Source organism: Manacus vitellinus, unplaced genomic scaffold (assembly GCF_001715985.3).
Source record: "Manacus vitellinus isolate BGI_N305 unplaced genomic scaffold, ASM171598v3 scaffold_45_pilon, whole genome shotgun sequence".
Lineage (NCBI taxonomy): Eukaryota > Metazoa > Chordata > Aves > Passeriformes > Pipridae > Manacus > Manacus vitellinus.
Genome location: NW_021940571.1, coordinates 2,876,251 through 2,948,123, shown reverse-complemented (window position 1 = coordinate 2,948,123; position 71,873 = coordinate 2,876,251). Strand labels below are relative to the sequence as shown.

General features: G+C 40.1%; 1 protein-coding gene across 1 annotated transcript; it reads left to right on the top strand.

The window, feature by feature from the left end:
• The first annotated feature begins 27,966 nt into the window (after positions 1 to 27,966).
• Positions 27,967 to 69,614, top strand: SI (sucrase-isomaltase). Its single transcript, XM_029962330.1, has 47 exons — positions 27,967 to 28,090; positions 29,374 to 29,447; positions 31,935 to 32,052; positions 32,133 to 32,242; positions 32,879 to 33,030; positions 34,326 to 34,497; positions 35,861 to 35,960; positions 36,241 to 36,353; positions 36,870 to 36,995; positions 37,707 to 37,838; positions 37,995 to 38,114; positions 38,388 to 38,501; positions 40,240 to 40,324; positions 40,903 to 41,020; positions 41,398 to 41,569; positions 42,235 to 42,351; positions 42,838 to 42,992; positions 43,281 to 43,365; positions 44,075 to 44,131; positions 44,499 to 44,623; positions 44,891 to 44,979; positions 46,586 to 46,635; positions 47,909 to 48,079; positions 48,577 to 48,726; positions 49,563 to 49,769; positions 50,583 to 50,737; positions 51,739 to 51,907; positions 52,728 to 52,824; positions 53,233 to 53,345; positions 53,444 to 53,569; positions 54,352 to 54,480; positions 54,592 to 54,699; positions 54,796 to 54,858; positions 55,109 to 55,243; positions 55,827 to 55,911; positions 56,816 to 56,954; positions 60,255 to 60,388; positions 61,491 to 61,525; positions 61,617 to 61,733; positions 62,951 to 63,099; positions 63,620 to 63,704; positions 63,789 to 63,845; positions 64,451 to 64,578; positions 64,783 to 64,871; positions 66,191 to 66,240; positions 67,540 to 67,710; positions 68,927 to 69,614. Exons 1-47 carry the CDS (start codon positions 27,967 to 27,969, stop codon positions 68,987 to 68,989), a joined length of 5,433 nt encoding a protein of 1,810 aa, XP_029818190.1. The 3' UTR covers positions 68,990 to 69,614.
• Positions 69,615 to 71,873: the final 2,259 nt, after the last annotated feature.

Sequence of the window (71,873 nt, the reverse complement as noted above, 5' to 3'; positions counted from 1 at the left end):
CTCAGGAGAAAGAATAGATCCATCAATGCCACCAGTTCAGGGCCAGGTCACTCCGCTCCAGAGCACGAGCTGAGCCTGCTGGTGTGACACCACAGAGTGGGGCTGCTCCCTGGGGGTGGGGAAAACATCTCCTGGGAAGGCTGTCAGCCAGCTGGAGGCTCCCACACGAGCAGTGAGAGCTGAAGGGATGAGAAATGTCTGAATCCTCACCTGGAGCAAAGAGCAAATCTGAAGACAAGGCTGAGCCCTCCTTGTGTGAGGGGCAGGGACGGCGACAGGCAGGAGGTTTGTGACATCTGTCACTTAGTCCAGAGTCACAGCAGGATGTTTCTGACACTGCAGAGAATAAGCTGTAGCAATAAAGCCACAGAAAGCAGTGACAGCAGCTCTGGAAATCAAGCAGCTTCCTGCAGTATCAGGGCACCATGGACAAGTGGCAGCACAGGTGACAGTCACCACTTACCTGGGATATACAAGCACAGGTGACCAGAGTGTCCAAGAAATAATCTCATTTGTGATTAGATTGCTATCCTCTGGGAACTGCAGCTTCTACTTCCTGGCTTGCAATCCTGGGCAAAATTGAATGGAATGTTTTTTTCCTCCCAATAGCCTTTTCTCAGCAAATAGTCAAATGAAATATTAAATATTTCCTTGTCCTTTCTCCTGTTTCTTGTCTAAGCAAAACACTTTAGAGGTGAAAGATATCTAGCATAGCTGTCTTTATATTTCTTTTCCTTTTCTTTTATGGGTTTTTTTTTTTCCACAAGCTGTACAGCACAAGTTGTTTTTTTTTACACTCATTTTTTACTTCTCCTCATTTCATGCCTACCCATATTCCCTGGGGGTTTGGAAAACATCTCTAAATGTTTCTCCCCATGGCCTCTGACAGCAAAAAAATGTGGGTGTGCTCAAACCTCTGTAGGTGCTGGACATGCAGCTGCCTCTTTTTGGGTGAACAAATCAATGTACCTGCTTAGATGAATTCCCTAAACCCACAAGCTTGGCTTGATAACGACCAAACTCCCCAGATCTTGTGTCTTCTGCTTTGTAGCAGCTGCAGGTCATCAGCAAATTGAACCCCCCCCTGGTTCCCAGCCAACATAAACCCCACCCACAGGGCAGGATCCACGTTGTGTCCTGATCCAGAGGTGACCAGCCTGGAGCTCCTGGAATAAGAAGGTATTAAAGGCTCACAAGGGTGTTCCCACCTGTGTTCCTTGTTGCTGTAGGACCTGGGTGTTGATGGACCACTCTGAGTCCTCTGCCTGGGACAAAATGCAGCTTTCAAGGTCCTGAACCAAAAGATTTCTGTTTATAATACAGCTGCAGGAAAGCTTTTGAACCATTCCTCAGATTTTTGGGGACAGCATTCCATGGGCTGGGCTGCTCCTTCCAGCGACCTGTTTCCACTACTGGGGGATGGGAATGTGTGGGCAGGTCCTCCCTTTGCTGAGTCAGCTAAAAATACCCTTCACAAGGAGGAGCTGCAGCAACTGGAGATTGTGGTGGCAGCCAGGGAATTAGGAGCTGTCCCACCACGGGCTTCAGTGAGATGTCAGGGGTATTGGCAGTTCTGGTGATTCTGGTGCTTTCCCTGAGGGAATAAATAGAGATTGCTGCTATATGGGAAGTTATTATGGCATCCCAGGTATTTATTTTGCCAAAACAAACACCACCTAAACTGTTGGACTAGAGGATCTCCAGAAGTCTTTTCCAACCCTGACTATTCCGTGATTCTGTGAAAAGCCAAGATGTTTTCACTCCTAGGGGATCACCAGGAAAGTGCAAAGATGGGGCTTGTTTGGTATAAAAAAGAAAACTGTCTTCAGGCTTTTTAAATCACAGCCCACACCTGTGGCAACCATAGCTAGCTCACTCCCTCTGGGTCTTCACCATCAATGAAAACATTCTCCTACCCCAGGATTTTAACTGATTTAAAAGGTTAAGGGGCACGTGGGTTAACTTTATACCATTTTTTTATATGTTTGTGATCCTAATCAGAACTTGTGTAGTAATTCAATCGTACTTGGCTAAATCATGAGTTTTTCTCATTTAAAGCTGTCCTGTATCTGCAGTAGATGCACCAAATCACCATATATTTAGAATGATGTTCCACTTTGTCTTTTGGCTTATTTCCTCCATGTATTTAGGATTTCCCTTCAACCCCATTTGTTTCACTCTAACGTCCCTCCTCGCATTTCTTTCATGCAATCTGCCTTTTATATGTACTTGAATTTGGCAACCTGGCTCTGGGAATTCTAAGTTTAAAGGCCAGGAATTAACAGATTGCAATCTTTGTCTGACCTACACTAATCACCAGCTACGTGTCCCTCATATTCCCTCCCCGAAGAAAGACAAGGAGCTTTGAAGGTGTTTGTGTTTAACTTCCTGAGACACTACTAAGAGGTGAAGACATAAAACTAATGTATTTCTGTGTTGCTAACGTGAATTGGCAGAACCAGTGGCTGTAGCTTCCCTTAAAAATCACAGGGACTGAATAAACCAGCCTGTGGTTTGCTCTCACAGAAATTCAATTTTAAATACTGCAATTTTTATCTATCTATCCATGGACTTGAAGAGGAGGATGGTGTTGTGTTTGGCTTTTCTTTTTCATGCAAAAAAGAGTGGAATTGCTGTCTTATTCTGAATAGCACATAAAACCCAATGAAGGAATATTTTTTTCAAATGATGGCTAGAATATATTTGTCTTGAACCAAGACAGGGTCTTGTTTTTTCATGATTTTTCCCAGTGAGGCCCAAAGCAGGACATGACCTCACAGAAATCATCACACTCATGAAGCAAATACAATGTCTTTATTCCTATAAATTTGTACTTTATATCTTCTTTATGTTTTTTTTTTTGTTTTTTTTTTCTGGCATTGAAGTTGGGAAGAGGGATTTCTGTTCTGGGTTTGGTTCAAGGATTAGATTTCACTGGCTCTATCAGTTTTAATGTGAATTGAATGAATGAAAATTTGGTCAATGTTTACTTTTGATAAAGTTACAAATAGGCTAATTTAGGCGGTGATTTACTCCTTTTTATTTATGACGATTAAATTCAGTTTTAAGTCACTGTAAACTAAAGGGCTTCTGTGATATTTTGGCAGTTCTGCTGCAACCAGATAGCAATTCATAGGAAAAAAAAATAATGTATAGTCAGTTTTCCTGAAAAATAACCCTTAAGGAATTCAGGCAGCACTGTAGGCCCATTTTACAGCAATGTGTCTCTTCGGTTATTAGCATAATATTTCATTGAGAGCAGTGTCATATCCAGCATAACAACAGCCTTTTTGAGTAATGGCACAGTTGAAATAAGGGATACTGTAATATTCCCCACTTTCTAAAGGGATCTTGGTTCATATGCTCAAGTTTAATTTATCTGATGGCAGCAGGAGTGTCTCCACAACAAGGTTACAGCAGGAGTGAGGTTGCTCCTTCTGTGGAGGAAAGTCTTCTGTGAATTTGAGTGACAAAATTGTTATTAGTTTAAGAAATTGATATTTTATCATTGATCTGTGATTAATAAGTCAATAAGTAATTATAAATAATATTGAACCACGTTTTGGGTTGGTTTTCTTTGATTTTTTTTTTTTTTTTAAATGGGGTTTGTTTGTTTGTTTTTAATTAAAAAAACTCCCAGCTGTTGTGTTTAAAGAGAACACCTTGAAATCAGTCTGGTAAGAGTCTGTAAGGATTTGTGAGAAATGCCTGTATAAAACAGGAGCATTATGTAACATTTCAGGATACTAATCCTTCATCATAGCAATGCAAACAGTACCACTGGGTGCCAGGCACAGTTTAAAGGTCACTAAGTAAGTCAAATGTCATGGAAAGGACTCTGGTAATGGAGATGGCACGTGTAGTTGTTCCATATCTATGATTTGGAAAATAAATATTTAATTTTAAGATTAAATCTGAGAAGACAAACTCAGTTACATATAAAGATTTCATGCTTCAATTCTTACTGAAACTTCTTCCCTGTAAACTCTTTTTGTGGTAATCCTTCTTTTTTTTTTTTTCCTTATGCATTTGACATTTATTTTGAAAATGTCATTTAATGTGTTCATATAAATATTAAAATTGATAACTTATTAGTCATTGCTTTGTCATGGATTTGATTGTTTTACAACTATTTTATAGAATCACAAAGTGGTTTGGATTGGGAGGGACCTTAAAGACCATCCAGTTCCAATCCCTTGAAGTGGGCAGGGGCACCTTCCACTATCCCAGGTTGCTCCAAGCCTTGTCCAACCTGGCCTTGGACACTTCCAGGGATGAGGAATCCACAACCTCTCTGCAAACCTGTGCCAGGGCTTCACCACCATCACAAGGAAGAACTTCTAACTAATGTTCCATCTAACCCTCCTCTCTCTGTTTGAAGCCATTCCCAGTGGAACTGGATGATCTTTAAGGACTTTTCCAACCCAGACCATTCTTTGACTCTGTGACAGTTCTGTGACAATCAAGAGCAGCAGGTGATGGAACCAGAGGGTTTTTAAGGTGTATAATTCCTTCTGTGGCATTCAAGTTAGGTTTTAAGGCTCCTAGGCAACATGTTAGGTGGAACTCAGGACTGCTGAGTATTATCTCCTCATTGTAAGGAACAAGCTTTAAGATGTGTATTCTTCAAAAATATGTGTTTTCAATATACATTGGACTTTCACACTTGAAGTAGAATATTCCCTGCTGGAGAAAAATGGCTACAAATTTTAAAATTATAGGAGAAAATGTGACCAGAAGTATGGTATTTATAAATATTTCTTTGTTAATGACTATACTGAGAAGCACTGAGTTATCTAAGTTATCTAAGCACGGGCTTTACTCCCCTGGAGTGTGAACGGGCCAGCATTGCTCCTGCTCTCCATTCATCCCTGGGGCTGTGGGATTTCCAGGAATCCAGGTGGAGTGACCTTGCTGTCTGCAGGGCTCTTTCTCTCCCAGTTTGCCCTCACACCTCTCTCACAGCCTCTGTGCAGTGGGATTTTCTTTATCCTTTCTTAAACTTTATCACAGGCACCCCCCCATTTCCACAGGTGGGCTCATATTTGGGTCCATTTTTGAGCTGGCCAGAATATTCTCTGCCCAGCATGACACAGTCCCTGGTCTCTTCTCACAGAAGATGCTGCTGCAGCCTCCCACCACAAACACCCTGCTATGAAAACACAATACAAACCCATGAATGTGTTCTGATATGCCAATGCAAAGCATGTGTATTCCCACGTGTTCTTAACTGAAAAGAGCCAATTTATCTGTGTTTTAACTCTGCTTTATAAGGTTAAATGTTCTTAACCAAATGCTAAATGCAGTAGGAGCTGCCAATGGATATTGATCTGGGTGCTGGAGATTAGTTTTAATTAGTTTTATTGCTGGTGCACAGTTCAGTGTTAATGGCACCCCCTTGCTCCACTCTGCCTCACAAAAAAAAAAAAAGTGCAATTCTGGGAAAACCATGAGTTTTACAGCAGTTTAGGGCTTGGAATCCATATAAATATGCTCCCACATTTAAGTTGTGATTTCAGCAGCAACCACTGCAGCTCCTGTGACAGTTTGTTTTGCTTTCACTGAACTGCAGCCCCTGTGAGATCCCAAGGGCTTATCCAGGTGATCTGTTCTTCCACTGTAGCAATAAGTACTTTACCCTGTTACCTCTGTCTTGCCTTTCCCATATGTCCTGAGCATGTTATCAGACCTCATCAAAGGTTTTGTCAGGTGTGTTTTTCACAAATCAACAACCTCCTTCGTGAAACAGGATGTAGTTGTGTTTGTTCTAAAGGAAGAAAGAAAATGTGGGAGGGGGAAAAAAAAAAAGGATTTTGCTTCTTTTCCATTTGAGGTATTTCAGTAACCTGTAAGAAACTCCATAGTTAATCTCAGGAGAAAATTGTTCTCTGTGTGTAAAGTGGTTTTCAGGGAATAAAACACATTTCTCAGTGATTGCCCACTGGTGTAATAATGTTGTAATCTGTGCTGGGTGAATTATCCTGTATGGGAGATTTATTACACACAGTCCTTAAGGAGTGTTTTATTTAAACACTGGGATTAGGAGACATGATTTAAAACCTGAATAATTTATAGATGTTGCTAATTTAGTAAGTTAGTAGTGCAGTTTATAGAGTTTTCAAAGCTATTACTTGTATTTTCCTTTTTCCTGTTTCTCTGGGTCTAGATGGGCAAGAAGCTCAGTGGGCTGGAGCTCCCCCTGATTGTCCTCTTCTGCCTGGGGACAGCTGTAGTCCGTGCCTGTATTGGAATTTTAGCATCAGGATACTCCTGATCAAGGATCAGGAAGACTATGTGGGTGCAGCCAAACTATGTGGGGAAAAAAAAAATCCCTATACCCATAAAAACCTGTATTGGTACATCAGGAACTCCTGGTGTTACAGGGCTGTGATTTAGAGCACCTGCTTTACTCACAGCTCCATTTTGAGTGAGTAATTCCATTTAGACACAGGGACTGAAGCAAAAGGCTTGGAGGTGAAAATGGCAGAAAAATAAAAAATAATTGCTTATACAAAGCAAACACTTTTGTGCTTTAATAAAACTGCCCACACAGGCTAATACTGCATATTTTTTTTAACTTTTTCTGTCATGAGTAGGAGTTTCCCTGAGCAAAAAGTACAAGTGTAGATATTGCAGGTAATGAGAACAGGCAGGTCTGGGGATTTGTGTCCATCTCATCCTGAGGTAACATTTCATTTCTGTGTTTGGAAAGAGGACTGTGAAGTGTAAACAGTGTTCCCAAATACACAAAATAACCTTCAGTGTAAGTTACTCTGTAAGCAAAATATTTCAATTTGAACATTGAATTCTCCCATCCCATTTAGGTTCCAAAAAAATAAATAAATGAACAAACCTACAGACTCAGTGGCCATGAGAGAGGGGAAGTGTCAGGATGAACCTGGTTATTAAACCAGCCCAGCAATGATTACCTGTCACAGGGCCAGGCCAGTTGGATTACCCAGGCTTCAAGTTTAATTAATTAGGGGTTACTTTTTGCTCTTATTAGTATTGTTTGCTTGCTTAGAATTCTTCTGCAATGATTGATTTGCAATTATAGAGGGCACAGAAGATGGACTTGGTACTCAGTAGTGCATGACTGATTAAACAGGTGTATGGAGGGGGAATAACAAACCCAGTCCAATGGAACAGTGCTCTGGAATATTATCTATATTTTCCTTGGGCCTTTGTTTAATTTGCTAAGAGTGGTTGCATTTTGGTCTTTAGAGAAAAACATTGCAGTGATGTCTGTGACCTTCCATCATCATCTGTCACACCTGAGCCCCCAAAAGAGAGTTCTGACTGACCCAAAACCACAACCCTGAAGGCCTGAAAGATTCCAGTGGTCTCATTGGAATTACAGCCTTGTTTCCACCCCAACAGCAGGTTTCAGTAGCTTACCAGGCAGGCAAGAGAGTGTTGGAATCATTAAAACTGGGCAGAAATACATCAATGATTATTTAAGTTAAGAAGCCTCTCTAGTGTTGGGATTTTTAACTTTCAAGAAAAAGGAAAAGGTAAATGAGCAGATTAAAATTGCAGCAAAGCCAAACTCCCCTGGTTTTGTTGTTTGTGCAGTTTCTGTGTGTTTATTTGTTTAAGGAGCCCTTCATGCCTAAAAAAAATTAATGATAATGATATTCAGTGATTAAATTATGTAGAACTTAATATTTATATAATGTACTAATAATCATATATTATATAACTATATATTAATAGCTACATATATCACCTGAAGTCATAAAGACCCTTAAAATTAATGTGTCTGTGCTTATGTAAAGAAAGCTGTGCTACTCTCCTTATATGAAAAATTTTGTTTAAATGTCAAAAATATCACAGAAATATGGTTGTAAAAATGAGTTTCTAATTAAAACTGCATCAAATGAGTAGATAAAAGCCTATTGCTTTGAAATTGTGTATGATGTTCATAAACATCAAGGTATTTTGGTGTCTCAAAGTAAGCAATTTTCTCTGCTTTCAGGGAAAAACTGAGTTCCTGCAGATCCCTGTAAGCTCTTGGTTTAATGAAGCTGAAAATAACCTTCAAATCTGAGGATCAGCTTCATTGCAGTTGCTCTCTGCTTTAAATCTGGTTTAACTCACAATTGCATTCTATTTATGATTGTTTCATTTAAGAAGTGATGGCTGAGGGGAAACTCAAAACTACTTCCAAGTTTGATATGTTTGCCAATGGGAAAGATTCAAAATCTGAGAGGAATGAAATAGGAAAATGAGCATTATTAAGTAAAAAAGTAATGAAATGTAATGTTTTGATTGTTTCCATGAGTTATGGGAGGCCCTTACCCAGGATATTTGATGTTGCTGAGGAAATGCAAAGAGGTTTAACTGTTCTGGTGCACTTGGCTCTCTGGGGAGATATTTTATTGTGTCACTAAGAAAAAAAAATCACCAAAATCCCAGTATTGGTGTCACAAGAGAGAAAATGAGCACATTTTGGTGGTGCTGTGGGCACACACCTGGCTGTGGAAAAGATCCCTATGGCTGGTCCCCAGCATCCATCAGGAGGGAGGTGCCTGAGGTGTCTGAGGAAGCCTTTTTGGCACCATCAGGGACCACAGGTGGAGTCACAACCTGAAACTTTGCTGGTCAAGCAAGTCTGGAGTCCTGTGTTCTCCTTTACAGCAGAGCTAAAGGAAAGAGGGTGAATCCATGAATCCAGTGCCTTGCAGGGATTTGTTCCTTGGTTTAGCCCACAGCAGGAATTGGGATGCTCAGATTTCCCCACCCTTTCCCCAGTCCTTCCCATAGAATCAAGAATTGAAATTAGGTTTAGCTTAAATATGCAAAGCTCTTGTAATCCTTATCTGGAAGAGGAGCTGTTTGTCTGCAATGAATGAGAAAGGTAAAAGGTGCAAAATTAAATTAACAGAAGAAACATTATTAATGAAATTGACTTTTACTGTGTGTTTTGCTAATAGATGTAAAGAGGAATATTGATCTCTGGCTTGTTCTGTTTGTACAGCCATATACAGTCATCTCTGTATCTATTTTCAACACCAACTTCACATTCATTAAAAGCTTGGCAGCTGCTTTGTGCAGAATTTGCCACAGGAGATGTGGTGGCCATCAAATGGGATTTGAAATGCTCTAAGGATCCTGTTATTACTTAAATCTGTGCTCACCTTCCCTTGGTTTACACACAGCCATAATCTGCCTTTCCCTGGGGTGACTGGCCCAGCAGGACTCAAGAGCAGGTCTGGTTCATTTTCCCTGGCCTTGGTTTGCAAACTCTGGGGAGTGGAGTATTTCTGTGTTTGTGTCCACCCACAGAAAGTTTCCACCTGCCCTGTTACTGTGAGTGGATTAAGGAGTCAGCCTGGGATGTGGGGTGGGAAGCTTTGGTGGGAGAGGGGAGTGCAAATGTCCCCCTGTTCTGGAACCCAAGCCTATTATGCAGTAGACACACTAAGAATATCCACTGAGGTTTTATTACTCCAAGCTCCATGGTGCTGAGGAATGCTCCCCAACTTCTGATTTTTGTGTTGGTATGCAGTTGAAAACCAGTTGATAAACATTAATAGGTGAGTCTTCACTTTCTACTGATAAACAAAATAAATAACATATCAGTAAATAATTCGTGTGTTCTAATGCACTGGTGTGTGCAGAGTTCTGATGTTGCTTCAGTGACGTCCCTGTAGCTCATCAAATGATGGGCAAGTTCTCTTTACCAGCTGTCTCTTTCCAAGACAAAATGTGTCTGTTAGCTGTTATTTATTTCCATACTTTTTTTGGCTGTCTCTTTCCAAAACATTTTCCAGGGCACCCAATTTGCCATAGCTGTGAGAGAAGACTCTTTTACCTGCATGGAGGGTTCCTCAGGCTTTGATCCAAGTTCTCTGAACAGTTGTGCACAGAGGTACCTGCTGTTGCTCTGCCTGTTCCTCCTTGTAATGATTTGCTGGCAGAGGCACCCTGAGGGTGGGTGGGTTAAAGTCAGCTGAGGTGCCAATTCAAACAACGATGCTCATTTTCTGCTCGTTGCTTTTTCCAACTTTTTATTCCCAGAGAAAGTACTTTCTGCAGTTTGGGGATGTAAACAGTCAGATCACATTGCTCTGTTCACAAATAGCTCCTGCTTTGAACAGGGGAATATTTACTAAGGCTTGTAAGCACTCACTTGTGCTAATGCTGTACAAAACCCAGTGAAAATCCTACATATGTAGGACATAACCAACACATTCTGGAGAAAGAAATCAATGTAGAACATCAATAAAAGAATACTTGTGAATATGATTTTTTAAATATTTTTGTTGGAGTTCCTAAAGTAGTTTATTTATGATTAATTAATAACCCTCAAATAAGCACCATTTGTCATTGTTACCTCAGCTTCATAAAGTAACAATCCACTTGCTTTACTTTGAGTGAGCTGAAATAGGTGTACAACAGGAACTAGAGGTAGACATAGAATCCCAGAATGGTTTGGGTTGGAAAGGACCTTAAAGATCATCCAATTCCATGCCCTGCCATGGGCAGGGACACCTTCCACTAGCCCAGGTTGCTCCAAGCCCTGTCCAACCTGGCCTTGGACACTTCCAGGGATGGGGCAGCCACAGCTTCTCTGGACAAAACCTGTGCCAGGGCCTCCCCACCCTCACAGGAGAGATTTTTTTCTTAATATTCTGTCTAAACTTACTCTCACTTTGAAGCCATTCCCCCTTGTTCTGTCACTACATCCCTTGTCCAAAGTCTCTCTCAATCTTTGTTGGCTCCCTTCAGGTCCTGGAAGGCCACAATTAGATCTCCCCGAAGTCTTTTCTTCTCCAGGCTGAACAATCCCAATTCTCTCAGCCTACTTAGACCTCTGCATGTAATCAATAATTTGGAATTCATACCCCTTACCTCAAGGCACGTACTCTGGGAGTTTTTCCTCAGAAGAGGTTGAAACACTGGTTTTATGTGGGGTGAGGTAAGCACTGTGTGGTGGAGCTCCCTGGGGAGAACTGTAGCGTTGAACAGCATTATGAGCTAAGTTGTTAATTAATCAGGCATTTAAAGGTATTTCTGCTAGTGATTCATGGGGATTTCTGACTCTTTAAGCTGTCCCTCCTGTGTTTGTGGTACCTCTTTGTCACAGGAGGGGTCACAGAGAGGAAGATCTGGGCTAAGAGAGCAGGAATATTAGAGCACACCTAAGACCAGGATAAAAATTGCTGCTCCTCAGCCTCCTCCTCTGGCAGGATGGATGTTCCTGGCTCTGCTGGGGGGACACCCAGGGGCTCAACAGGACCTCCTGGTTCTTGTCTGCATCCAGCTGGAGCTGAGACAACTGCAGTTCTGTATCAACCCCCTGTGCCACCGAACTGAACACACACATTCCACACACCCCCACTGCTGTTTCTTGTGCCTTCCGAGCCTTCTACCTGCTCTGTGTTTGCAGTGTGTTTTTTCAAATTTTCTTTGCAAATTTGATAGTTGTGGGGGAATTTGACTTGAGGAACTAATTAGGGACTGTCAAGATATAATTACTAGAGAAGGCGACGCAGAGGGTGATTTGGGCTGGTGAAACGTCGTGAAGCTCGTTTTTGATTTCGGGACCAAAATCTGAATTAGCTCACATTTGTCTCACTATAAACAAGCTCTGTTATAGAAATAATCCCATTTATTTTCTATCCCTACTAAATATTCCTCTTATAAACTGCCTCTTCTTAATAATTAGTATGTTGGGGTTTGAAGATAGTTCTCAGCTGATGGCTCTTTGCAGACTCATTAAGTTAAACTAACAGAGAACAGAAGCAAGTTGGGCCGATTTCAAATTACTCAAGTTCTGTTTATTGTTGATTTGAACTGAATTTTCTCCTTTAGGAGAAGAAGCACAACTATTGCAACAATTGTCAACATCTCTAAGGGGTTTTGTTGCTAATAATAACAACAGAAGGGGAAAAAATGAGAAAGGAAATGAAAAAGAAGCAAGACACTCTTATTTCCATAGATTACATATTAAATTATTACCTTGCAGGATTAATGGAAATATAGATTAGATGTAAAATCTGTGTTGAAGGGTGATGAAAGCACCTTTCAAGTTCTCCTGCTCTCTTATGTGCACATCTATTACCCAGAAATAGTGCTGCAATATGTGCTGCCTGCCTGCAGATCCATCACATCTGCTCACTTATATTATCTGTTTATTGGGGGGGAACTTCGTTTTAATGGAAAATGTTCTCATAAAGGAGAATAATGCCAGGAAAGAGAAAACAGGAGAAGGGGGAAGTGTCAGGATTGAAATGTTTGCTGTTTGCTCTCTTTTGAGAAGTTTCAGGTTCTACCTGTGATATATTTTGAACTAGCCCAGAACAGAGATTGTTATTAGATTTTAATCATCCTACTTGTTCTTTTAACTTATATGGAGTTCAAACTTTCTTCTTATCTTTGGAAGAAAACACTGGAGCCTCCTTTGGTGTTTTCTATAGTTTAAGTAATAAGACAGGCTGCAAACAAGAATCCAGTCAGAGTAACACCACCTTTGATGCAAAAATAAATAATACTACAATGTTATGTGCATGTTTAATTTATAATTCTGAAAATTAGGTAGAGATCCTGCAGACAGGATCTGGAGGTATTTTGTCTAATCAAGCAGGTGCAAGTATAGTATCTGAATTTGTGCATTTTTACCTGTTTTCTGGTACAACAAAATATCTTCTAGATCCTTAAGCAGTCCAATTTCTCTAGTTTATCCTCCTGTTTCTGAAAATTATCCATATTCACAATTTTTTTTTTCACTTGTTCAGGGTCCAGGGCTCTGACTACACTTCCTTTAAAGCAAGCCACTCTTGGGATTCCAAACTTCACTCCTCTTTTTCTGATTTCCTAGTTACTTTGTCCTCTGCTGGAGGTCCCAGCCCTTCTAACAGAAGCAGCAGAAAGGAAAAGGGGACTGTGTTTCCCTTTCCACGTTTCACTGACCCTGGGAGAAGGTCAGGACAGGCAGCTGGAAGGGGTAAGACAGGGAAACACTCAACTCCATCCATCCAAAGCCTTCAGCTTCACTCCTTGGTCTCTTTGGAGTCCCAAACTCCCTGTCAGATATTTCCTAGCAGGACATGGACATCAGAAATCTCAGCTCAGACCTCTCCACCCTGCAGGAGATGCTGAGGGAGGTTATTGTGCAGTCTGTTAGTGGGACAACTACAGAAAATGTCAAAAAAGTACCATTCTTGTTCTCCAGAGGTGAAGTGGTGGCAATATTGGAAAATTAATTGGAAAGGAAAGAAACCCGTAGAAAACTTTATGTATTCTACCTGTAAAACTCCTTTTTCTTGTTAACCAAACCAGTCATATCTCTCAGGAAAACTTTTAAGCCTCTGCTTTTTAAATTTGTGGCATTTAGGGATGCTTTTAAGAAATAGAGCTGTGATTCAGCTGATTATTGCTGCCATAAATACAGAAGGCCTTGGGTGGCTGCTGTACATGTGGGTGACAGCTCGATGGACTCCTTTGGCAGGGCCTAAAATAATGCAGCTATTACTGTACTCACTGCTGTTGGCAAACAAAGCACTAAAACATCTTATGATTTTATTTCCTGCCCCAAAACTTACAGGTTATTGTCTTTTCGGGGAAAATGTTTGCAATTTACTTGTGATGACAGTATTTTTTTCTTTTCATACGTGGAAAAAAATTGTCAGATTGCTCGACTTAACTTTTGTATTTCTGGTTCTCACTGCTATTGTTTCCTCTCATGGTTTCATGGCATAGGTGATGATGATGATGATTAAAAGTCCTTATTCAGGATTTCAAGGATTAACTTTGAGTTGTATATCTACTTTTAAGAGAAGCTAAGAAGGAATAACTATAAAATAAAAGATTAGTACATTTTGGAGAAGTTTATATCAATAAATTTTATGGGATAATAAAGGGAAAATTTGGATCTCTGGGGAGACTGGCCTAAGAATAGAGCAGTGTAAGAGAAGGTGGTATGAGCAGAACCAACTCAAGCTACTGTGAGATATACTTAACCTTTATAAATTTAGGTATAATATACATTCTTCATTCCTAGGAAAAAAGGTTTCTGGCCAGAAAATCTGTTCTTAGGGTTATATTGGAAAAGCAATGAGCAATCTTTCCTCCTAACTTTGGTGGGTCTTAGTTAGAGAGATCAATCTGCTGACAGATGTCAGTACTCTGCACAGATTTGGGTAAAGTGGAGACCAGCAGAGAGCAGAAAGAGCAGTTACAGGTCTAGAGAATGTGTTATTTAAACTGCAAGGGAGGACAGGAAAGACTTAAGAGGGTCTGAAAATGCTACAATGTCAAATAACCTCCCACATTCCAAATTAACAGGGAGAAAGAAAAGGCTTCAACTGTTTTCTGTTAGAAAAGGGAAATCTTCTACCACAAGGGTTAGGGTAATGAATGATAAAGTATGTCAGTAATAGAGCTTACAGCCATGTAAACTCTTCCAAATTATATCAGAACTTGAGGAAAAATGTGTATTTCCTGAGAGATGGAAAGAAATAATATTAGAGTTATGATAAGGTAGAATATCAGCTTCAGCTGCCTCTTGTGCTTCCCTGGCACCGTGGCCTGCAAGGCTTGTCCCCTTTGTCTCTCCCTCAGTCATAGAAGGACATTTTAAATCAAATCAGTTCTTCTGGATCTCAGTTTGAGAGGACATCCTTAAATCTCCCAGAAATTTTGATTCTGATGTGACCTTAATTGTTTAAATCTACGTCAAGGAGCTCTTTCCAAATCTCAGTCTCTGACGTGGAGTTGTTTAACACACTGGTTTTTTCATAAATATCTCACAGTTCTAAACATGTGGGAGCAAAGTGCCCTGGAAGAGTTGAACTTTAGAGGGTCCCTCCAACTAAATTACTCTGTGTTCCTCTAAATCTAAAATTTCCAGCTTGGGCCTTTCCTTTTGGCATGAAGACAAAATTCCCCACTGGCTGCTCTTGAACCAGCTGAAGCCATGAATGAGTGATGAACTGTCCTGGGAGTTTTTGCATTATTAAGAATACTTTTTTTCCTTTTTTTTTTTTTTTTTGTTTTGGTTTTTTTTGGGTTTTTTTTTTTGTTTGTTTGTTTGGTTGGTTTTTTGTTGTTTTTGTTTGGTTTGGGTTTTTTTTTGTTGTTTGTTTTTGGTTTTTTTTTTTTTTTGCATTTTGGACATTTGGAAATTACTTTTCTTGTGAGTTTAGGCTGTGGACCTGTTACGGTCTGGGTATGTTTTAAACACTTGCTGCAGCTGAGAGGTTGCTTTGATTTTGTTGAGGACAGCAATTAAGCTGTGTGGAGCAGGTATGGATTCATCTGGAGAACGAGGCAGGATTGATGGGAATTATCCAGAGGTGGAAGGCTGATGCATTAACCTACATCAGCTCCTCTAACCCCAGGATACCCTGTGTGAGTGTTTCTGCTCAGCTGTAGCAGGAAACCGAAAGTCATTTTGATCTTGCTGTCAGGAGATCTTAGATAAATAGGATGTAATTCTCAGTGGATATTTTAAGGGTAATTTGTATGAAGAAAGCCAATGGAGAGGTCTCATCTGATGTTGCTTGGATATCTAATGGGTTTTGGGTACATCCCTTTATTATCCTCTCATTAGCATTTATCCATGGAGTAAAATACTTGAAATATTTCTTAGCTTGGCTTTATTTAAGTACTGATGTAAAGTACTAATTAGCAATTATTTATTCATGCTTTATTAAAGTACTCCAATTCCCCTCTGTTGTATTCAGTTAATATGAACAGTTTCTCAGGAATTGTTGGGAAGTTAATATTCAGACACGGATCTTCCCCTGCCCCACCTGGATTTGTTTGTGTGGATGATGTGACAGTGTTCCAAAAGATTTGCAGTATCTTCTAAATGAAATTCTCTCTATATATCACCTTGGTATAATAATATGTAGCAAATGAATACTCAGTGTCTACACTCCTATGGCTGAAACTTTCAGCAGATTATTTAAGATACCTGAGCATCTTTCTCTTCATTCTGATATCTTTGATTTTCCAGTCCAGTGGAGTTGGGTGTTCCAAGGGCTGAGCACAGCTCTGGCAGGTGGGGATATTTCAGTCACAGGGATCTGTGGTGGGAGCCTGAGCTGCAGAAGGGGAGGTGGGTCTGGCAGGTCTGAGCTGCAGCTTTGCTTCCACCATTTCTCTGCAATAAATCCCTTCTGCACTTGGAGCCAGGGAGAGGAAAAAACCCTCACTCACAGAGATGCCACTGCATCCCCAGCTGTCTCAGGACAACCTGACAGTCTTGATTTTGAGTTTAGCAGCTTTAAAATCGCTGACCCTGAGCAGGCACGATTTACAAGGTACATTTTAAAGACAGTTCACCCAAGACTGGCACTAAAGAAACTTATTTTTCACCTGGCTGGGGAGGAATTTTTGGTATATCCTTTCTGAGGACTTCATCAATGTTCTGCTGGGCAAGCTGCACTGCTGACCTGCATTATGAAATAAGGTGACCACAGGGCTATTGCTGAGATACTTTAATTTGGATGGAATTACTCTCCATCAAGTGTTTCCTTGTCCCAACACATCCCAAGATACGTGAAGACACCACCAAGGGCCCCCCCAGGGTGATACTCTGCATTGCAAACAGCAGGAGACCCACAAACTCTGGTGTTCATTCCCAGGGCAGAGCACAGAACAGGGTTTGGATCAACTGTTGGGAGCAGTAATTGCTCAATGAGAGTCTCATACAATTACTGTAATTAAAATATGAAATATTTGTTATTTCTAGGTTTTGCTGTGATTCCCTGGTTTATTCCTAGGGCTGATGCTGGTTTTCCCTTACACTTTACATCCACTAAGTAAAAATGAAGACATTTTTTCAGTCCTGTTAATTTAAGAAGGGCTCGTTTATGTTTTCTATTTAAAACAAATCAAGAATGAGTGAAAAGGTGGAACAGTGACTTTTAAAATGCAGAGTGTGTGCATAAAGCTTTACTTTCAAGCATTTATTTTCCCAGTTCTAAGGCAATATCTGTTCCTCTGAACAATCCCCCAGCCTGCTTTAGATAGGTCTGATCTAATGATAATGTCTCTGTGCTCTTTCATTTACAATTCCAGGAGTAAGCAAGGAACAGTGTTTCTCTATAAGTCTAAATGACTTTACAGCCCTTGGTAACTTTGATATTACCATAAAGAAAATATCAAGGCTGCTTAAATTTTGGAGTGGATGTTCTGTTTGGCAGCCTGCCAGCCAAAGCAGGAGTGGAATTGCTGACAGGACAGGAAGGAATATCTGATCCCTCTGCTGTCAGCCCAGTCCCATGGGATTTGGGCATTGTAAGTAGAAAATAATTTAACACTGAGAGGAATATTACCAGCTTTTCTGTGTATTATGTATGAACTGAAATGTAGTGAAAAATTTCCTTCTGTTTGGAGGGGTACCATGACAGAAACCACTGTGATAAATTACCCACCTTGTACAGATATTCCTGCACTTAAATTTTCTAGAAAAAGATGAGTTTTGAAAAAAATGTATTTATATCATCATATATATATCTCATATATATCCTTTGCTACTAAGTGAAGAAGCATTTGTGCAGCTGAAGACACGTTGTAATAATAATTTATTCTACTACTAAACCTTTCAAACAGGAAGAGCATTTGCATGCAAAACACATAAAACCCTGTAAATGAAAAGTGAACATCATTTTTTTTATGTAACTTGGTGTCATTTCAGTTCTCCATCCATGAGGTAGAGGAACTTCTGGTTGTTGCCTTAATGCTATTGTTTTGTAAGGAGGCTTTTGCAGAGCCAGAATCCTTTACTAGTGAACACAGGAACTGTCTGGAGGTAAACTCAGGCTTTATGACATGAGAAATTGCTTTTTATGGATACTTTGGCTCAGTCCTGGAGCAACAGCAACGTACTTGATCTGTGATCATCATTGAGCAGTTCTAAACGTGACATACCCTGTCTTTTCTTTTCAAATTTTAGCTGCCATTTCCAAAGCATTATTGACACAGGGAAACCAAAGAGGGAATGAAAATGTTGTGCAGTGTGTTGCAAAGAAATAAAAGAGCCTGGAAAACTTACTGTTTGTCTTGGAAGAAATAATTGTGGCACATTAGTTCATTTAATTGCTCCAGTAATTTAAGTGACTTGTGTATCTTCGCTGTAATTACAGTGGCACTAAAGCTGCAAATCCTATAGAAAAATAAGTAAATAGTGCTTTATGAAGCAACTGTTTAAGCAATTAAGGTGGATCTTTAACTGGAGAGCGGTGGGATTTAATCAGGGCAGGTTTCTGACCAGTATTGTGGTGTAGGATTTGCTGTGGTGATTCCCACTGCACGACTGCAAAGGGCTTGTTCTCAGGAAGAGGATGCACAGCAGAGAAAGGTGCTTGTGTCCCTGATGGAGCAACTGGGAAGCATAAATTCCCCTGAACTGAGAAATATATTCAGTTATTTGAGGAGTGGAGCTAATTGTTGAATGTCTATTTTCAGCACATCAAAACAGGGAGGAATGTAATAACTTGTTTTTCCTTTCAGGTGTGATGCAATTCAATGTCTTTGGAATACCTTGTGCAAACTCATAAGTTATGACCTTTCATATCTTATCTTGATGCTGTAAATGATTTTATAGCATTGCAATGACAGTTTTTAAACTTTCACACAGGAGCTGCTATCTGTGGCTTCTCCCAAGACTCGGAGTATGAGCTTAATCTTTGCTGGATCCACCTGGGTGTGTTTTACCCAAACTCCAGCAATCCCAACCAGAGGGGAACAAGGTGAGTGACAATTATTGTTTGATGCCTGCAGAGGGGCTGCTCTGGGACTGGGATCACTGGAAAGAAGCCCATTCTAACTTTGGCTGAACCAAACTCCTGCATGTTTTCCTCTCTGTGCCATTGGGATTTGAATGTGCTACACCAAGACTAAAATAGAGCTTTGATGGCAAACACACTTTGAGGAGCAAAACTGACCTTGGTGCTCTCAGCCCTAATTGCCCATAATTACCCAACAAATGAGAAAATGGAGCAGTGTAATAAGATGCTGGAGTAAGACTCGGAAATGTCTGTGCTTTGCACATTTGCCACCATCAGATATTGTATTTCTGCTCAAAGAAAAGGGAAATAATTGCCTAAATGTAGATCTGTGCTGGCTAAGGACTAGGGTGGAGAAAGCTGTAAAACAAGATAACTGGGAGAAGAAAAAGAAGTGGAAACAGCACTTCTATTCCAGTTAAAGCTTGAGGTCTAGAAGAGCAGAGCTATTTATATGGAATATATCTAATGGATTAAAGTCTCCTTTTCAAACCCTCTGGGCTTTATCTCGCAGTGACACACCTTTGGATAGGCCTGTTAAAGCCTTAAAAATGCAGATTCAGGGTTATCATGCTGCTCCCAGTCTTCCCCAATCTGCCAAGGTATTGTTCCCTACATTTAATGAAGACTGGAAGTGCTCCCTGCCATCAGTGCTTTGTGCTTGGTGTCCCCTTGCAAGTCCAGAGAGCTGCCCTGTGGAAAAGAGGGATGATAAATTCTGTGCACTGGGATGTGTCCCACCCTGGGGACACTTTGCATTAAACATTCTTTATAGTATTTCCCCTGTGTTTTTATCCACTTTTCTCTTTGTACTTCCCCTCTTGGGTCGTACCTACTGTTTTTAGTGTCACTCCTTAACTGAGGAATAAATAAATGAAGGTGCTTATATAATTTCTTGAACTGATATCTTGATAGTGTCACTTCTTCCAGAGTTCTCTGTGTGGATTTCCCTCCATGTGGTTCGTGCCTGACCAGGGCATGTCCCCAGTCAAACACTCCTAAAGGCAGATTAAATAAGTGTATAACTGTTGCTGTTCAAGATGTCACTCCTATGGAACACCTTCCAAATATGAACAGAACTGCTGAGAGTCTCCAACCTCTTCTTTTACTGGGATCTTCCTGCCCATCCTTTGAAATTCAGCATTCTGTCAGACCTTACTTCTCCCTCTCTCTTACTAGAAAGCCAGAATTATAGAAGTTTTGTACAGAACCAAAACAAATGAATTGAAAATGTAAAAGACAATGCACGTTGACTTTTGAACAGAAAAAAATTAGTTTAAAACCAGCTCATTCCCTAGTCCAACCCTTTTCCATTGAGCATTTACCTCATTGTGATTGCAGTAATCACCCAGGTGCTGATATGGATTTGACAATACCTCCACTTTTTGCCTCAGACAGAAAAGCTTAAATTATGCAGTAAAATGGCTATCACTGCATTGCTTCAACCTGGTACAAATACAGACACCAGACAACCAGTATATTTTAAATCAGGTGCACTCAATTTTTTCCTGGCAAAAGGGGACCAAAAATTCCTTATATCCATGAGTCATCGTTGTCTGACAGTATCCAATTGCCCTTTGCTTTATTATTCCCCATTTTAATGGCATTACATAACCCCTCTTCACCAAATTTTCGAGACATTTATATCTATCTCACACATTTCTGCTCCACAATATTATTTTCTCTTTGTTATTTATCACTTCTGTACCTCCACCTGAACACTTGTGGCCACAAATGCTCAGCTCATTTTTTGATCATCCTGAGATGTTTTCTTGTGGGTGAATGATAATTTTTCTATCAATATTATCACACCAGGGTTTTTTTGGCACTTTAATTATTGTTTTGCCTTTGGGATTGTGTTCCATTCCCTTTGGACATGTATCACTGGCTCCACTTCTTTCAAATCAGAGAGAGAAATGTTTCATTTAACAAGGTGCTTATTTTATACTAATTTAGATCCAGCAGTCTGTAACATTTATCTCTTCATCACTACTTTCATTATCTTTCATATTCCTTCACAATAAATTAGGACTGTTATGTGAAGTTTTATATTGCCATAGTAACAACTTCATTTGCTTTAATTTGCCAATGTATTGATTGGATTTAGTATTGCTTTTGGTTAATTCTATGTCTCTGAAAGTGTATTATCAACTGAAACAAAATTCTTTATTCAGCTCTAGTAAAATTTAGAGACAGCCCAAGGTCATTCTCGTACTCAAGTTGTTCCTTCCATGGAGTAAAGTTTTCCTGGAGTGAGTGATGCACTGGTAAACCTAAAGAGTTAGTAAAAGATTCCTTCTGTATCCATACTTTCTTAATAATGCAGTTCAGTAATACCTGTAAGGATTTGAATCCTTCATCAATACAAACATCACCCCTGGGTGCAATTTTAGAGGTCACTGTGTAGTTGTGATTACCTGGAGGTGTCTGTGGTAGTGGAGGTCACATGTCTTTGAACTTTGAGGCTTCCCAACAGTGGAATGATGGAAGAGCTGATCAATCCTTCCTGCAGGACTGACCCTTACCCAGACCAGCCCTCCTGCTGAGTGGTTGCTAAATTATCACGTAGAAATGGAGGAGTAAGATTGGTGTTATTCATATTTTTCAGTCATTATTACAAAAATCTGACTATTAAATATTCACCATTTCATTGAAAAAAGCTCCAGAGCCTTTAATCCTTTTGTTATTATTTTGTTATTATTATGCATCGATTATTTTTACTGGAAAGAAATGCAAAGCTGAATAATCCCCTGCAATATAATGTCTAAATAGGCAAAAAGCTGGCGAGGAATCAGTGTATAATAATGGTGGCTTTGCTTTTTTTTCCCTGCTCAGTAGCAGCAAGAAGCACAGGAGTGGCTGGAGGACCATCTGCAGCAAGGACAGGGAAAGTCATGGAAAAAGGCACCAGACAAGCTCTGACAACAAATGCAAAGGGTCAAAGCACTGATTTCATTAAGCAGCCACTTTCAGCATTATCGTTTCCTCCCTCCAAAAGCTGGGACACAATCTGTCATTTCAGCTCTTGCTCAGTAAAAATATATTAAAAAAAAAAGTGGTTAGGAATTGTGGACTATGAAGTTAGGGCTTGATAAGGTGTATTTTGAGCTCTGTTTAGTAACTTTAGTTTTTTATTGCTTTTAGATTATTGTCAGTATTGCAGCTCTGTAACTTCCCCTTAAGGTAATTGGTAGCTTTTTACAATTATTACTATTATAATTATTAACGTAGAGGATAATCTTATTTAAAAAATGATTCCTAAAAGTTATGGTGTTCCTGGTTGTAAAAAAAATATGCTTCTGTAAGTGAGAAATTTCGAGTCCTCAATTTTTTTGTGTTTTTACTTAAATAACATTAGAAAGTACATCAAACACTGATTTGGATCTGCCTGAGGGATGACTCAAGAATTGCTGGAGCTGGCAGACTTTTGGGCTTCCTGGTGGTCTGTGCATATGTGTCTTCAAACAGGCACAAATAGGTAGTTGTATAAATATTTATTTTATGTTAGTGAGCATTTTGACAGCCTAAATACAGACTGGGGTGATTTGGGCTCTTAAATCCAAGAATCTCATTTGCCTATAGCTGAATTATTAGAAAGCTTTAGCTGAGCACATCATATGTGAATTTATCCATTTCTAGAAGGTAAAAAATTAATGACATGCCTTGGGAGGTTTAAGGGACAGATTTTCCTCTTTTATGAGGAATCAGAAGGAGGAGGATGTCTTTTTAAAGAGGTTTAAAACCTGAAATATGCTTTTTTTTCTTCCCTGTTTCAGGGAAGTTTCAGTTCTTCAGCTTTTCACCAATTAGGTTTCATGTGGGGCAATGCCCATTTTTTATTCACAGCATTAAAATTGAACTTGAAGGTTAACCTTGACGTGTCCATGTTCAGAAAATGTCTCTGATGTCTCTAAATCTGCTGGTAGAAGTGAAAATTCCTTTCTGCTGGTGCGTTTCAGGTAGGAAGGAGCAGGGAAAAGAAAGTCACATAAAGCTGAGGAAGTTGAGAGAAGATTTGAAGGTAAAACCTGTCAGGAATTCCCTGCAAAAAGGCTCCAAAACAGGCACCCACAGTGGGCTTGGTGTGAAAAGTCAGCAAGCTGTGAGTTTGTATTCAAGGAGCAGGAAGATGTGCTAATGAATTAAAATTCTCTTTGTTTTTTGGGGTTTGTTTTCAGCTTTGCTCTAAGTGGTGCTTCTATCAAATTTCAACTCAAGAATGGTTTTCTCTCCTCTGCATTTTGCCCAAAGCACAAAGGCAGAGCTGTGAGGATGTACCTGAATTATTGGTGGTATTCTCTGAAAGTGATGCACTATCAGGAGCTGGAAATTAGATGGAAACAAATGTTAATCTCCTTTTCCCCTTTGTTCGTAGGCAGTGAACTCTATCCTAAAATTAATACTGTCAGCCACAAATGACAGGTTCAAATTGCTTGCAGAGCACTTTGCATTTTGGAATATCCCCAATGCTCTCTCATTACAGCTTAAAAAAATCAAAAAGCAGGCAAGAAATTTTGATCAAGTAACTGTATCAACCACATTTTGATATCTCCATATGTTGATGCATGAACGGCCAAAGAAAAAGTGGGGTTTTTTTGTGTAAACTTGGAATTTTTCTCACCTGAAAAGGTAGATAATAAATACTGGCAATACATAAGACTTGGCTCTACTAAGACCTCCCATTTGCTATCTTGGAGAGCAGCAGTTATTAATTTTCAGACATAATCAAGTGATTTATATTCATGATTATGGTTCAAACCATCATGACACTTGTTCTTTCTACATCAGAGGCCTTCTTGCTTTCAGCTTCTTGTGTTCAGCAGTTATTAAAATAAGAATGAGAGGGTTTGGGGTTTTTTTTAGAAGTATTTTATAACATTTTTCCTCTGATTTCAGGTCTTACCCACTGAACCATCACAAACACCTGAGCAACGTGTACTGCACTGGCTACACTAAGACTTTGAGCTGTATTTCAGGGATTCACAGCAAGTATTTTCCTCAATTTCCACTAAGAACTGCAAAATTTCCTCTTTTTATACGCCATATATTCCATTGGAATTCTTATCTTTGTAATAACTGCCATAATTAGTACTGGTCTCCAACCTGACCTCATAAAAATTGATAAATAATGCTGGGAGTCAATTTTAAAGTATGTTTATTACCTCTGCCATACTTCTTGACATTTGAAAGGAGAAAAAAGTCCATCACTCAGACCTATAGAAAAGTATTAACCTACAAAAAGATCATTTCTGTACAATGTCTAATTGCATTTCTTTTAGAAAAGCTGCACTAATTCTGAAAATTAACTTCAAATATCTTCTCCATTGCAATGAAATTACTCAGTCGACTTTATTTCTGAAACTGGTTGGTAAACAAAATCAAAATATTTTGGCTGTCAGTTGCTATAAAATGAAAACTAATTTTGTCTGAGGCAAAGCTCAGAGCACCTGACCCTGAACTGTGGGGTGTTTGGGGAAAATGACACGACACTGGATGAATCCAAATTCATTCTCTCCAGAGTCTCTTTGGGGGGGGAAAAAAACTGTTTGCAAAGCACTTGTGAGGCTTCTCAGTTCTTTGTCTTGCTCAGTTTGGTGTCTGGAGGAGATTCCAGGACTCTGAAAACTGCTCAGCTTTGTGACTGAAAAGAGCTGCCCTGGAGAGCTCCCAGTGTGCTGAACTGGGATCTCAGAGTGGTTTCAGCCATGCAAACATGGTATGTGGGGAGTGGGTTCCCACTGGATCTGAGTGATGTCCTTCCATAATATAATAATAATGTTCCTGGCTGAACTGATAACCCACAAGCAGATTGTTACAGGAATTAAGAGCTGCAACTTAACTATAAGTTATATTAAATATTTGATGCCTAAAAAACAACAAATCTCATGAAACTGTAAAAAAAATTCTAAGCTCTTTCTTTTTCCTAACACGGTCCCTTAGCTGAAATCCCAATTATTAGCACAGCTGACTGAAAGAATACAACCAGGGAGCTGGCTCTGACCAGCTAACAAGTTTGTCAAGTTGTACATGATTTAATTAAAAAATGTACCTGTTACAAGAGAAGAGATAAATGTCTCTTTTCAAATAACTGCATTTTAGCGGTGCCTAATTTCCTGCCTTGTTTTCCTACACTATTCTCTCCAGTCTAGCCTATACTCCTGGGCTTCCAGTAATTCTTCTTCCCAGCTGTCAGGAATGAATCAGCTCTTAATTCCTGGAAGCTGGAGCAGGACACAGCGGAGACCACACTGCTCCAGCTCTTGATTTAATGGAGCTCTTGGTTGTCTTCGAGGCCTCTCAGTGCCCCTGACTGAAGAGCCTTTCCCATTCCTCCTTCTTGGAGTTCAATATCCCACCTTTTGCCCTGAGAGCCCTGTTGTTGATGTCCTTTGGAGACTAATGAAAACACCCTCAGCTGGGAATCCTGCTGGTTGATCCCTCTTGCGAGGCCTTTTAGTTTCGTGCTTTTATAGGGCACGGGGAACTTTCACCAGGTGATGGATAATAAAAGTTTGCAGCACTGTGAATTCAGGAAAGCACTTAAGCAAATTGTTTTATTGATGGCAGGGTTAAATGAAACCTGTGGACAGCTGCTGGGCTGGACGGAACACTTTCCTGGAACACTGAAATGAAATACACACCTTGGAAAAGAGATTTACATCAAACAATCCCCTCAGGCCTCCCTCACCGTTATCATCTTCATGATCCACAGGAAGCTATTATTTTTGCTTCAATATGCACTCATAAAGCAGCATATTTAGCCATTTCAAGCAATATTTCCAGAGTTTGCTTGGACACGTGGGGACACAGGTGTTGTTCCAACAAACAGGAGAGGGAGGGGTGGCTCAGTAACAGGCAGCATTCCAAAAGCAGTCTGGTGGCATTGATCTGGGCAAAGATGGATGGTTGCAGGAGAGCCCCAGTGCTCTTTGTGTGCCATTGATTTCCTTTCTTTGAAGTGCTGACTGAGGAAAAGAGGACCATTCCCTCTGTGCTCCCAGAGGAAACATCTCATTCCTGCACTTCCCCAGTCAGAGGTGAGGTTGTGGAAGAGAAACAAATCTGTGAACGGTTCAAAAAAAATACAAGTGGCACTTCTCAGCCGTTTCTTTATTATTGAAAAATAACCTGTAAACACTTAATAGCATGAAAGCTTTCCTTTGGAAAACAAAGACCTAATGTTAAGGTCATATAATATCTGTTGTGAGAAACACAATACTCAGTTAAATATGAAGGTTTCATATTAAGATTATGATTGAAACCTCTTCCCTATAAACTCTTTTCCATGTTAATCTTTCACCTTTTCCTTCTGCTTTTGACATTTATTTTTAGCATGCCGTGAAATCTGTTTATTATTAAAATTAATATTTTAAAATTAATCCTGATTTTAATTCAGTTCTCTCCTGCAACTATTGAAATAACTCTTTTCCTGATTTGGGAATGTTTAATGACTTCTTGTGGTGCTTAAAGCACATATGAGTGACAAGTCACGTGAAGGTTCCATGGAGGTTCTGTAACAAAGATATGGGAAAAGGAGACAATAGAAACCAGGAGTTACGCATTTTATGGCTGTTTTTTTTCCCCTCATTGCAGAATCTGGTGCTTTATATTGAACCCAAATATTTATAATTAACCAGCCATTCCTGCAATAATCTCAGTGACTGCTCAGTCCAAAGTGTGTGCAATGTGCCTGTAATTATGTTGTACCTACCATTGGCTGATGGGTTTGCAAACAAGGCAGAAAACTGATAACACAGAACATAAAGCTTCAGTTTTCATCTTGACCTTTACAGCCAAGAACAGCACATGAAGGAACCAGAGGAGCTTTAAGGTATGTCACTCATTTGATTGCATCTGAGTTTCTGGAGAGCTGAATGAATGTGCACATCACACGACAGGATTTATATTTATAAATTGTAAAGCTTTATTTCCCAAGTATTGGGTCTCAGGGGGAAGACCATGAGAAGGAAAGAACTGAAACACAGTGATTCAGTTGGGGGAGAGGTCTGGATGACAAGAACTTGAATAAGATCCTGGTTTCCAGAAAAATGACCATTAGTTTTTTAGGACTTCTGGTTGATGTCATGTGGGGTGACACAGCAAAAGAGGTTTTTGAGATGAGGATACTTGTAGGGCAACGGGTTGTACTTTGAAGAAATGGTAGGCAGGAGACTAAAATGACTTAAACTGTGATTTCACACCAAAAAAAAGTTTCTTTTAAAGTGTCTTTCATTGCTTTGGGTCATCACTAAAACACATAGGAGTGTTCTACTCTGTCAGCACAATGCACATGTATTCCCACACTTCCTTGATTTAACTAAAAAGAGCCAATTTCCCTGCATTTGAGGTTGTTTTATAAGCTTAAATGTTCTTAACCAAATGTTAAATGCAGTAGGAGCTGCCAATGGATATTGATCTGGATGCTGGAGATTAATTTTAATTAGTTTTATTGCTGGTGCACAGTTCAGTGTTAACAGCACTGGGGTGTTCTTTCACTGGGGCTGAGCAACTGCTTCGACTCTGTCCAACAAAAAAATCCTCCAAATTCTGGGAAAACCATAAGTTTTACAGCAGTTTAAGGCACTGACTCCATCAGCACACTCTCCTGCACTTAAGTTGTGATTTCAGCAGCAACCACAGTACCATGAGCTTCTACACATGATCTGTTCTTCCATTGTGTAAATAATTTACCCCATTACTTCTGTCTTGCCTTTTCCACGTGTCATGGACACATTATCAGAGTTTATTAGAGGCTTTGTCGAGTCCAGTTTTAATAAATCAACTTCCTCCTTTGTAAGATAAGCTGTGTTTGTACTAAAGGAGGAAAGAAAGCTTAAAAAAAAAAAGGATAAAAAGAAAGAAGATTTTCTTTGTTTCCAGTTTCAAGAATTTTAGTAGGAGGTAGGAAAACCCCATAGTTAATCTCAGGAGAAAATTGTTCTGTGTGTGAAGTGGTTTTCAGGGAGCAAAATACATTTCTCAGTGATTGGCCACTTGTGTAATAAAACCATAATCTGTGCTGTGTGAATTGTCCTGACTTGGAGATTTATTGCACATCGTCCTTAATGAGTGTTTTATGTAAGCCTCAGGATTAGATGACATGGTTTAAAACCTGAATCACTTCAAAATTTGGCAAATTTGATGAATTGGTAATGCAATTTGTAGGGTTTTCAAAGCTGTTGCTTGTGTTTTCCTTTTACCAACCGTGTTTCTTGGGTTGTAGATGGGCAAAAGGAAGTTCAGTGGGCTGGAGATCAGCCTGATCGTCCTCTTCTGCATAGCAACTGCCATACTCTGTGTCTTCATTGGGCTTTTTGCAACAGGACATACTGGAGTCAAAGATCCAGGTAAGGACTTCCCATGGATGCTGTAGGGCCAGAGCAAAACCCCTGAGTGGGAGCTGCCTGACTCAGTGTCACTGTTCTGTGCTTACCATTATCCAAAGGTGGATCATGGTCAGTCCTTCCTACGGATAATTTGAGTAAAATTACCAGTTATGAATGTAATAAGTAGCATGACTCAGAATTTATAGTCATGAGAAATGTTTTACCTCTTCCTCCCTCGGCTGGATTTTCTTTATGAGCATAGAACTCATATAATTTCAAAATTTGTGAGTATGAAACAAGGTAACTCAGGAAAAAAAAAAAAAAGGACCAGGGAGATATAACCCTAAAACCCAACAGTATTTCTTGCTAATGTATTGGTATATTAGAACCCTCTTGTGCTATAGGGCTGTGATTTAGAGCACCTGCTTTACTCACAGTTCCATTTTGAGTAATTCAATTTACATACAGGGACTGAAGCAAAAAGCTTGAAGGTGAAAATGGCAGAAAAACAAAAAATAATTGCTTATACAAAGCAAATATTTCTGTGCTTTAATAAAACTGTCCTTTCAGGCCAATATCTACATATTTTTTTCCTTTTTCTGCCATGAGTAGGAGTTTGCCTGAGCAAAAAGTACAAGTGCAGATAATGCAGAGAGGCAAATCTGGGGATGTGTGTGCATGTCAGCCCCAGGCCACACTTCTACACTTCGTGGTCCTCATTCCAGACATGAACAATGTTCCCAAATATGTAAAGTAACATTCAGTGCACCCTTTTGCCAGCTAAAGCTGCCCTGAGGTCACCTTAAATTCAATCTGACAAACCTGAAACCTTAATGGAGCGTCTTAATGGAGCTTTAAGGTGTTTTTACCTGATGCTCTAATTCCAGCTCCTGTGGAAAACAGTGGTTCAGGGGAAGGAGCACCATGAGAGCACCACAGGGACATTTAGGAAAGAGAAAATTCCTTCTCATTTTAATTTTGCACTTATTTTCACAAGAAGCAACGCATATAGACCCACAGAGAAATGGGATTAATGCACACCTTAAGAAATAAAAGCATCAATATCGTCAATATTACCCCCATGTTCCAAAACTTTAAAGTAAGGTTGTCCCGTCTGAAATAGTCGTGAGCAATTTTTCAAAGGTAAAAATAAATCATACAAGCAATAATTTATACTCATTCTAGTCTATTTTAGAAGTCCAAGATGGAGCCAGTGGGAGCAGTTAGTGTGTTAAGAGGTATTTAAGTTATTCCTGCAGTTTGGGGATGCTGGTAAATAACCCATTCTTTTGTTTCCCAAACAGATTTTTACCCACAATGCTTGAATATACGAAACGAGGAGAGGATTGACTGCATCCCAGATGAACTGGCAACAAAGGTCTGAAAATATTCTAGAAAATACTACAAAATACTCTTTCTCCCATACAACCTCATGCTTACTAACAAAAATATTCTCCCCAGTGGTTTGGGTTTGGGACAGGTGGAAACAAAATTAGCCAGACATCAAGCAGTTAAAAAAAGTCACTCTTTATTTTAACAGCTCTGCCTGAACAGCTTCATTTTGTGTGATGGTCAAAAACTAGCCTTTGTAATAGTTCAGAAATAGCAGGTGTTGATGGGCTTTGCTCAAATGTGCAGGACTTGTGAAATGTGAGACACGTGACCACAGTTTATTTTCAGAAGCACTTTGAACCTCAGCATCTTCCTCTCTTGGCTGGGTGTCTCATGGAAAATATCATGGAAATTATATTTTGGCTTAAAAAACACTGAATTAAAATTCCCAGTGAAAAGTATCATCTCAGACTTGGAGCAGCTTGGTCTAGTGGAAGGTTTCCCTGACCATGAGATGAGTTTTAAGGTCTCTTCCAACCCAAACCATTCCATGATTCTGTGATGACTTATATTTTTCAGTGCTCTCACATTCAGAAACATTCTGTAATAGTTAGCCTTGAAAGAGTATTATAATTATAATAATAATTATTTTTCATCTTTATTATGAATGTTCTCATCTTCTGATGGAAGCTGGTGGATGCCTGGAATCTTCTTTTTATTAGGGGCAGGGGCAGCTTAGGAGAAAAAAAACAGTGTGATGTGTGACATTTCTGTCAATCACAGAAGCATAAAAAATTATTAGCCAGCTGTCTCAATCTCTGAGGGAATTCCCAGTTTAATTCCAGATATGACAGTTGCAAAGCTCCTGTCATGCCATGGGTTTTGTTATGATATATAGTTCAATCAAGTCCTGTGGGGGACAGGTTAGGAAAGGTTCAAATCACAGCCTGTTCCTCTGCTCTTGCTGTTCCTTCCCTGCCCCAGGAACATGCACAGCGCTGTGGAAGTCATGCAGATCACTTTAATCTTTAATTACTACCTTTGAACCAGTCACCCCACATTAAGTGCTGCACTCATCATACAGGGAGGGAAACAGTGTTGCTCTGGTTGCAACTGTGAGAAAGAATTAAAAATAATCAAATTACAGATCCCAGCAGAAATGTAGGGCCAGGTGCACATTGGAGCACTGGGGGGTACCTGCTATGGAATTAGAGGTAAAATAAATGATTCCTGAATCTGTTCTTTCCTCAGTGAAGAAAGACCAGGCAGCAAATTTCATGGATAATTTCAGAGAGAAATCTCACCTTTAACCCGTGCCCTGAGGAAAGCTGTCAGGTTTCCACACAGAGTCCCAGCCCAGTGATTCCATTCATTCCTGTAGACATTCCCCCCTGGAAGCATTCAGGTTGTCCTTTAGGTTATTCTGACACAGCAACCAGCAGAGCTGGAAAACCACAGGTACCTGCTTAGAAAAACATCACTCTTCTGTAGTGGTTTGCACAAATGGTTTTACAATAAACAGCAGCTGGGAAAACCATGATTTGCTGAAGCTCATGTAGAAGGTTATTGTCTGCCTTGATTCCCTTATTCACGGAATATGCTCAAGATGAAACCAGAAAACGAGTAGGATTGCAGAGGATAGAAACAAATAGAAGCAAAAATGAGAGAACAGGAGGAAAACAGGGAGAAACAAAGGAAGAAAGGGAGAAATTAATTTATTAGCTGATCGCAAGGTCGGTGAAAGAAAGCAAATATATATTAACTATTCAGTGCTGTGGAAAATTTTCATGAAGTTTGATTAGACACGCAGAACACACCAGTAAAATCTGAATTCCAGTGAGCAGAGCTAGTGTATTGTTGTTTTGGCTTCTGCTTTTGTTCTCTCCTGCTGGTAAAGGTCTGTTTGAGTTCATGTAACAGCAGAGACAAGCTCTTCTTTTAGTCCTTGGTGCTCAGTTCGTGCTGTACCCCATCATAAACTGCTTCCTCGTATCCAGGATTATTCCTAATTAAGCTTTGACTTTGGCTTTATTGGGTGATGGTATCTCTTGTGCTGGTTTTATAGCTCTGAGACCGGGATCACATCTTTGTTTATACTCAATGATAGCTTTTATAACAACCTCCCCGGTGTCTTTGGTGAACTCTGCTCCTTTGTTCCTTTTGGTCACACTATACTGCATCTCAACTGTGTGCACTATAGTGTGACACTGTACTGCACAGCTCAAATGTTTCAATAATTATTTTTAAATGTTCAATAATTATTTTTAAATGTTCAATTTGCCTGTGGATCTTGTGGTTTTAAGAAAGGACATATGTCTGATAAGCAAGTTGACTCTGAATCCAGAAAGAATCCTCCTTAGTGTGTTCTGTGCCACTGAGTTCCCTCAACAGAGTTTCAAAGAAGGAGCTGATCCGATTGCAGATGTTATTAAGATTACTGGTGTTTGGGGTAAAATGTGCTTTTTAAATGGGTTTAGTATGCATTTATTTGTGGAACACCAGCTCATTTGTGCCTCCCATGTCCTTATCTCAGACGACCTGCTCCCGCCGTGGCTGCTGCTGGAGCCCCCTGGCCGACACCAGCGTGCCCTGGTGCTTCTTCTCCCCAAAACACGGCTACAAAGTGCGGTCGCAAAAATCAACCACGGCAGGTGAGCTGCGGGCTGGGCTCCCCCACTGCTGCATGTGCTGGTGGCCAGAACAACATGATAACCTGTATTTTCCTCCCAAGGATTTGAGGCTACCTTGAAGAGGCTGCCATCACCTACCCTCTTTGGGAACGACATCCAGACTGTTCTGCTCACGGGGGAGTATCAGACACCAAATCGCTTCCGATTCAAGGTTAATCCTTTTTCTCTGCTGCTCCAAGGCTCGTGTTCTCTGCAAGGCGTGAGGTTGGAGGGCTGGATTGATCCCTCTGAGGCACCCTCATGGTTCCCACTGAAATCCCTGTCTCCTTTCTCTGTCCTCTCTGCTCCGTGCATCAGCTTTACCATAGTGGGATTTCTGCAGGAAAAATTGGAGACTTTGGGAATCTCAGGTTTTATTTTATCTCATCACAGGAAAAATTTGGGTTTAAACATATTTCACTTGCTTTTTATTTGTGACCTGGCCATACCTCTCAATCATTTTGACAGACAACATTAACTTTTCCAATGATTCCTGTTTTCTTTGGAAGGCTCAACAGTCCATGCCATGAATGTGGGGTGTCAATGAGTTCTGGGCTTGAGCAGCTTCTTCTGTGGTGGACTTCATCTTATGATAGGTTCCTGCTGATCCAGGGAGACAGTCAAGTACTATGAGAAAAATGGTTAAAAATTCGTAATTGAATTTGGAAGTGAATAACAGTGAAAGCAGAAGAGGAGACTGGGATAAGGGTGGAAGTACCCTGAGTCAGAACTACATGTTTATGCTGAAAAATATTTGAATTGGGGATTAGTTTATAAAGGCCCAACACTTCTGTTTAAATATTTGCAGATCACTGATCCTAAAAGACAAAGGTTTGAAGTCCCTCATGAACATGTGAAAGCATTCACTGGATCTGCAGCCTCCAACCTGAAGTACCAAGTGACACTGCAGCAGAACCCCTTTGGCCTCGTGGTGACCAGAGTGAGCAATGGCAGAGTGCTGTGAGTAACTGTGGTGCTTTGCTGGGTGACAGGGGTGTTCTCTGAAAGCTGGTGTTGCCACACAGGGCATAGTCTTCTCTTCTTTTGACTGATGGATATTCTGCAAGGACTCCTGAGAGGTCTTTGGAAGCAAAGTCTGTGCTATGGAGAGCTCTGTCTGAAAGGTTTCAGTTCTGGCTCTCTCTTCACTTCCCTCCAGTAGGGGGAAATCTCTGCAGCTGCTTTATTCCATCAATTTGGGCAAGTTTTTATTACCTGAAGGACTCCTCGCACGTGCAAACCATGTGGGAAAACTCCTGATTGCATCTTTTATCTCCTTTGTTGCAATCATGTTGAATCCCTGAATCACCAAAACCAGGCTGCCCTTTAGACCTGTGATATCCAGAATAGCTGTGTCATGGAACTGTGTCCAGAACTGCTGAGCTGGTCATATGAGGTGTGAGTTAGATATTTGATGGACTTGTAGATTGGATTCTCTCATCCCATTTACCTTTCTAAAAAAAAATAAATAACCCAACCCAGTGGCCATTAGAGAGGGGAAGTGTCAGGATGAACCTGGTTATTAAACCAGCCCAGCAATGATTACCTGTCACAGGGCCAGGCCAGTTGGATTACCCAGGCTTCAAGTTTAATTAATTAGGGGTTACTTTTTGCTCTTATTAGTATTGTTTGCTTGCTTAGAATTCCTCTGCAATGATTGATTTGCAATTATAGAGGGCACAGAAGATGGACTTGGTACTCAGTAGTGCATGACTGATTAAACAGGTGTATGGAGGGGGAATAACAAACCCAGTCCAATGGAACTGTGTTGAAGCAGTGCTCTGGAACATTGTCTAAATTTTCCTTAGGCTTTTGTTTAATTTCATAACAGTTTTGGTCTCTAGAGAAAAAGAAAGATACAGTGATGCTGGACTCTGAGTATCTAAATGAAGCTGATGTTATCACGGGGTAAGGGCAACCCCTCAGAGATAAATCCTTGATAAATTTGTTTGCACGAGGGAGGCCTCTTTGAAAAAGTAAAGTGGGAACCAATGTATCATTACATTTCATTACCAAAATCCTGATTGTCCAGATATTTATAAAATCTGTGAACTTCTATCACAATTTGTCACACTGGAGGCCCCAGAAGGATCAGAGTTCTGACAGATCTGCTGCTATCACCAATTGCAAGAAAACCTGAATGATCTGGGTGGACACCTGAGCCATCCAGGCCCAACTAAAACAACCGAACAGTTCTTGCAGCGATCCTCGCTGAAACACTTTTCTTATTTATTATTTTTGTGTTGTTTCACCAGGTTTGACACCACCATAGGCCCTCTGGTATATGCTGACCAGTTCTTACAGCTCTCAATCAAACTGCCCAGCAGCAACATTTACGGGGTGGGGGAGCACGTGCACAAGCAGTACCGGCACGACGTCAACTGGAAAACCTGGCCCATGTTGAGCAGGGACATCCCCCCCTCTGGAGTAAGTCTGGCTGCATTTCACCTCATTCTTTGCAGTTCTGTAACCCAAACCTGTTAGGCATTAATGTATCCATCGGGTTTTTCCCAAAAGACTTCTTGGGCACTGTGTGTTGTTACTGACATACTTGATGATGCTGATGAACGTTCCCCTATTTCTGATTTTTGTGTCGCCTTGTAGTTGATAACCAGTTGATAAACATTAATAGATGAGAGTCTTCAGCTTCTACTGACAAGTAAAATAAATAACAGACTAATAAATAATTAGTATGTCCTAATGCATAGGATAATAATGCAATGTGTGTAGAGTTCAGTTCAGATACTGCTTCAGTAACATCCTTGAAGCTCACCAAACGATGGAAAAATTCTCTTTAACAGCTGTTTCTTTCCAAGATAAAATATGCCTGTTAGCTGTGATTTCTTCCTTTAGTTTTTATGGCTGTCTCTTTATGAAAAAAATTTCTGGGGCACCCGTTTCTCAGTAATTGTGAGACTATTTGTTACCATTACCTCAATTTCATGAAGCGACAACCCATATGCTTTAATTTAAGAGAGAACTTCAGTGTTTCACTGAAATGGGAGCTGTACTAACAGAAATTAGAGGGTGAGATGACTATATGTAGTTAATTAATGATTTGGAATATGTACCCTTTACCTTGAGACTCCTTCCCACCATTATCTCTGGTTTAAGAGAGTTCTCAGCTGAGGCTCCACCGAGTGTAGACTCATTAAGTTTAACTAACAGTGAACAGAATCAAGTTAGGCTGAGTTTAAAACACTCAGGTTCTGTTACTTAATTAGACCAGAGTTTTCTTTTTCAGGAGAAGCAGCAGAAATATTGCAACACTTGCCAACATCTCTAAGGGGTTTTGTTGCTAATAATAACAACAGGGAAAAACAAACAAACAATAACAACAACATATTAGAAAGGAAAAAAAAAAAGAAGCAAAGCACTCTTATTTCCATAGATTAGACATAAAATTATTAGCTTTCAGGGTTAATAGAAATATAGATCTATGGTCAAAGGTGATGAAAGCACCTTTCAAGTTCTCCTACTGGCTTGATGTGCACATCTATTACCCAGAAATAGTGCTGCAATATGTGCTGCCTGCCTGCAGATCCATCACATCTGCTCACTTATATTGTCTGTTTATTGGGCAACCTTTGTTTTAATGGAAAATGTTCTCATAAAGGAGAATAATGCCAGGAAAGAGAAAACAGAACTGTAGGGAAGTGTCAGGATTGAAATGTTTGCTGTTTTCTCCATTTTAAGTTTCGGGTTCTACCTGTGGTACATTTTGAACTATCGCAGAACAGAGATTGTTGTTAGGTTTTAGTCATCTTACGTGTTCTTTTTATCATTTTAGGAAGTGCGTAACTTATATGGAGTTCACACTTTCTTCCTGTGTTTGGAAGACAACACTGGAGCCTCCTTTGGTGTTTTCTTAATGAATAGCAATGCCATGGGTAAGAAATCTTTGTAAAAATTAAAAGATAAAAGCTTGAACAACTGGATTTCTTTTGATTCTCTCCTCTGTAGGATGTAAAGGAATGGACATCTGGACATTTAAAAGAGTTATCTGAATACATTTATTCTTATTAGAAAGTTCAATTAATGGCTTTGGGTTCTTTGGGTATTTGTGGTTTGTGTTTTTTACTTCAGTAAATTTGCTAATCTGGAAAATTAAGAAGTTATTTTAGAGTGAGATGGTCTTCAGACTCAGTTTTGTGCCCTCTTGTCTGGCAGAGTTTGTGGTGCAGCCTGCTCCAGCAGTGACCTACAGAACCATTGGTGGGATCCTGGATTTCTACATCTTCCTGGGAGACACTCCAGAGCAAGTAGTGCAGGAGTACCTGCAGGTATCTTTACCTACAGAGGTTGTGCATTGAACAGATTGTTTAAAGTTCTTGGGATTTATTTCAGTTTTGTTGTCTCTTTGTATGACAGTGTGTGTTGACCCTATTAACTGAAGGCATGACTCAGTATATATCTAACTAAGAATAACTGCTAATATCTCAATAATGTGACTTACTCCTGTAAATCACAGGATAAATTCCTGTGCATAAGGGAATTTTATAGCATAGACAACAGTGTGCTTACAAGCATGCCATGATTTTATGATCATAAAATATCTCTGGAATCTTTTGTACTTCTCAAGATCTGCTTAGGTTTCAGTGATATTTTAAGGAATGGTCCTTGTCCCCAGATATTTTTGTTTATTAAAATAAGTAATAATTAAGAAAAAAAACACAGAAAAAATATTGCATTTGGGAGTGAAGGCTCATTTAGTGTGTATTATTCAAGCAGATTTGAGGAATGTGGATTTAGGGAAACGGGCACTGATGGCACGTGGGATGTTTTCTCTCCCCTTGCAGTTCGTGGGATTGCCAATGTTTCCCTCCTACTGGAGCCTGGGCTTCCAGCTGAGCCGCTATAATTACGGCTCCCTGGAGGAGGTGGTGAATGTGGTGGAGAGGAACAGGGCCATTGGACTCCCTTATGTGAGTATGGGGTGAGGGGGGGAGGAGGGAGGACCCAGAGAGCTGTTGGGCAACTCAGTTTAAATTAGGACATTTCTGGGGGTTTTGTGCATTTTAGTGGTAGACCCATTATAAGAAAGTAACTTGAGCACTTTACTGCAATATTTTTATATATCCAACTATATCCACTTTTCTTCTCATGTCACCTAGTCTATGAAATAATTTTTTTATTGTTCTCTGGAACCATATATTATTCTTAATGGACGGTCAAAGGTAAAGTACAATTAACTTGTAAAATTAGATTTTAGATGGCATTAACCTGATGTCTTAATAGAATAAAAATGCCCTAATATTAAGCTAAGAGTTGAGGAAGGAATGTTTGGATTTAAGGGAAGAGCTCTTGAAATCAGGCAACTGCAGTGACACAGCCACAAGTCCAGGGGTTATTTGAAAGGATGCAAATACATGCATTCATTTAAATTCTGTTAATTTGAATGCAACTCTTTTTAGGCACGAAAGATGTGTCAGAACAGTTAATTAGGGCTGTAAGGCCAAGGTGAGATGTTGCTTCCAAGTTGTCCTGACAGCAAACTTTCTGCCAGACTGCAATAAAGTCCCAACAGTAAATTCAGTATAAAACAAGCAGGAATTGTCAGAAGAAATTATTTTGGACTAACAGAAAAATCTTTACATCTCACTCCACATGTAAAAGATGAATTCCTGCTCTTTCAGGATGCCCAGGTCACTGACATTGATTACATGGAGGCAAGGAAAGATTTCACTTATGATGGAGAGAACTTTACAAATCTCCCTAACTTCGCAGAGTATATGCACAACTATGAACAAAAATATATTATCATATTGGTAAGCATTTAATGACCTCCTTTCCCCTTTTAAACACTAATATTTATTATTATACTTCGTTTTTCTCTGTAATTATTGCATTTCTTGCCTACAATAATTAATGGAGTGTGTGCTGGTTTCTTCTTTTTTTTTTTTTCTGTTTCCTGATTTTTTTAGGATCCTGCCATTAGCACACAAAATCTACTGAATGGAAGTGCATATGGAAGTTACGTCAGGGGAACAGAGAGAAAAGTCTGGATTAATGGAACAGATGGAGTAACACCCTTAGTCGGGGAGGTAATTGTGGTTTTATGCATTTGAACTCAGTCTGTTGTCACTATTATAGTTTAACTTAGAGCAGGGGGCTCCTTTAAAACTCTCATTTCTAAGTTGCTTCTTTCAGTAAAATTACTACCAGTGAGAGCACTCGAGATACAAAAATTCTCAACCTTTCTCTTTTTTTTTTTCCAATTTTTTCCATTATAAAGGTGATTTTTGACATTAAAATTTTTTTGCATATGTAGTTAATATCATAAGTTTAATTAATTAATTCCCTTTTAATATTTGCAGGTGTGGCCAGGGGAAACTGTGTTCCCAGACTTCACCAACCCAGAGTGCACCAACTGGTGGGTGGAAGAATGCAGATTGTTTTATGACACGGTGCCATACGATGGAATCTGGATTGTAAGTAACCCAGAATTGTCATTTTTATTTTTCCTTTTCCAAAACAGTCAAGGGCAGATGAATATTAAATTCTGTTTACCCTGAATTTGAAAGGGATTCTTACTCTAGGAACCTGAAATCTATGCAGAACGTGTCTGTCTGCTGGTGTCAAACTTGGAGTTTAGATTTGAATTTTAAATTTTAATTTGAGTTGTGAATTGTGGCATTTAAAAGCTGGGTTTGGGATGTTCAGTGACACTTAAATGCTTCAATTGATGGACCATTGCCGAAAGCAAGTTCATTCCTGTTTTTGGAATGGCAATATTTGGGGACCTGCGTCCCTGCTCAGTGAACATGTGCTAAATAGATCCTGAATACGGAATAGAATCCATATAAACTATGGGTTTATGCTCCAAGTAGCTCATAGAATTCCCACTTAGGGAATCTATAGTTGCTATTCCAGAGAAAGCTTTGGAAAATTCAGGCTTCCTAGACAAGTTTTTCCACAAAAAGGCTAAAATACAGGTTGGCACAGTGGATTTTAGATACAACTCACAGAAATCAGATGAGATTAAGAACCCTTTTGACTGGTCAGATTAGTTTTGGGTATATTTTAAGGAATAGCCTGTAATAAAACTGCTAAAAGTGGGTGCCTGAAGGAAATTTGTACTTAAACTACTCAATCCCTGCCTCAGCACCTTCTTCCCTCTATTCTGTTTTTCTGTTTGTTCTGCTGCCTTTTATTTAAAAATAAATAAATACTCTGGAAGAAAACAAGAATCTACTGAATGTTTTGCCATGCATTTTAAGAAGCTGCATCAGTTTAAAATCAAACTTCAGTCCCTCAGCTTCCTTGGGTGGGGTGGGGTGGCCCTGGGTGGGCAGCAAAGCTGCTCCATCACGGTCCTTCTCATCTGGAAAGTAAATACAGGGAAGAAAAAGTATAGCAAAAGGCTTGTGGATTAAACTAAGGAGGGATCAGTCAGTAATCCAGGGAGGTGGTGGAGTCCCCATCCCAGGAGGTGTTCAAGGAATGACTGGATGTGGCACTCAGTGACAAGGTGGGGATCAGTCACAGTTTGGACTCCGTGATCTCAGAGGTCTTTTCCAACCTTGATGACTGGGATTCTGTGACTCTGTGATTCTCATCATGGGCAAAACAGCCTCAATTTGGGGAAAAAATTAATTTCATTTCTTAGCAATCAGATCAGAGCAGGTGATGAGAAATAAAATGAGTTCTTAAAACCCTTTCCCCCAACCCCTCTGGTCTTCCCGGACTTAACCTCACTCCCAATTTTTCAGGAGTGGCACATGAGGACTCAACAAAATGTCCCAGAATGATTTTTTTCTCACTTATTTTTGCTGACTCTGTGGTTCCATCAAGTCCAGCCATGAAGTGTAAGGCTGCACAACTCTCTTACAAAGAGCAAATAGTTGGAGTGAAGCAAATTGGTCACTCGACTGCAGCATCTCCAGGATGAATTTGCTCTCTCATTCCATGTGCTGTTTTTCCTGCAGCACATTCTGGGATGCACATAGAAATGCACTTATTCCACTATTAAACAAAATATTCATGGAAGGAGACAGCAAAGTTTGAAATTCAGGGGCTTGGAAAAATCTCATAAAAGAACAGTTTAAGAATACCAAGTAATGATTCCTTAAAGGATAAGAGAATACAGTGGAAGAAATACAATGGAAGACTTTTTTAGGAAAATATTCTTATGGAAATTTTATTATATCCTGCATCTTTCCTTTTCAGGATATGAATGAAGTAGCCAGCTTCGTTCAAGGCTCAACAAATGGTTGTGAACAGAATGATTTAAACTACCCTCCTTACACTCCCGGTAAGTCTTTAATCAGAAAGTAAAATATATTTATAAAAAAATAAATTATGAATTATTGTGAAATTATCTTCAAGAATACAACATGATTTTAGTTTGAACATTCCTATGGATGGAAAAATCTATGTCTAATGTAGGTGTAGTTTTTACAAATGCATTTTTTCTCTTGTCAAATTATTTCTGAATATTGTCGCTGCCTTAATTATGTCTGATAATATGACACTATCAGTGGTTTTTTGGATATATCCAGAACTAAAATGGACTTCATAGTTTGCATTAAGTAGTAAATTTAAGTAACTTTTGCCAACGTGTCAGATGATGATTCAGAAACTTAAGAGCAAAATTCTCAGTTATTCCTTGGAAGGGGCAAAGCTCAAGAGTGGGAATATCACAGAGCAAAGATGGATCAAACCAACAGCCAAGAGCAGCACTTCTGTTTTGTAGTACTTCTACTGCCTTGGTGAAAAATTAAAGAGGAAAAAGGGGCTTTTGAACACCGTGACTGTGCATGAAAGAAAAGACTGGAAATATTAAAAATAAAAATATACCTTACAAATGATGTTTTTCTTCATTTCTTCAAGGAATTGTTGACAGGCTGATGTTTTCCAAGACATTGTGCATGGATGCAGTGCAGAACTGGGGGAAGCATTATGATGTCCACAATCTTTATGGATATTCCATGGGCATAGCAACACGGAGGTAAGGAATGCATCCTAAAATCTTCACAAAAGGGTTTCAGAGCAGCACATGACCTACATTTTCCAAAACACCAAGGGATTTGACTACTAAAGGAACACAATTCCTGGGAACAATTGTATTAGATTTAAGCCAATTCAGATAAGGCAAAACCTGCTGACTGGAGTTGGTGGAAAAAGCCACAGATTGGTTGTCAGAGCTGTGTAAAAAGATTATTTAAAATTAACATCCTGAACTTTGCTAAAATACACCTTGCAAACTGTAAAGGATCCCACATCCCTGGGATGAATAATTAGTATAAATCAGTGTAAATCTGCCTTATGTGGAACTATGAATGTCTGAGTTGTCTTTGCATAATTCCAGTCTCATTTCCTTTTAAGAGCCATCGAGACTGTGTTTCCTGGAAAGAGGAGCTTCATGATTTCAAGGTCTACTTTTATGGGATCAGGAAAGCAAACAGGACACTGGCTGGGAGATAATGCAGCAACGTGGGATCACTTAAAATGGGCAATACCTGGAATGCTGGAGTTCAACCTCTTTGGAATTCCTTATGTATGACATCACTTTGTGCCATCCTTTCAAAACCCAGGGACAAGCACTAACTCCAGCTCTGTGATAACACATTATCTGATCAAGCACTATCCAGATAATCATCCTACATTTGCAGCTCCAAATTAACCCTCTTTAGGAATCTGGTTTTAGCTTTTTTATGTTTCCCAATTATTGATTTTTGATTTAGGCCATTATTTTTTGATTACTGTGTGTCTATAGTGAGATAAATGTGGGTAACAAATTTATGATTTTATACATCTCAAGCTACCCATTACTTCTAGTATTTAAACCCTAGTGAGAGATGTAAAACACTGGTTTTCTTGTAATTTCAAATTAAATAGTGACATCCATTTATGAGGTAAATAGCCAAATTCCTTTCTATGATTTAAATTTGCATGACTTTGGAGATTTTTGTCCTAATGTCTACATATTAGCACCAATCAGGAAAGTAAAGATTTGGGAAAAATGGAATGATGGGCAGTGTTAGCTAGTTGTCAGTTTAATGTTTTGGACAACATAACTGAATTTGGAAGAAAAAAGGCAACACAAATGTGTTAAGTGGCTCAGTCCCCATGATTATCAATTAAGATTGAATTAATGCACCTTGTGCAGAGATTTGAGATGCAGCATCCTGTACATCCAACATGTTCTGCTTCTATTTAAAGATTGGAGCAGACATTTGTGGCTTCTTTGATGACACCACAGAAGAACTTTGCAGACGCTGGATGCAAGTGGGAGCATTTTACCCCTTCTCCAGAAATCACAATTCTGAAGGATACATAGTAAGTTGTGCTTTTGCTTAAAAATTGCTTTGTGTTACACAACCACATTTCCTTTAATATCACTTTTAATCATTGCTGTCACTGGCCAGTTTGAACACAGCAGAACCTTAAGCTTTCTTTATGAAGTCTCACATCTGAGAGATTCAGCTTCATAAAGGTTAATTGAGGATACACTTGTTTGGCAACAGTGTCATCAATAGTTCTGACTATTGAGGGCTGTGTGACTCTCGGGAGCCCCTTGGCACCAGCCTGGCTGCCAGGATAAAACCTGGACTAACCCTGAAGTGCCCTCCTTGCTGATGGGGAAAGAGGGATGTGCAGGGAGAGCCCAGAGGGGCAGGACCTGAGGCCACACCACCAGGAAGGAGAACCCAGTGCGGAGCTGCACCGTTAAATTCCAACCTCTCTGAAACAGCAGCCACTTCTCCCACCTTTCACAGAACGTTTTTTACGTGCTGCAAATAACAAGTTGCTGTTTGTTTTCAGTCTCAAGACCCAGCTGTGTTTGGAGCTGACTCAGTGCTGGTGAACAGCTCCAAGCACTACCTGAACATTCGCTACATGCTGCTGCCCTACCTGTACACGCTCTTTTACAAAGCTCACACCCAAGGGGACACAGTGGTACGGCCACTTCTGCACGAGTAAGTTTGCTCATCAGCCCGTGGGACAGTTTTGTAACAAGAGTTAGGCACATCAGATGCTGTTAGAGACTTTGACACCCGTGTACCCTGTGAAAATGGACACTGGAATGTCTATAGACAGCTTCCCAAGACGTGAAATTCCGCTTTGGAGTAATAAGAAGGCAGTTTTTATATGACACTCTTTAGTTAAGATCCTAGACAATCAATACCCTGAAACCTTGGGACTGCTGCTGATGGTACAGATCACAAAAAAACTCAGTTACTGCTCTATCCTTCCCATGTGTCCAGGTTCTACAACGATGAAGCAACGTGGGACATCGGCGAGCAGTTCCTCTGGGGTCCTGGGCTGCTGATTTCCCCTGTACTTTATCCAGTAGGTTTGGCTGTTTTGGGATCTATCTTGTAAGCACATGACATGTTGAGTCACCACTTTTCCCCCTTAATTTATTGCTCCCAATGAGAAATAATTTTATCCCTGCTGAAATGGAAAATCTTGCACTTAAACCCCACTCCTATATTCCAGTCCTCTCGGGAGTCCAAGGCATCTGGTGTGATATTCTACTTTACCTCTGAATTTCCTTTGGAATCAGTTTCTCTTGCTGCATTTCAGCCTGTCTGTGGCACAACAAGAAAACCAAAAGATCATGATTTGTTCTGTGGCAGAATGTTGTAGATAATGATTGTTCATTCCAGCAACACGATTGCCACGGAGAAACACAAATCATTTGTTAAATACATAAAGGGAAAGCAAAAATCTGAAAGAGGCCAGACTTGAAAAATGTGGAAATGAAGATATAGAGATACTTGTGGATATGATCTGGTTCACTGGGTTAGAAGCATTGTGACTTTGGGTGGCTTGCAATGAGCTGCCACTTCGTAGAGCAGTGATTTAGTTGTCTCCCAGTGGCTTTGCAAATATTGTGTTTGGGTTGCTCTCCTCCTTTTTGGGCATCACCCTGAAAACCAGGAATGCACAAGTATCGATGATTTTTCTCCCAGTGAACTTTAGTCTTATTGGAATATTGAGCTTATTTGATTATGTTGCCCTGAAATTTGATGTTGTTTCTTTGTTCACCTTCCAGGGCGTGAGTTACACTGATATCTACTTACCTGATGCAATGTGGTACGAGTTTGAGACGGTAAGGAAACGCAGAGGACATCGTGGGGGTGTTTCCTAAATGGCAATGGGACTAAATTAGATAGGTCTCTGTCACCACAGCAGGGCTGCCAAAAGTAAAGCTTGTGGGAAGGAGATGGTGAGACAAGGGATGAAGGGTGGTGGAGTGAGCTCAAGAATCAACACCTCGAGAAAGGACTCAGGTACAGGACATTGAATCATAATGATATGCAGGTGTTTGATCTTTGCATGCCCATTAGCCCAGAGATATTTACAGAACTCCAGCTCTTTCTAAAGGGAAGAATTTTGATGAAACTCAGCACTTAAGAAAGCACTCCCAGCAGTGAGTAACAACATTACCTGTTCTCTTTTCCATCTGTGTCAAAAAGGGCAATCCAATCTATTCGAGGAGACTATGGTACACTTTATCAACACCAGCAGACAAAATTGGAGTCCATTTGAGAGGAGGATACATTTTCCCTTTCCAAAACCCAGGCAACACGACAGTTGCAAGGTATTCTTCACAACTGAAAGCTTTTGATGGTTTGTTTTGTTTTTCCAAGACCGGGTTGAGGAATTTTAGGTTACAAATAAGTAGCAGCTCGTTGTATTTAGCATTTTCACCTTGAAATCTGGGAATAGTGTGAGCCACACCTCACTTCCACACCTGTTGGTGTTACAGGTTCAGTGGTGAATTGTAGGTTTATTTGCATAGCAATTTGTATTAATGTTTTAAGATTGTTTAGATGTTTGTTTTACATGTAAGTCTCTCTTTCCACAGCCGCAGGAATCCAATGGGACTTATAATTGCCCTGGATGATAATAATAATGCCACTGGGGACTTGTTCTGGGATGATGGGGAATCTACAGGTGAGCAGTTATCAATAGTGGAATAAGTATAATTAACAAAGCATTAAAAAGCACAGGTTTCAGTGTTCCTGCTGGTTTCATGGAGGAAAAAAAAAAGATGATGTAGCACTCTGCTACTGCTTGCTCATTTATCAATAATTTTTCATCATTTTTAAGTAGAAAACTGAAAATATTAATTGTAAGATTAAAGTCATGACTGAATTCCACACAAGTAAAATAAAAAAGACACAAACCTCTAATTTGAGGTTAAACCCCTAGTTTGAGGTTTTGGCTTCCAGTGAAGTTCATGCTTTTGGAATCCATGCATGTGTAAGGAAAGCAGAGCTCATCCTGGAGCAGTGGAAAGACAAGAGTGAAGTCAGAGTAATATTACCATTTGGTAAAAAGGATGAATGCTGCAATATTAGCTGCATGTTTCATTTATAATTCTGGGAATTAGATAGAGATTGTGCAGATGGTGATTCATGGACTTATTTGGTATGCAAGTTATCTAATCTTTAGGTGTTCAGGAGATTACAGAGATTTTCCCAGGTGATTTACCCAAACCACTGTCCATCCATGGGTGATATCTGAATTGGGGCATTCTCCCCTCTGTCTTCTGATACAAATAACCTTCCTCCAATATTTAGTCACAGTCCATGTGTTCTACTTGTACAAGTGCTGGAGCCTTGACTCAGCTTCCATGGAAACAGGCAGCTCCTGGGGTTCCCAGCTGCATCCCCCTTTCCTAATTGTTAATTCCTAATCCTCCCTTGTCCTCCACATTTACACCTTCAACCTCCATAACTCCTTTTTCTTGTTAACCAAACCAGTCATATCTCTCAGGAAAACTTTTAAGCCTCTGCTTTTTAAATTTGTGGAATTTAGGGATGCTTTTAAGAAATAGAGCTGTGATTCAGCTGATTATTGCTACCATAAATACAGAAGGCCTTGGGTGGCTGCTGTACATGTGGGTGACAGCTCGATGGACTCCTTTGGCAGGGCCTAAAATAATGCAGCTGTTACTGTACTCACTGCTGTTGGCAAACAAAGCACTAAAACATCTTATGATTTTTATTTCCTGCCTCAAACCTACAGGTTTTAGTCTTTCAGGGAAACCATTTACAATTTACTTGTGATGACAGTATTTATTTTTTTTTTCCATAAAGTGGGAAAAAAAAGGCCACATTGGCTCAACTTTTGTATTTCTTTTTCCTGCTCATGGGTTATTTCCTCTCTTATAGTTCCATGGTCTTTACTACTATCATCGCTGTCATCATTGTTACAGGGTATTTTAAAGGGTTGGTTTTCACCCAAACATCTGTATTTAAGATAAGGAGGGACACCAGTGAAATAAAAATCAGTCCGTTTTTGAAAAGCTGATTTCAACGAATTTTTGAAAAATTTGGGAAAAGCGGATCTCCTGAGAAGGCTGGCCCAGGGGAAAAAACAAAAAGAGAAATTTCAGTTCCTCAAGAAACAGTAAATATTTGAGTTGCTTAGTGCAGCTTCTGAATGCAGTAATGATAATAATTAACCATTTATTGGTCTCTAGCAGTGGCACAGTCCTGGTTTTAATTCTATTCCTTTCTTCACTGCAAGAGTAATTTCTTTCTTTAACTTTTAGGTACCATTGAGAATAGAAACTACCTTTTCTATGAGTTTACATGTTCCAATGTAAGTATTTTATTTTAAATGCTCTTATTTTCAAGTTTTGATTTCTATCAAGTGTCGTCCAAGAGCATTCTCTTCTCCCTCCTTATTTTCCTCTGAGAACCAAAAGTCAAAGAGGAATCATGTTCAAAATACTGTAATTTAATGGGGATGAAATCTGTTGTCTTTTTTTCTGCTAGTTTATATAAGTGGGTAAAGAACTCCTATTTCCTTTCACATAATAAACTCAGCAGTGATGTTTATTGAGAGAGAAAATTATGAAGCATCAGTGGCAGTTAAAAGAGAGTCAAAAACGAGGTGCATGTAATGGTTTTGATTCTAAAAATTGTGGAAATTTAAAAAAAAATAGATTTTTTTTTTTTGTACAGCTGAATTACTCTAAAGAGTGAGGAAAACACACATTCTCTGAACCCCTGGAAACTCCAAAATGATTTTTATTGTGTTATTTGTTTAAGCTGAAACTGCCTGGACAGGGTTATTTTACACCAGGGTGAAGTCCTGAGAGTGTTTCTATTCAATATTGACAGGACTTATCAAATAACAAGGAATTTGGACACAACATGATAGCATATTATTTGTACAATAATAATAATAATAATAATAAATATCTGCTAAAGGAATTCATTCCTTTGCCATGATGGAATATCACGAGACAAGTGAGAGAATGTAGAGGAACACGAGTGGAAGAACATGGTTTAGTAATTTTTTTTTAATCATAAGTAATCAAAGAATCATTTGTAGATAAGAAACCTCAGTTGCTGTTGGAGCTTGAAACTCCTGTAAGCAAATCATCTCTTGACTGTAACGACATTGAATTAAAAATTAACCTCAAGTGTCACATGGAGGATGTTCTACACTGGCACGTGTGGTAGCCATGCTGCACTTTGGCCTCTTAATCTAAGAATAGTTAAAGACATTGAATAGGAAGTGGTATTTTTATATCAGGGAAAGTGAATAAGAACCTTTGCTTGTTAAAACCCAGCGAGATCACTGTTGAGCAACACTTACCTGCCCTGTCACAGACACACCCCAGCCTTTTTTGTTGCCCAAAAAAGCAAACAAGAAAGTTGAAACACAGCTATAAAGCACATTATACAGATGGGAGAAAAGCATTAGTGTGATAACAACAAGCAGAGCAAGAATTATTATGTTAGGAAAATTAGATTGGCTTACTTTATGCTATAATATGAAAATCTGATCAGAAAGAAATAGTTAAATCAAGAGGACTTTTGGCAGATTTTTTTTTTTTTGTAAGAATGTGTCCACTATTTTTCAGAATACTCTGCACATCAATGTTGCATTCAACAACTACAGTGATCCAAACAACTTGAGATTTGAAGAAATCAGGATATTCGGAGTGCGCCAGGAAGTAATATCAGTCACTGTGTATGAAAACAATGTTGTGCAAGATTATCCACTTAATATCAACTATAGTTCTTTATACCAGGTAAAACAGTAACAGGAATATGGAAAGTAAACATATTTCAAATTGCATCAGTTTTGTTTTGTGTATTGCAAAGGACAGTCCTCAGTGCTAGCGCTGTTTCAGTAAAATGTAATGCGGATTTTATTGCAGAATGGAAGTAAAATTGCATTCAACTTAGTGCATCTAAGTTGTGGTCTCACACCCTCAGTGCAGCAAACAGTTTATTATTATTTATTACTATTTATATTAACTCGTGTATTTGTTCTGGTTTGCTTCCAAGGAAGCTGTGGGATTAACTCAATTTTTTTAGATTCCTGATTTTTCTGATTTTTGTCTGCAAGAATATCGGTTGTGTGTGTTTGTAAAAGCGAAACTGGATCAAATATTACAGGGCAGGGGGTTTTGTGAGCTGTCAAGTCACAAAGTGCACTATCCTTGAGCACCAGCAGCTCTGCTGACTGAAGGAAAGATGGATGGGATGTGACATTTAATAACTCTTTATTGTTTAATGTTTATAGACTGCCACTATAACAGGACTTCAACTTGAACTGGGAAGATCTTACACAATACAATGGCAGCAAAACATAACTCTCGAGGAAAGGTTTGATTGTTATCCCAGTCCTGATCCAACACAAGAAAAATGTGAACAACTTGGCTGTACCTGGGAAGTAAGTAATTATTTTCTCTAAACTAATAAGACAGAAAGATTTCCAGAGTCAGAGCTTTTTCTTTGTGGTTGTTACCAAATAAAAAGTAGTTTGGCAGATTTGTCAGCTTTAAATAAAATGGGGTGCAGATCTCAGCTGGCCTGTACTGCTGGGTTTTGTTCTCCTCACTAGTTGGCAACTGGGTAAACTCTCTCAAAGTGCATCAGAAATTGAGGAAAAATGTGGTATTTTTTGAAAGATGGAAAGAAATAGTATTAGAGTGATGAAAAAGGATAATAACACCTGCAGCTACCTCTTCTGCTTCACTGGCACCGTGGCCTGCAAGGCTCATCCCCTTTGTCTCACCTTCACAGGCATTGAGGGACATTTTAAATCAAATCACTTCCTCTGGATCTCAGTTTGAGGGGAAACCCTTGAATCTCCTGGAAATTTTGATTCTGATGTGACCTTAATTGTTTATGTCCATGTCAAGGAACTCTTTCCAAATCACAATTGAAAGGGAGGAAGCTTTGGGATTGAGAGTGAGGAAGCTTTAGGAATTTCAACAGGCCAGGATTAAACCATGAGCTGAAGATCAGAGAGACAGGGAAATTAAATCCACCAAGGCTTCAGTTTCCTGACTGAACTATTTGTACAGCCTTCACTGGATTGTTTTATTCTATCTGATTTAGAGTAGAGATCAATGGATTCTGTGATATTTCTTTATTGTTGGTAGTTGCATTAAGCTTTCCCTCAAATCCTACATTTGATGGATGTCTGATAAAACTGGGATTCCTTGCTGTAAGGAATAAAAAAATCTGGCTCCTTAACCTGTAACTTCTTTCTGTTTGCATCAGGAAACACAAAATACGGATGTCCCTTCCTGCTACTTCAGCTCTGACACCCCTTACTACCTAGAGAACGTCCAATACTCCTCCACAGGGGTTGTGGCTGACCTGACTTTGAACAGTGCCAGCATCAGAGCTAATGAGTCTTTGACTACTCCCATCAGCACCCTACGTGTGGAGGTCGTATATCACCTGGACAACATGCTGCAGTTCAAGGTAATCCCAGCCCAGGACTTCCAGGAGCTGTTAAAAATAACCTTGGTTATGGAAATTATGACAGCTTTTTATAGTCAGGTTTATGTTACACAGGCAGCAGCACCTTTGTCTAAATATGTTTCTCCTTCTAAGCAATTATTTGTTGTTGCTCTTTGCTCGCATCTTTTTTTTTCGTCCTGGAATTTCGTGCTCAGTTTTACAACAAAATGAATCAAAGGTATAATGTGTAATGGCAACCAGAAACTTTGAAACTGAAAGTATTTTGTTAATATACAGGTAAATTTATCTGTAAGTGTTATCATGACTCTGCAGCTTATTTTTACATCCATCATTCTACTCCTGTTCTAAATTTTTCGATGCGCTGTTGTTTAACTGTAATTTATTGCCATGCATTTCACAATACTGAACTAAGTGTGATGCCATGAAATGATGAGACATCAAAAACTAACTTATTTCAACTTTCAGAATACAGGAATCATTAAAAAAACGAGTTGAGAAAAAGATTAATTAGAAAGATATTTACCACATACAGAAAGCACATATGAATATTTTCAATATAAGTACATACTTTAAATTCATATAGATAATTAGACAAACCATTCCTGATCTAAAATAAATCCTTAAGGGATTTTTTTTTTCCCCTGAAAAAAATACTGTGAAATAATTGTGAAGAAAACGTATTGTAAGAAAATAGTCAGCAAGTGTTAGAAAATCACAGCAAGTGTTTTAAAAATCATACCAAATTTCTCTCACTATTATAGGTAAGATTTCAAACATGTTGCTTATTGGAATGAATTGATTTCTCCTTCACAGATCTATGATTATGCAAACTCACGATATGAGGTCCCAATCCCACTGAATCTCCCCAGCTCCCCAACAAGCTCAAGCCAGAGTCGACTTTATGACGCATCCCTTCAGGTAAAACCCTTTGGAATACGAATCCAGCGCAGGAGCACAGGGACATTCATGTAAGTCACTGTCACTTTATGCTATTTTATTTTATTTCACTTGTGGTTTTTTACCTCTTTTTAAGGCAAACTGTTTTCTTGTGCTGGAGTGAGGGACACTGACAGCTCCCAGTGGGTGTTCCTTGTGTAATTCCCAGCTTTCTGGGGGTGGGGGGGGGGCACAGTGATTTCCTACACTTCCTAAAATATTCCTTAGGTGACCACAGCACTGAACGTTAAGGATTGACCATTTGGTTCAGTTTTGGGGAATGGTCAGGAAAAAAAAAGTACATAGAAGGAAGTAACATCTCAACTAACTTATAGATGGGTTTTGGTACATGACAGGAGCTTCACTTCTTTCTTTGATTAATTCAGAGCTAGAAAACAGAAAGCAATGATGTTGGCAGCTGTGTGTTATGATTTTTATTTAAAAAATCCAGTTATTTCAATTTTTAAAGTTCTTAAGGCTTAATTGGAAGCTGGATTCCCTTTTGCCAACCAGAGTAATAACCCAACCTGCAGTTCAAGCTCCTGGAACGATGTAATTCTTTGGCAGAGCACTTGAGGTTACAGTTTGATTTCTAACTCTAAAGATGCTGATTTACAACAAATGTGACCTGTGAATGCAATTTCAGCGTAATCTGCACAAAAAGTTCAGTGAACTATAAAAAACACCTTATTTTCTCTATTCCATTTGGCACCAGTGCTCAGTCTGGGAGGCAAATACTGTCCTGAAACACATTTTGTCACTAAATTGCCAAAATACAGTGTAACTTGATGACCATGATGCCTGTGCATAATATATCTCTCTCTGAGAGACTTCGTGTCTCTAAACTGTTTATCAATTCTCAGACACCCCCATTTCACGTGCTTTAAGTTTTCTTGAGAACCACAACGGTTTTATTCCCTTTTTACTGAAGAGCAGGAATTTCAGAGGAAGAGAGTAGCCTAAAAAAAGCATCAGCCGGCTCAACACAGCACTGAGGCCACACTCCACTCTTGTTTTCCTCTTCCCGTTTCAGCTGGAATTCAGCCCTGCCCACCTTCACCTTCAGCGACATGTTCATCCAGATTTCCACCCGCTTGGCCTCCGAGTACATCTATGGATTAGGGGAGTCTGAAAAACCCACATTCCGAAACGACATCAACTGGCAAACCTGGGGGATGTTCACCAGGGATCAGCCTCCTACTGTAAGTACCAGAAAACACAACTTTTGGACCCATGAGTCCAATGCTCAGAGTTGTTCAGTAAGAATTTAAAGTCTGGTACTGGACACACCCATTGGCTTTGATCATATTTGTAAGGGTTTATAATTTGGACGGTCTCAATGGCAAAGGTCTTGTGTGAAACTGTTCTTCATGGTCTGCAAGACCAATGTGTGGAGCTCAGGCCTTGAGCTGGTGTTAGAAGATGACAAATGGCTTAGAAATAACAGCACGTTCCTCCTTTTTTATTATTCTGAAAGTTAGACACAAGTCAGGGCAACTCCTACTATTTTGGGATTAATTTAGTACCCACAGGGGTAATTCAGCAATCTTTTGTCTGTTGCTGTTATTTCCTACAAGATGCCACATTGGCAATTTGCTGAGAATGACCAATGGAAGTGGTGGTTAATTATAGCTCCAATTCCCAGGTCAGGTTTGAATATATTTTTGAGAAAATGAAAGATAACAGAATGTCAGCAGCTTCTCCTGAGCACGTAAACAGCTGGTCCTGTTTGAAAAGGGAAAGTTTTGTCCTGAGGAAGTACCTTCTCATTAGTGAGTTTTAAGGGCAGTAACACCTTTGCTTTCCTTCCTGCCTGGGCAGCCTGAACAAGGCTGACTGGAGTTGTGAAGCTGGAAAGTAAATATGTTTTGTAGGTGTGTAGAGTTTAGGTATATAATTTTGGAGTTTATTTGTTATATCTTTGGCAGTTGCGCCTCGTCTTTTATTAAATGTATTACTAAATGTAAATAAGCAAATGTTTGTGATGTTTCCCCGGTAAAATGTGGTTTATTTTATTTGCAGTACCAGCTGAATTCCTATGGTTATCATCCATTTTACATGGCTCTTGAAGAAGATGGCAATGCCCACGGGGTTTTCTTGCTTAACAGCAATGCAATGGGTAAGAAAACCTTCACTTTATTTCATAGAATCATGGAATGGTTTGGATTGGAAGGGACCTTAAAACTCATTTAATTCCAACCCCCATGCCATGGGCAGGGACACCTTCCACTAGCCCAGGTTGCTCCAGCTTGGACTTGGACACTTCCAGGGATGATGGGGCAGCCACAGCTTCTCTGGGCAACCTGTGCCAGCGCCTCCCCACCCTCACAGGGAAGAATTTCTTCCTAAAATCCAATCTAAAACTGCTCTCTTTCAGTTTAAGATCACTGCCCCTTGTCCCATCACTCCAGGCCCTTGTAAACAGACTCTTCCCCTCTTCTTCAATGGGTTTTATTTTTATGGTCAGTGTTTTGCAGCAGTGGCAGATCCAGGTGCCCTTTACTCATTTCCTCTCCTCCATTCCCAGATGTGACTTTCCAGCCAACCCCTGCCCTGACCTACCGGACAACCGGGGGAGTTCTCGACTTCTACGTGTTTTTGGGCCCAACGCCGGAGATGGTTGTCCAGCAGTACACGGAAGTAGGATCCTTGTTCTCGTACAACCTAATGCTGGGTTTGGGTTGGTTGCTTTGTTCTCTCTTCACCTGCTCACCACAAATATTTTTCCTCCCCTCCAGCTGATTGGACGGCCGGTCATGCCGGCCTACTGGTCCTTGGGATTCCAGCTGTGCCGCTACGGATACAGGAACGACTCAGAGGTCTCCCAGGTGGTGGAGGAGATGAAGGCAGCTGACATTCCCCATGTACGCTGGGAACAATTCATAGCTGAGCTCATTCCTGCAATTTTGGCTTCATAGCATTAACTAGGACCTATTTGAAACACAAAATCACAGATCAACCAAAAAAAAAAAAACCGCCATGGTAGACTAGAGCAGATTTTATGCCACAGCTGAACATCTCTGCAGAATCTGAGCCATGTTAAATGCAGGCCTTAGGCTGCTTTATTTTCTTTATCATTCCTGCCAAAGCAGCACGAAGGAGCAGAGATCAACAAGGAAAGCAAACAGGGGGGAAAAAAGGAAGCAGCTTTCCATAGTGCTCTGTGTCAAGTCCACTGTTGCTAGGAAGGTTGGAATAGCACACAAACCTAACAAAATTATATTATAAATTGAGTATGACTCCATTTTAACTGCAATTAATATCAAGGTTTCGATATAGAACAACTATTTCCACTGTTTTCTTATAGACATGGAAGCACATGTGCAGTTTCTGTGTACAGACATATATATACATATCCAGGAATTTTTTTGTCTATCATGTATCAGTTTCTACCCTCAGACTGGATGCAGCAGTGAAGGGCTTATTTTGAATTGGACTTGCTGATAAATTGTGTAATATTCATTTAACAGCTTTAGTCTAAAGTTACCACTGCTTCCAATTTTACAGATCAAACGTTCAGTGTTTTACTTATTTTGGCAGATTTTCAATCTTTAGCAAAAAAAATAAAAAGAGAGAAATTAATTTAAATTAATTGGTGTTTTTTTTTTTGGTTTTTTGATTTTGTTTTTTTTTTTTTTAACTGCAGGATGTCCAATATGTAGATATTGACTACATGGAGAGGCAACTGGACTTCACCCTCGGCACACGCTTTGCTGGATTACCAGCTCTGATTAACAGAATCAAAGCAGATGGAATGAGATTCATCATCATCCTGGTCAGTTTGGAACAGTGTTTTTAAATTTCAGTACAGCATTGCAGAATGCAGAATATATTCAACAACTTTCTAAACTTGGGGTTTGAGTGTAAAAGTATTTTTTAATTGTAGGATCCAACCATTTCTGGAAATGAAACCAATTATCCTACATTCAATAGAGGTGTGGATAATGATGTCTTCATGAAACGGCCTAATTCCGATGAAATTATATATTCCAAGGTACTGTACAGGGAAGAACAGTTCTTTCTGTCTGTTCCTGATGCTCAGATTTCATTCAATGTGATTTGATTCTTTGAAATATTCTTTTTCCTTTAGGTCTGGCCATTCCTTCCTAATGTAGTAGTTAATGAGTCCCTGCCTGAGCAAACCCAGATAGCGGTAAGTGTTCATAAGGTTTGGTTTGGTACTCAAATTAGATGTTAATTAATAAAAATATTAGCAAACTAATTGATTAATCTCATGGAAGGAATAACAGTCAGAAACTGGTCAGCCTTCCTAATAGGCAAAAAAATGAGCAAACAAGTAATTATTTTTTGCCCTTCTTATTTTATTTTTTTATAAAATTCCAACATTTTAACAGTAGTATGCTTTTAATCTTGTATCTGTCTCATTCCTTCTATTTTTCCAGCTCTATGGAGCACATGTTGCTTTCCCAGATTTCTTCCGCCCTTCCGCAGCCGAGTGGTGGAAGAGAGAAATCCTGGAGTACTACAACAATACCAACAATCCCGAGAACAGTGTCAAGTTCGATGGCCTGTGGACTGTAAGTGTAGAAATCCATCTGACTTCTGGATTGTTTTTCTCTGCCAGACATTGGTGGAGAGGGACACAATTCCCAGCATCTCTTGCTGCAGCTCAGACGTTTCTGGTGTTAAATTCCCATGAAATAGAGTTTGGACTGGATGATCTTGGAGGCCTTTTCCATTAATGATTCTGTGATAAGTAAAATAAAAACATAGGGACACCTTCCACTAGCCCAGGTTGCTCCAAGCTCCGTCCAACCTGGCCTTGGACACTTCCAGGGATGGGGCAGCCACAGCTTCTCTGGGTAACCTGTGCCAGGGCCTCACCGCCCTCACAGGGAAGGATTCCTTCCCAATATCCCATCTATCCCTGCCCTCCTTCAGATCAAGGCCATTCCCCTTGTCCTGTCACTCCATGCCGCTGTGAAAAGTCCCTCTCCAGCCTCCCTGTAATCCCCCTTCACGGAACATGAAAAATCAGACTAAACCTGCAGCTGCAGGGTCTCCTGAGGAATTCTACAACGCTCTTCTTTGTAATTCAGGGTGAAATGGGTTCTGCAGGCTTTAAACCAATACAATGGGGTTTTGCTTTTTGGTTTTTAGGACATGAATGAACCAGCAACTTTTTATAATGGTGCCCTTGATGGCTGCAGAGACGATCTCCTAAACAACCCACCCTACATGCCCCGTAAGTCTGATCTCTCCTTAAATCAGTTTTAGGCTGTTCTGTTACCACATAATTTCATACCTCTTACATGGGGTGCAAAAGCCTAAATAAAGATGGGAATATAAACCACAGCCCCTCACTGAAGGTGGCCCTTTATTTCTGAGATTCTGGGCAGCTGTTTCAGCGGGAGCAGCAACCGTGTGGCACTTCTTAAAAATAAAGTTATTTTCAGCTCCTCGCCTGAATATGGATTTTGATACCTGTTTAATATCTAAGTGCTTTGCTTGAGGCACGGCACAGAATGTAGCTCTGTGTTTTGCAGTTTTCTCAGATGAATAATGCAATTAATTAAAAATTTAGAAAATATCCGTGTGTCTCCTCTAATTACCATTTATCTGTGCAGTCAAATGCTTGAAATGCTTTGCTTTCTTAGCTTGGTTTCACTGAAGAACTGGTATAAAGTAGTACTAATTAGGAATTATTTATCAATGGTTTATTAGCATACTCTTGTTGCTTACTGTTGTATTCCATTTTTATGAATAGTTTCTCAGGAATTTTCAGGAAATTAATAGTCAGACACAGACCACACCCCCACCAAACCCATTTTTCTGTTTGTATGGGTGTTATGATGATGTTTACAAAGATTTGGAATATTTTCTGATATATTTTGTTTACTCTTTGAGCTTCCTCAGTAAGAACATCTGTAAGTGCACTATTAAAACATTTACAGACCCAGATGCCTACATAGGAATACTGGAAATATTCCATTTTGGAAATGCTATTTTTATAATTACAAATGAATAAATAACTAAATGCCTGATAGAGATTGAAAACCTAATAGATTATGAAAATTAAGAAAAAAACCCAACATTATTGCACGCTTATTATTAACAAACAATAAATCTTTTTCTTCCTTTTCCACAAGATTTGGGATTCAGGTCAGAAGGATTAATTGTCAAAACTCCATGCATGGAAGGTGTACAGTATCTCCCAGATGGGACTGCAGTCAGACACTTCGATGTCCACAGCCTTTACGGGTGGTCACAGGCAAGACCTACCTTAGAGTAAGTGGACCTTGCACGTTTCCTGCTGTCCCCAAAATATGTTACAAATGAATATTCTGTGCCAACATTCTTATGGCCAAAACTTTTATCAGTTTATTTAAGATGCCCAAGAAATGTTTGTGTAATAATACCTTTGATTTTCTGGTCGGAAGTTGGTTTTATTCCAGTCACCTCACAGGAAGGGTGGGGGAAGCCTGAGCTGCAGCAGAAGGGGAGGTGAGTCTGGGCAGGTCTGACCTGCAGCTTTGCTTCCATGATTTCACTGCAATAAATCCCTTCTGCACTTAGAGCCAGGGAGAAGGGAAAAAACCTACCCCTAGCTCGCAGAGCTGCCACTGCATCCCTGGCTGTCTCAGGACAAGCAGGCAGAGACTTTATTTTGAGTTTAGCAGCTTTAAAATCACTGACCCTGAGCAGGCACGATTTACAAGGTACATTTTAAAGACAGTTCACTCAAGTCTGGTACTAAAGAAACTTATTTTTCACCTGGCTGGGGAGGAATTCTTGGTATATCCTTTCTGAGGGCTTCATCCATATCAATGTTCTGCTGGGCAAGCTGCACTGCTGACCTGCATTATGAAGTAAGGTAGCCACAGTGCTATTGCTGAGATACTTTAATTTGGATGGAATTACTCTCCATCAAGTGTTTCCTTGCCCCAGCACATGTGGAGACACCAAGAGGTGTCTGTTCTGAGGACTCCCCAGGGTGATGCTCTGCATTGCAAACAAGAGCAGGAGACCCACCAACTCGGGTGTTCTTTCCCAGAGCAGAGCACAGAACAGGGTTTGGATCAGCTGTGGGGAACAGCAATTGCTCAATGATAGACTCACATAATTACTGTAATTAAAATAGAACATACTTATTGTCTCTAGGTTTTGCTGTGATTCCCTGGTTTATTCCTAGGGCTGATGCTGATTTTCCCTTACATTTTAAATCCAGTGAGGAAAAATGAAGACAGTTTTTCAGTCCTGTTAATTTAAGAAGGGCTCACTTATGTTCTCTAAAACAAATCAAGAATGAGTGAAAAGGTGGAACAGTGACTTTTAAAATGCAAAGTGTGTGCATAAAGCTTTACTTTCAAGCATTTATTTTCCCAGTTCTAAGGCAATATCTGTTCCTCTGAACAGTCCCCCAGCCTGCTTTAGATAAGGTCTGATCTAATGATAATGTCTCTGTGCTTTTTCATTTACAATTCCAGGAGTAAGCAAGGAACAGTGTTTCTCTATAAGTCTAAATGACCTTAAAGCCCTTGGTAACTTTGATATTACCATAAAGAAAGAAAATATCAAGGCTACTGGAATTTGTGACTGAGTGGATGTTCTATTTGGCAGCAGACCAGGGCTGAGCTGCCAGTCAAGGCAGGAGTGAAACTGCTGACAGGACAGGAAGGAATGTCTGATCCCTCTGCTGTCAGCCCAGTCCCATGGGATTTGGGCATTGCAAGGGATGTGGAGGGTTGAGCCCTGGCTGGGTTCCAGGTGCCCACCAAAGCTGTTCATCACTGCTCTCCTCAACTAGACAGAGGAGGGAAAGTACAAGGAAGGGCTTGTGCATTGTGATAAGGACAGGAGAGATCACTCACCAGTTACTGCCATGGGCAAAGCAACTGGTTGTGGAAATTAGTTTACTTTACAACCAATGCAATCAGAGAGTGTTTATTTAAAACCAATTCTTCATTCCCCCGTCCTCACTTCTTCCCAGGCACAATTCATTCCCTGTTTTCTCTACCTCCTCACCACAAGGGGTGGAGGAGGACAAGGAACAGGGGTTGCAGTCAGTTCATCACACGTTGTCTCTGCTGCTCTTTCCTCCTCAGCAGAAGGTCTCTTCTCTCTCTTCCCCTGCTGCAGTGTGTGTTCCTCTCTCCATGGATCCACAGGTTCCTGCCAGGACCCTGCTCCAGTGCAGGCATCCCATGGGATCACAACCTCCTTTGGGCATCCTCCTACTCTGGCATGGGGTCCTCCCTGGGCTGAGGATGGATCTCTGTTCCCCCATGGACCTCCCTGGGCTGAGGGGGGATCTCTGCTCCCCCATGGACCTCCCTGGGCTGAGGGTGGATCTCTGCTCCCCCATGGACCTCCCTGGGCTGAGGGGGGATCTCTGCTCCCCCGTGGACCTCCCTGGGCTGCAGGGGCACAGCTGCCTCACCGTGGGCTTCCCCACAGAATCTCAGGGGAAGCTCAGCTCCAGCACCACCTTCTCCTCTGACCTTGGGGTCTGAAGGGCTGTTGATTCCACATATTCTCCTCTCTCTGGCTCCAGTTGCTGTTGGGAGCAATGTTTTCCCCTTCTTATACCTGTTATCTCAGCTCTATCCACCATTGCTGGTGGGCTTGGCCAGTGGCAGATCCCTCTTGGATCCACTTGGCATTGGCTCCATCAGACAGACACAGGGAAACTTTGGGAAGTTTCTCACTGAAGTCACCCCACAGCCCCCAAAACCTTGTTGTGCCACCCCAAAGGGTAGACAACAGTTTGACAGTAAGAGGAATATTGCCATCATTTCTGTGTTTTAAGTATGGATGGAAATGTAGTGAAATATTTCCTTCTCTTTTGAGAAGCACCTTAAGAGAAATCACTGCAATAAATTACACAGCTCATGCAGATATTCTTACACTGGAAATTTATTGAAAATGTTATCTGCAAAATATATACTTTGATACATACATATATATATATATTTCAGTCCCCATTTTATTCTGTGGCAGTAACTGAAGTGAGTACTTTGGAAACTGAAGAAATATTGCAATAATAATTTATTTTAATGCTAAAGTATCCAAACAGAAAGATTTCTTTTTTCACACAAAACTCATAAAACACTGTAACTTAAAAGTGAGCGTTTTTTTTATGCACCCAGGTGTCATTTTGGTTCTCTATCCATTAGACACAGAAACTTCGGGATGTTGCCCTGATGCTGTTCTTTTGTAATGAGGTTTTTGCAGAGCCAGAGCCCTCATTAGTGAATACAGGAACTGTTTGGGGGTAAATTCAGGCTTTCTGACATGAATAATTACTTTTCATGGATAGAGCTTTGGCTGAGTCCTGGAGCAGAGATCTCCAGGAGCTCCAGGACTGAGTCAGCAGAACACTCAGGTCGTGCCCATCCTCGAGCAGTTCTACATGTGACGTAAACTGTGTTTACTTTGGAACTTTTAGCTGCCCTTTCCAAAGCATTGTTGACACAGCCCCTCACTATGACTGTATAACCCCAGATATTTCATTTCAGGGGCCTTCAGGTAACAAAACCCATGGAATATTTCTCATGTAACTCATTCTCTGTCTCTTTTCAACGGCAGGGCTTTGCATGAGGCCACCCAGGAGCGCGGGATCGTGATCACCCGTTCCACCTACCCCAGCAGCGGGAGGTGGGCAGGGCACTGGCTGGGGGACAACACGGCAGCCTGGGACCAGCTCGGCACATCCATCGTTGGTACGTGCCAGGGGAAACATCTGTGCTCGTGGAATCACTCAGTCACAAGGGTTTGGGTTGGAAGGGACCTCAGTCATCTCATTCCGTGGGCAGAGACACCTTCCACTAGACCAGGCTGCTCCAAGCCCCGGCCAGCCCGGCCTTGCTTCTCCTTCACCTGCTTGCTTTTAGTATTCATGGGATTTTGGCTGAAAAAGCACTTTAGTTCAGGTATCAGAATCTGTGTTCTCTTCTTTCTTCCTTTTTTTTCTTCTTCCTTTTTTTTCTTCTTCCTTTTTTTTCTTCTTCCTTTTTTTTCTTCTTCCTTTTTTTTCTTCTTCCTTTTTTTTCTTCTTCCTTTTTTCTTCTTCCTTTTTTTTCTTCTTCCTTTTTTTTCTTCTTCCTTTTTTTTCTTCTTCCTTTTTTTTCTTCTTCCTTTTTTTTCTTTTCCTTTTTTTCTTTTTCCTTTTTTTCTTTTTCCTTTTTTTCTTTTTCCTTTTTTCTTTTTCCTTTCTTTTCTTTTTCCTTTTTTTCTTTTTCCTTTTTTTCTTTTTCCTTTCTTTTCCTCTTCCTTTCTTTTCCTCTTCCTTTCTTTTCCTCTTCCTTTCTTTTCCTCTTCCTTTCTTTTCCTCTTCCTTTCTTTTCCTCTTCCTCTCTTTTCCTCTTCCTCTCTTTTCCTCTTCCTCTCTTTTCCTCTTCCTCTCTTTTCCTCTTCCTCTCTTTTCCTCTTCCTCTCTTTTCCTCTTCCTCTCTTTTCCTCTTCCTCTCTTTTCCTCTTCCTCTCTTTTCCTCTTCCTCTCTTTTCCTCTTCCTCTCTTTTCCTCTTCCTCTCTTTTCCTCTTCCTCCTTTTTTTCCTTCTTCCTTCCTTCCTTCCTTCTACCACAGGAGGTCTTTTATACCCACCACTTTCATGTCCTGTGTCCTGCCCCTCATTTTTTTTGTTTCCTCCTGACCAATAACGTCCCATCTCTTTCTGTAGCAGAAAAACCTGACATGTTAGAGGAATCACAGGGCCTGTATTTGTTTTTATTCTCTGCTCATTCAGCATTGCAATATGTATTATCTATGCAACCACTGGAAAAAAAAACCCAGCCAGTAATGTCATTTTATTTTTCTTTTCAGGGATGATGGACTTCAGTCTCTTTGGAATATCTTATGTAAGCTAACAAGTTATTAACTTATATTCAATTACCCTGATGCTGTACATGATATTATAGTATTCCAATCGGATCATTCTAAATATTTCAGACAGGAGCTGATATCTGTGGCTTCTTCAGAGACTCAGAGTATGAGCTGTGTCTTCGCTGGACGCAGCTGGGTGCATTTTATCCATATTCCAGGAATCACAATGAGAAAGGAACAAGGGTGAGATGCAACTTTTTAATGGTTGTTAACAGCACCACACATGCAAAGAGCTGCCAAACAATGCAAAAGGTAGCCTGGCTCAAAAAAAAAACGAAAAAAAAAGTACATTCCAATGAAATGGACAAGAAAAGAACATATTTGGCTTTTTATAAAATAAAAATTGTCATTATTTATATACTTGCTTTCCTGTAAACCTTCCCCTTACCTGGGAGGTTTGATGCCCACAGAGGGGCTGCTCTGGGACTGGGATCACTGGAAAGAAGCCCATTCTAATTTTGCTTGGACTAAACCAAACTCCTGCATATTTTCCCCTCTGTGCCATTTGGATTTGAATGTGCTACACCAAGACTAAAATAGAGCTTTGATGGCAAACACACTTCGAGGAGCAAAACTGACCCTGGTGCTCTCAGCCCTAATTGCCCATAATTACCCAACAAATGAGAAAATGGAGCAGTGTAATAAGATGCTGGAGTAAGACTCGGAAATGTCTGTGCTTTGCACATTTGCCACCATCAGATATTGTATTTCTGCTCAAAGGAAAGGGAAATAATTGCCTAAATGTAGATCTGTGCTGGCTAAGGACTAGGGTGGAGAAAGCTGTAAAACAAGATAACTGGGAAAAGAAAAAGAAGTGGAAACAGCACTTCTATTCCAGTTAAAGCTTGAGGTCTAGGAGAGCAGAGCTATTTATATGGAATGTATCTAATGGATTAAAGTCTCCTTTTCAAACCTCCTGGGCTTTATCTCGCAGTGACCCACCTTTGGATAGGCCTGTTAAAGCTTTAAAAATGCAGCTTCAGGGTTATCATGTTGCTCCCAGTCTTCCCCAATCTGCCAAGGTATTGTTCCCTACATTTAATAAAGACTGGAAGTGCTCCCTGCCATCAGTGCTTTGTGCTTGGTGTCCCCTTGCAAGTCCAGAGAGCTGCCCTGTGGAAAAGAGGGATGATAAATTCTGTGCACTGGGATGTGTCCCACCCTGGGGACATTTTGCATTAAACATTCTTTATAGTATTTCCCCGAGCTTCCCTCTTAGGGCTGACAGTGATTCCTACAGTTTTTAGCATCACTTACTCCATATTTAAGAAAAAATAAACGAAAGTGCTTGCGTTTGTTGGAGAAATATCCTTGGATTTATCTTGCTCCGTTGATACTTTTTTTTCAGCTGTTCCCAACAGAAAATCCAGCTTCACTAACAATGGTCTCCTCTCTTCCAGAGGCAAGATCCTGCTGCCTGGAATGCAACATTTGCAGAGGCTGCCAAGAAGGTGCTGAATGTCAGATACACCCTGTTACCTTATCTCTACACACTAATGCATGATGCCCATGCCAACGGCAGCACTGTGGTCCGTCCTGTATTGCACGAGTAAGTGCAACTCCTCTGCTCTCCTTATCAGGAATTCCCATTAAAACTTCCTCAGTGGAGACCCCTCTAAGTTTTCTCTTCATTGCAGCATTTTCCCCTTCATTAAAAAAACAAGTCTTGGCTGAGGAACACTGAGTTGTTTGCATGGGATGATCTGATTTTTCCAAAGCAACTGTCTAAGAAAACAGCGGCACAAATTAGAAAGTGGTTCCCATGATTATTATTGCACATGCCAGGCAGGCACAACAGACCTTCAGAGTTTTATTGTCTAAATCCACTGAAAAGTAAAAGCAAAGAAATGGAAAAAAAAATAAAGCTAAGTACTAGCATTTCAATAATGAGTCTCACATTAGGATCTTTATGCATTCCTGGCAACCATTAATTAATCTGTGCATTATTAATGCTAAAATAAAGATGAGGAAACGGTAGATAGTAGGAAGAGTAGGTTCAATGGCTGACAAAAATGTCTTAAAGAAGGAAACCTTGGAAAAATTCACCTCTCAATGTCTAATTCTGACAGGTTTGTGAACGACAGAACAACCTGGGACATACATGAGCAGTTCCTCTGGGGGCCTGCCCTGCTCATCACCCCTGTGTTGCAACAGGTAGGTTGATTTTAAGCACTTATGAAAATATTAAAGCTTCACTTTTTGATTTAAGGTGCCTAAAACTCGTGTGTTTAATTCCAGAGTGCTTCAACAGTGACGGGTTACTTGCCCCGTGCCCGCTGGTATGATTACTACACTGTAAGTCACTTAAAAACTATATTTTATGTCTTCTTCCCAGTGCTGAGGGTGGTGGGGAGGTGGGAACACTCTTCTGCTTAATTTGCATTTAACATAAGTTCCTAGAAATATAAAATCTACTTAGCTGATTAAAAATAAATCCTTGATTCCTGTATAATAACTTGCCCAGGGTTAGGGTAAGTTAAAAACTGAAATAATACCTTTAATTTAGATCCCAGTTGACTTTTTTAACCTTCAAATTATACACAGAATGTCTTTGTAATGGAATCCTGGAATATAGAAAGACAAAGCAGGTTTAGCTGCATCATCTTTCCTGGAAAATAATAAAAGATTTGGTCATAGGAAGAGCAGGGATCAAACTTCATTAATCACAGGTTTGGATTTCACCTGACTGGCCCCTTTGGTTCAGCTGCTGCACCTCCAGTCAAGTCTTTCATAGAGCCAAAATTTCAGAGTTCCTTTTAAAAGCATTAGTAGTTACTCCTGCAGTAACAACTACTAATTAATCTGTCTAGAAAAACATTATCATTTCATTCTAAAAACAAACAAACAAACAAACAAAAAACTCAACCACCTGTAAAACTTTTTAACTTTTTTGTACATAGGATGAGTATGTTGGCTTTGGGGGAGGACAATACCAAGTTTTCTCAGCTCCTTTGGATCATATCAACCTGCATATCCGAGGTGGACACATCCTTCCTTGGCAAAATCCTGCCAGGACAACTTTTTACAGGTAAGATCAACCCAAAATTTTTAAATTTGTTTTTTTTTTTCTCTTGGCTTTTCTCCTTGAAATTTGATAACATGGGGCTTGGGAAGATGGTTACGGGAGGTGAATTGGGTGATGTACAGTATCCCTTTACAAACTCTAACATCAGAGAAATATGAAATGTGATCTGCTGAGGAAATGGAGGGGAAATTGTTGTGTTTTCCACAGCCGGCAAAACGCGATGGGACTCACGGTGGCACTGGATGACAGTCTGTTTGCAGAAGGACACCTTTACTGGGATGATGGGGTTACAATTGGTAGGTCTGGTGCTTCTTGCCTTCATAAAACTCTTTTTATTTTTTTTTTTTTATTTTTTTTTTTTTTTTGCTGTGAGAATGGTCAAATACTGCAACGGGTTGCCCAGAGAGGCTGTGGAGCCTCCACCCTTGGAGATGTTCAAAACCCAAAGTAAAACAGACAGAACAAAACCCGAGGATGAGAAGTGAGGAGACATGAAACAAACTCTGCAGTGGTGTGGGGTGTTGGAGGAGAAGCTTTAGGAGCAGGGGGAAATGATGGACTCTGGACAAAGCCATCACATTTCTGGAGGACATACCTGAACCTGCCTTCAGAGGCAAAACTGAAATTAAACCGTTATAGAAACGTGATTTTTCCTGATGTATTCCACATAATGCTACGATTTACAGAATTAATATGTTGTATAAATGAAATTGTGCCCTGGGCCTAAGGCAGCAAAGATTCATCCTCAAACCTATGGGAGCCATAACCAGAGATTATGTGGGAGCTTTAACTAATTTCCTCGACACCACTAAATTTCGGACAAGAGATATTTAAATATCATTTGTCCTTTCCATCCAGAGAGCATTACCCCTCTAATAACAATAAGCTGTCACCCAAAATTAATGTAAGGAATGCAGAAAATGGAGCTGTTTTGCATGATGATGTGGAGGGAAGTTTGCAGGATGCTGTTGGTGCATCCTGAGGGGCTTCACAACACCCAACATTCCTGTCAGCACTGGAATTCAGAAATGATGGCCACGCTTATGGAAGTCTGATGACAAAATGAATTCACTCAGGTTACAAAGGTGCATCTCAGCAGGTGCCTCTGATCTGTTTTCAGTAGTCAGGAGAGGCAGGAACCTCATTCCAGTGATTCTCAGCACTACTCCGAGTGCCTTTAAGGCTGAATAACAGGAGTGGTAAAATATACAACAACAATTTCAAAGATGTATCAGCCTTTATCCTGGTTGTGTGTCACATGGAATTGGACAGGGAATAGAGGTGGGTGTGGGAAATGAATCTTCAGTGAGAAAGAAACGTCTTTCTCCTTCTAGTCTAAACACCCCTGATCTTCCTAATGCTCTTTCATTTCTTTTTTAAATATGTATCTTACCTCTAAAATGTTCTTTTGGCCTCATTTAAACAGCACACATTAAATCCTGAAAGTATTTGCTATCTAATATATCTTCTGGAAATGCACAACTTCTCTTTATTTGCATATAGATACATATAGTTGTGTGTAATATATGGACACAATTCTTGAACTGAAATTTTGATAATGTGTTAAATAAGGAGGATAGAAAATACATTTTATTTTATTGTTTCTTTCTAACAGATGCATATGAAAACGGTCAATATCTGCTGACATCATTCACTGCTAATCAGGTAAGTCACATCAGCTCACATTTTTTTGAATAATCACTTCAGGTGATTATTATTGTATTTTAACTATGGGTATTTTAATTTGGATCTTTATAGTGTCTATATATCCCCCCCAACATTAAATTGTGCTCATAATTGAATAAATTACAAGTGATATGATTAAACTGTGCTGAGAATGAATTTAGGAATGATTCTGAAGTTATAAATTATAGTGTTTTGTTAAGTAGGCTGTACATTTATGGCATTGTCAGATTTCAATTTTTATCATGTGATTAACTGAAATAAAATTAGACTCTAATTATATGGACTTTTGGTTTTAAAGAAATGCTCTTTCTATTGTAGTAGAAAACACACTTTCTTATTTCATTAGTGTTCCAGGGTGTCAGAATGTCTTCTAATTTTATCCACACTGTTCTCCCTTCTCATTTAATTCTATCTTTGTCAAATAAAAGGGTGTTAATCGCTCAGGAAGAGAAGTTTGTTTTGCTAATACTCAGTATTTGCAGCTGTAAGGAGATTAAAAAGTAAATGCACCTTTCCCTTTTTTTTACAAAAACTTGGTAAGGAAAAGCTTAATTAAAAAGGTCTTGAATCAACCAAGAATGAAAACCACTCACAGGAAAAGTAATTCTAAGCACTAAATATGCAGAATTGTGTCACAGCACATTTGCATGGGATCTGGGCACATCCTAAAGGAATTGTGTGCCCGGAGTGTACTTAAAATCACAGTGACTGGGAATGAGAGGGGACCTGGGAGTGCTGAGGGGCTGATAGGAGTGCAGGAGCTGTTCTGGGAGGGCACAAAGCAGGGAGAGCAGAGCCTGGAGCAGCTCTCTCAGAAGCTGGAAGTGCAGGAGGGGTTTGTCCTGCAGCACTTGCTGCCCAGGGCAGGGGTTAAAAGTTTTGTGTTGCTTCACATCATTCAGCTGAGTGGCAATTAAAGGCACAGCAGAGCCCAGGATTTGGCCAGGTTTATCAATGTGAAGAAAACTGAAGGGTTCAGCATTTGAAAAATAAATAATACTACACAGGTATTAGAAAAACAAAGTTTAAAAAGTTGGCAGTGAGAACAGCAAATGAAAAGCTCAAGTGGACTGCATAAAATCATAAATTGGTTTGGGTTGTAAGGGAGCTTAAAGCTCAGCCAGTCCCAACCCCTGCCATGGGCAGGGACACCTTCCACTAGCCCAGGTTGCTCCAACCTGGCCTGGGACACTTCCAGGGATGGAGCAGCCACAGCTTCTCTAGACTTGTACCATCTAATCACAGTCTCTGATTTTGTTTTTTTCCTTTTCTTTTCAGAACGTTTTAGATATCAGGGTTTTGCATGGTGGCTACACTGACCCAAATAACTTAAATTTTACTGACATTAAAGTCCTGGGGGTGCCCAGCAGTGTCACTCAGGTGACTGTGTTGCAGAACAGTGGGACAATCCAATCACCTCATGCCTCGAATTACAACAGCACCAAGCAGGTGAGATGATGTTTGCAGGGTGATGCCACCTTCACACCTGCATTTGTGCTCCTAAACCTTTGGAGATTCAGCTGGAATACCAGATTTGAAATACATTTCAGCAAGATACATAATCTACCATCAGATAATGGATATAGGAACTACTGGGTGTGGTAGAGCCCTTAAGTACAAAAATTCCTGTTGAGGAACCCAAACCACTTCCGGAGGTGGAAAAGTGGTGGATTTTGGTCTATGCTTGGTTTCCACTCTTCACAATACCTTTACTTGCAACCTGTGAGATTTGAGGGAAGGAAAAGCATCTCCAGGTGTTTTCAGAGTCTCTACACAACCCTGTTATTGTCAGTCTTGTCTGACAGCAGTTCCATTTCCCAGCCCTGTTTGCCTCTCACTATTTCTTGTTCTGTCAGGTCCCATTTCAGCTGTAGACATTCCTACACATAGATGGCAAATCCCACTTCTTCTGAAGTTACTGACAAACCTTCCACCAGCTTCAGAGCACTGGGGTTTCCATCTCCATGGGTTGTGCCTGTCCAGGACATCATCTTCTCTTGCCTTCCCAGACAATAAAATCCAACACTTCTGAAGGCAGCTGAAAGCAATTGTTTAACTGTTGTTATTTGAGATGCCACTTCTATGGAGCATCTTCCAAATACGAACAGAACTGCTGAGATGTTCAGTCTTTCTGGTTTTCTGACAGAGGGAGAGTTACTGGGATTTTCCTCCCCTTCCTTTAAAATTCAGCATTCTGTTAAGACTTAGTTCTTCCTCTCTTTCAGTGGAAAGCCAGAGCTATAGAAGTGTTGTACAGAACCAACCCAAAACAAAACAACAAAAAAAAGAGAGCTAAAAATGCAAAAGAGAATGGAAGTGTTTTGTTCTGCCGTTGACTTTTGGATGGAAAAAAATTCCACATGCACGGTTGAATTACAGCACGTTCCAAGTTTTGCTGCCTTTCAAAAATTCCTTTATTTTAAAAATAAAAGGAACCTCAGTTCTAAAAGAGCCTCTGAATGAAGGAAGGGATCAGAGCACCACGGTCAGACTCCTAATTCTGTGCTGCTTAAAGTCTGTTTATAGTGATACAAACACAAAAGCAAAGGAAGAGGAATAAATCATAGTTTAAAACAAGAAGCCAGTATCTCTGTGGAACACAGAAAACGCTGTGGATGTTCAGGGCAAAGTTACTAATTGTCCATTTTGTCTGTTTTATTCCCAGCTCCTGACAATCAGTGGGCTTGAGCTGAAATTAGGCCAGAACTACACCCTGCAATGGAACTGAAATGCCTGTAAAACAACATTGACCACAACGCTGAATCTTCTCATGTTTTGAAACTCTCTTTCAATTTTTCAATTTTCAAAGCAGCTTTTTTTTTCATCTTAGAATACTTTTTTACTATAAAAACACACCAGTACAGTCAGTTCATATTCAGGTATTCTGTGTGTTGAAGGCTGAGCTCAGTGTCTCCCTAGGAAGCAAAATCTGTATTTTAAACACTGTGGCTCTTCAGACTAACTTAATCTTTCAAAACTGAGAACTGAAGGTAAAACTCTGTGTTTTCTCATGGAGTAGAATTGTGGCCAGTTTCCTGAATCCCAGACTTTGTAAAAAACACACAGTTGATGTTACCTCTGCGTGGATTTGGGGCCATAACTATATTTAACTTTAACTGTAATTATACCTATGCAAGCCACTGCTATGGAGAAGTATTTAAGACCAGATAAAGCAAATGTTTTCAGATTACTGATTTAGCACAAAGCAATGTTTCAAGTTGTTGATCTATAAAATACGAAGATATTTGCAAAAGACATTTGAAGTTGGCGTTTTTTGTATGCTTTTTTTAGCCAGATATTTTGGTTTCTTGGTGTTTTGACCTGAAGCTGTAAAATTAAACCTGAAGTTTCAAGGTTAACTCATGAATGTTTATCTCTGAGTGTTTATCTCACTGAAGGGAACATTGTTGTGTGTTTACTATAACAGCAATTCATGTTAAAGACTCTTTGTATCCCAAGAGTGCAGAAGATCTAAAGAGACTGGTAAAGCACGTTTACAATTAAATCAGATGGGAACAAACTGCTGTCAGAGGTCATATTAAGTTGTAATGACTGTGACATTCATTTAAATGATTATTTTTTGCCTCAAAATTTTGTGGTAAAACAGCTCAGTAGCCAAGATCTTACAGGTGGATCCCTAAAACTTTGGCTTTCCAGTTGCTCCAGCTTCGACATGGAAAGGATTTGGGTAACTTGGCCGTGTAGAGTAACTGCACTTAAAAGCTTATTGTGGTTATGCAGATCCCTCCAAGGCCAGGGTGAATTTTTGGATGACTTCCCACCCAATATCTTCGTCCTCTGTTAGGAAAGCTCTGCTTTTGGTAGGAAAGAGAGGAAAAAAACAGAAAAAAAAAGCAAAACTGGGATTTCATTTCACTTGTTTTCCTTCTTTAATATCAAGACTCTTGAACCTCTCTGCAGCCTCCTGCTCATTCAGTAGTTTCTCTTTGTATTTTATCTGATTCTGTAGTTTGGACTCGAAGATCTTGGAGGCCTTTTGCAACCCAAATGGTTCTGTGATTTATGTGGCTGTAGCAACGTGTGGTATTCCAGCCTAATTACCTTTCCCATGCTTGGAAAGCGGAAGATCCAAGAATCCTTCAATAGACTGAAAAGGAGGAAAAGCTTGGAAAGAGTTGGGAGTTTTCTTTCTAACAGCCACCCCAGGATGAGCACTATGGAGGTGGCAGCTCTAAATCACACCCTTGCCAGGTGAGGAGCTGGAGGATGTTCCAGAGGAATGTCCTGTAATAACCAGAGGGTGACTCACCTTGAACACATTCTGACTCCAACCCTACAGAAAAAAATAATAAAACTCCAGCATCTCCAGGATGTTTTTGTGTCAGGATGCAGCTCTCTAGCTGCAGGGTTAATTCCTGATATCACTCCTATATGAGAAGGAGACAGAAAACTGCAGCTTTCCGCAAGAAATTTTTATAGCTGCAAAAATAGACGATTTTATAAATATCTCTGGGGTTTGTGGACTAAATGCTCCCATTTTTTTTTGCCTTTTGGAAGATGGTGTTCTGTGACTGCCCTTCCTCCTGTCTCAAGTTGTGGCTGAAGGATATCAGCAGCGAGCTGTTCACTCCCAGATCTCCTCCCTTGCCTTAGATCTTCCTCCATGGAACTATTGCAATTTGACAGCAGCTCCTTCCCTGCCCAAGAGAAGTGCCCACATGTGCCAGCTGAGAGGAAAACCACCACTAATTGGTGTGGGGAGGAGACAGGGAAGAACCAGCGCACATGTGCCTTCAGTGTCACTCCAAAGCGTTCCCAAATTATGCATTTACTCTGAAGGCCTCATCTTGGGCACAGTTGTAGGAGTGAGTGGATGGGGTGGAGCAGATATTGTTGTGTTGAAGAGACACTGACGGCCCCGAAACTACAGTTCCACTGATGTAAAAGATAAAACCACGTCACACTTGGCTGTGCCTGTTTTAATGAAGCTGCCACACTTGTGCAGTTAATTGAGTTTTTTCTTTGGAGCCTGGAAGTAGCAGCTGGATGGAAACATCTGGCAACACAGCAGGAGCATGGGCTGGGCTGTGACAAGAGAGTGGTGGTGTCACCTCAGGGGATGGCACAGGGAGGGGGGAAGGCTTCAAATGTCCTCACTGATCCAGCACGAGGAGCTCACCTCCACCTCCCCTTCAGGAGGAGGAGCCTCTCCCTTTCCCCTTTTCCCCCTTAGTTTCCCATTCCTCTTTCCCTTTCCTTTCCCTCTTTCCCCTTTTCCCCCTTTTTTGCCCTTCCCATTTTCCTCTTTTCCCCTTCCCTTTCCCCTTCCCTTTCCCCTTTTCACCTTTTCCCTTTTTGTCTTTATTTTCCCCTTTCCCTTCAAATCCCTTCCCTTCAAAACCCTTTTGTGGTTTTCTTTAGCTAAACCAGGACGGTTTTGATAAGTAATGAAGAGTTTGGAAGTTCCTTTTTCCACTTCCAGAAAATACCAACATCCTATGTTTCTGAGGAGTAAGTGAGGCTTGATGATGTTTTCACTATCAGTAATACCAATATTTTGCAATAGGAATTTTTGAATCCTGATTGCAGCTGAAATGTTAAATTTTAATCTAATGCCAACACACTTCAAATTAGCCTGTGTGGAAAGCTGA

What these genes read in the sequence shown, in the direction of transcription:
- SI (XM_029962330.1), top strand. Translation starts at nt 27,967, where the DNA reads ATGGGCAAAAGGAAGTTCAGTGGGCTGGAGATCAGCCTGATCGTCCTC. An exon ending in GGATGATGGGGAATCTACAG is followed by an intron (nt 44,980 to 46,585) that starts GTGAGCAGTTAT and finishes TTTAACTTTTAG; the next exon opens with GTACCATTGAGAATAGAAAC. An exon ending in GCTGGTATGATTACTACACT is followed by an intron (nt 63,846 to 64,450) that starts GTAAGTCACTTA and finishes TTTTGTACATAG; the next exon opens with GATGAGTATGTTGGCTTTGG.